The 63,337-nt window shown below is 30.1% G+C and overlaps 4 protein-coding genes across 5 annotated transcripts; 2 read left to right on the forward strand and 2 right to left on the reverse strand.

The window, feature by feature from the left end:
- Positions 1 to 24,169: 24,169 nt before the first annotated feature.
- Positions 24,170 to 31,506, forward strand: LOC114196337 (serine/threonine-protein kinase CTR1-like). Of its 2 annotated transcripts, none has more exons than XR_003606658.1 (15): positions 24,170 to 25,390; positions 25,663 to 25,961; positions 26,055 to 26,199; positions 26,401 to 26,516; positions 26,797 to 27,005; positions 27,382 to 27,879; positions 27,986 to 28,026; positions 28,284 to 28,352; positions 29,127 to 29,227; positions 29,326 to 29,410; positions 29,487 to 29,585; positions 29,664 to 29,732; positions 30,187 to 30,318; positions 30,399 to 30,453; positions 30,552 to 30,646. XR_003606658.1 is itself a non-coding variant. In XM_028086950.1 (15 exons), the coding sequence occupies exons 1-15, from the start codon at positions 24,665 to 24,667 to the stop codon at positions 31,272 to 31,274; spliced, it is 2,781 nt and encodes a 926-aa protein (XP_027942751.1). In that variant the 5' UTR covers positions 24,171 to 24,664; the 3' UTR covers positions 31,275 to 31,506. The 2 variants fall into 2 exon arrangements, 1 of the variants encoding a protein (XP_027942751.1); XM_028086950.1 differs by lacking the exon at positions 30,399 to 30,453 and adding an exon at positions 31,178 to 31,506 and having other exon boundaries at positions 24,171 to 25,390.
- A 2,419-nt stretch (positions 31,507 to 33,925) lies between these two features.
- LOC114196338 lies at positions 33,926 to 35,100 on the forward strand. The gene has a single exon (XM_028086951.1). It carries the CDS (start codon positions 34,124 to 34,126, stop codon positions 34,787 to 34,789), a length of 666 nt encoding a protein of 221 aa, XP_027942752.1. The 5' UTR covers positions 33,926 to 34,123; the 3' UTR covers positions 34,790 to 35,100.
- An 836-nt stretch (positions 35,101 to 35,936) lies between these two features.
- On the reverse strand, positions 35,937 to 40,799 carry LOC114164009 (geranylgeranyl transferase type-2 subunit alpha 1). The gene is made up of 8 exons (XM_028048460.1): positions 40,585 to 40,799; positions 40,341 to 40,494; positions 40,068 to 40,228; positions 39,722 to 39,826; positions 38,063 to 38,848; positions 37,761 to 37,941; positions 37,258 to 37,441; positions 35,937 to 36,727 (listed from the first exon to the last, which is right to left on the reverse strand). Exons 1-8 carry the CDS (start codon positions 40,698 to 40,700, stop codon positions 36,339 to 36,341), a joined length of 2,076 nt encoding a protein of 691 aa, XP_027904261.1. The 5' UTR covers positions 40,701 to 40,799; the 3' UTR covers positions 35,937 to 36,338.
- A 9,165-nt stretch (positions 40,800 to 49,964) lies between these two features.
- LOC114163281 (double-stranded RNA-binding protein 1-like) lies at positions 49,965 to 54,207 on the reverse strand. The gene is made up of 3 exons (XM_028047497.1): positions 53,986 to 54,207; positions 53,377 to 53,639; positions 49,965 to 51,094 (listed from the first exon to the last, which is right to left on the reverse strand). The coding sequence occupies exons 1-3, from the start codon at positions 54,008 to 54,010 to the stop codon at positions 50,330 to 50,332; spliced, it is 1,053 nt and encodes a 350-aa protein (XP_027903298.1). The 5' UTR covers positions 54,011 to 54,207; the 3' UTR covers positions 49,965 to 50,329.
- Positions 54,208 to 63,337: the final 9,130 nt, after the last annotated feature.

Here is a 63,337-nt window from a genome sequence, read left to right on the forward strand (position 1 = left end):
TTTGAAGAAAAAAAATTCAAGATCCCGTATACATCTATTCAAAATTCATAAAGAAAATATTAATATTAAAAAAAGTTCACGTTTCTTTTCCATTTCATCATACAATTACATTTAAAAAAATATTATAATAGTTTTATAACAATTATAATATTTTTTTAATTTTATATCATTATTTTTTAATTATTATAATATTTGTAACCATTTATATTTAAATGTAAAGAATTTAAACAATTAAAATATAAATTAAATAATAAAATAACTATATTTTAATATGATTAAAATTTTTAAAAATATTTATTTCAAACGTTTCAAGTTTTCATATTTCAAAATTTCACCAAAAAAACTTATCTTTTAATTGTCAAATAAATATTTTCTTTTTTTCTTTTTAATGAATATTTTAAAAAGTTTAAAATGTTTATTTTATATAAGAGATATATCAGTTAAAATTTTCAAAAATTATTTTTATCTATTTAATATGTGTTATATGAATTTATAATATAATTAATTAATAGAAATAATTATTTGAGTATTTTCTTTCGAAGAAAATAATGTGTCATTTCATGTCAATTTATTATCAAGGATTGTACATTCACTTAATTTTGAAAATTAATATCAAATTAAAAATATTTAAAATAATAAACAAATTAAAAAATGCCGATAAGAGAATAAAAATATTATTAACGATGAAAAAATAAAATTAGAAGGTATTAATAACAGTGAGAAACTAATTATTGACCATTTTAGACCATTTTAATCATTATCTCTACCTTTATTTTCTTATACATACATGATTCGGACAATAAATTTTACAGACATGACAATACATGAATACTTGATTTATCACTTTAAAATACGTTATCATCAGATGGTGAGACGGCGACAATATTTGACGGCAAGAAATTGAAAGAGGTCATGAAATGAAAGTAAAAGAATCATGCAAAAACAATGAAAAGAGTAGATATTGTTATAAAATAAAGGTAATAAGAGAGACAAAGGAGAGGAAGAATAGAGAATTAGAGAGTAGGGAGCAACTTCTGTTTTTATGTGTGTATCATTACTGATAGGACGAGTCCTATTTATAGGTACAATATGGTAACCCAGAAAGGATATAAAATCAAATAGTAAATACAAAATATTACATCATAAAGAGTAATGAATAATATGATTATCAATCATATGAGTAATTGTATAAATCAATGGACGACCATTAATTCATAACACTCCCCCTTGGGTGTCCATTGATAAAAGAATGTGCCTCGTTAAAACCTTACTAGGAAAAACCCTTTGGGATAAAAACCTAGTGAAGGAAAAAGAGTACATCATTCTATATAATATTGTTCTTTGCATCTTCTAATTTCTCCCCCTCATGTAAACTTACATCATTAAGATGGCGGAGTCCAATCCTATGAACCAATTGCTCAAAAGTTCTCCTTGGCAAAGACTTTGTAAATAAATCTGCTAGATTTTCACATGAGCGAATCTTTTGGATCTCTACATCACCATTTCTTTGAAGATCATGAGTGAAAAAGAATTTTGGAAGAATATGTTTTGTTCTGTCTCCTTTAATATATCCTTCTTTCAATTGAGCAATGCATGCACTATTGTCTTCATATATCGTTGTTGGTTTCATTTTTCCCAAGGATAAACCACAAGTTTGTCGCACATGTTGAATTATAGACCTTAACCAAACACATTCACGACTTGCCTCATGTAATGCTAAAATTTCTGCATGATTTGACGATGTTGCTGTTATTGTTTGTTTCACAGATCGCCATGAAATCGCTGTGCCACCACATGTGAACAAATATCCTGTTTGTGATCGACCATTATGAGGATCTGATAAATAACCTGCATCTGCATAACCCATTAGATCTAATTTTGAATCATTTGGGTAAAACAAGCCCATATTCATAGTGCCTTTAAGGTAACGGAGTATTTGTTTTACTCCATTCCAATGTCTTCTTGTAGGTGAAGAACTATATCTTGCTAACAAATTTACAGCAAATGCTATATCGGGTCGAGTATAATTAGCAAGATACATTAGTGCTCCTATAGCACTAAGATATGGTACTTCAGGACCAAGTAGTTCTTCATCTTTTTCTTGAGGTCTAAAAGGGTCTTTATCAACATCTAATGACCTCACCACCATTGGAGTGCATAGTGAATGTGATTTGTCCATATAGAACTTTTTAAGCACTTTCGTTATATAAGCTTCTTGATGTACAAGAACACCTTTGTTTAAATACTCAATTTGTAATCCCAAACAAAACTTTGTCCTTCCAAGATCCTTCATCTCAAATTCTTTCTTTAAACAATCAATTGCCTTTGTGAGCTCATTAGGAGTTCCAACTATGTTTATGTCATCTACATAAACAGCAATTATGGCAAATTCATTCTCGGATCTTTTCATATAAATACAAGGACAAATAGGGTCATTTTTATACCCTTCCTTTAATAAGTACTCACTTAGACGGTTATACCACATACGTCCTGATTGTTTCAATCCATAAAGGGACTTATTCAATTTTATTGAATAATCCTTTTTAGAATTTGCTTTGTTGGGCACATTAAATCCTTCAGGGAGTTTCATATAAATATCATTTTCCAAAGAGCCATACAAATAGGCTGTAACAACATCCATGAGGTGCAAATTCAAACCTTCTTGTGCAACAAGGCTAATTAAATATCTAAATGTTGTTGCATCCAATACTGGAGAATATGTCTCCTCAAAATCAATACCAGGTCTTTGTGAAAAACCTTGAGCAACTAACCGTGCTTTGTATCTAACAATTTCACCATTCTCATTTCGTTTTTGTACAAAAACCCATCTGTACCCAATAGGTTTTACACCCTCAGGTGTGCGAACTACAGGTCCAAAAACCTTTCGTTTAGCAAGCGAATCTAATTCTGCTTGGATTGCATCTTTCCATTTTGGCCAATCATTTCTTTGCCGACAATCTTCAATTGTCATTGGTTCTTGATCATCATTGTCACTTATGACATCCTTTGCTACATTATATGCAAAAACCTCGTCAATATTGACTTTATTTCGATTCCATATTTTATGATTCATGACATAATTTATTGAGATCTCATCATTTTCAACAATTTCAGGTACCTGAGGTTCTTCTGGAACCGAATCATTGATTATGTCAAAAGAATCTTTTGGGACTTTTACCCCCTCGATTAGGCCATCTTGCCTTTTTTCCCTTTTTCTCACACGAGGATTTTTATCTTTGGAACCCAAAAGCCTACCACGCTTTAGGCGTGTTTGAGATTCATTTGCTATATTAGATTGTCCAACAGGAATATCAATTCTGATTGGAGTATTAGCAGCGGGTATATGCGACTTAGTTACCCTTTTTGTGTCAGTAAAAGCATCTGGTAATTGGTTGGCCAATTTTTGTAAATGAATTATCCGTTGAACTTCTAGTTCACACTCTTTTGTACGAGGATCAAGATGAGATAATGATAATTCATTCCAACCAATATCTTTTTCCAGTTTCTTTCTTTCTCCCCCTAACGTTGGAAAAATTGATTCATCAAAATGACTATCAGCAAATCGAGCTGTAAATAAGTCACCTGTTGATGGTTCAAGATATTTTATTATCGATGGAGAATCATATCCAACATATATTCCCAAACGTCTTTGAGGACCCATCATAGTCCTTTTTGGTGGGGAAATTGGGACATATACAGCACACCCAAAAATTCTTAAATGAGAAATATTTGGTTGTTGACCAAAAACCAACTGTAAAGGAGAGTATTTGTGATAACTTGTTGGTCTGATGCGAATCAATACTGCAGCATGCAGAATTGCATATCCCCAAGTAGTCATTGGAAGATTAGCTTTCATAAGTAAAGGTCGTGCAATCAATTTTAGACGTTTTATCAATGATTCTGCAAGTCCATTTTGAGTATGAACATGTGCTACTGGATGTTCAACTTCAATTCCAATTGACATACAATACTCATTAAAAGCATGAGATGTAAATTCACCAGCATTATCAAGACGAATTTTCTTAATTGGATAATCTGGGAAGTGGGCTCTTAACTTGATCAATTGTGCTAATAACTTAGCAAATGCTTGATTTCGAGTTGATAGTAAACAAATATGTGACCATCTAGTGGACGCATCAATTAATACCATGAAATATCTAAATGATCCACATGGTGGGTGTATTGGACCACAAATATCACCTTGTATTCGTTCTAAAAATGAGATTGACTCATTTCTAATTTTTTCTGGTGATGGTCTTATTATCAATTTTCCCTGCGAACATGCAGTACATGAGAAATCATTGGACTGAAGAAGCTTTTGACTTTTAAGTGGATGTCCACATGAGTTTTCAGCTATTTTTCGCATCATGATATATCCAGGATGACCCAACCGATCATGCCAAACAAGAAATTCATTCTTATTTGTAAGCTTCTGGCTTACAATAACATGCGTCTCAATCGCATTAATATATGTGTAGTACAAGCCATAAGAGAAGGCTGATAATTTCTCCAATACACATTTTTTATTTGACTCAATTTGAGTGATATAAAGATATTCAACATCTCCTTCATTATTTGTCTCAATATGATATCCATTTAGACGAATATCCTTGAAACTTAATAAGTTTCTATTGGACTTAGGAGAATAAAATGCATTTTTAATATGCAATCTTGTACCTCTTGGCAGAAGTACTGTAGCTCTTCCAGAGCCTTCAATTATATTTGTAGTACCAGAAATAGTACTAACATTGACTTCTCGCATTACCAAAGTAGAGAAAAATTTATTACTCTTGAGAATTGTATGAGTTGTTGCACTATCAGCAAGGCACAGATCCTCATCATTGGTGTTAATGCCAATATTCATTCTTCATATAAACATAAATATCAATATTAGAGATTACTTTGTAAGAGGAGAGAAAGAAAAAAAAAAAAAATAAAATAGAGGATTTTATTCATAAAAACATAAAAACTTGTACATATAAAAGCAACATGAATTAAATATAAAACATTGTCTTAAAAATTAATCATAAAATAAAACTATTTTCTAACACTCCCATCACCAATAAGGTGATCAATGCTTCCATCGGGTTTAGAAAAGAAATCACCAATATCAAGATGAGTAGTATCCATATGACCATAATCAGAATCACCATCTTCATAAGCAAAGTGTGTTTCTACATTCTTCTTTTTAAGTGATTCTTGGTAGAGTTCAACAAGATGCTTTGGTGTATAACAGGCACGGGTCCAATGACCTTTACTACCACAACGGTAACATATATTTTCAGCCTTTTTGCCATTATTTTCACCCCTTTCTTTTTCCTTTTTCGCATTCTTGTTCCACTTCTGTTGATGAAGTTTCTCTTTGAAAATTTCCTTTATAACCATGTCCACGACCATGATTAATAGCATGACCACGACCACGACCATGGCTACGACCACGGCCAAAATTACGACCACGATTATTATTATGGTCTTGACCTCGTCCATGATTATATGGATCAGATGTTGCTGCATTCACTTCTGGAAATGGAGCAGAACCAGTTGGTCGGGCCTCATGATTTTTCATCAAGAGCTCATTATTTTGTTCAGCCACAAGAAGGCATGAAATCAATTCATAATATTGATTGCTCCATTCACTTCTGGGAATGGAGCAGATTAGGCGGATCTCATGATTTTTCATCAAAAGCTTTATTGCTTTGTCCAGCCAGCCATGCATAGGCATGAAATAAATTCACAATATTTGTGAAGTCTCTTTTCACAATATTTTTGTTATGAGCAAATTAGTTGCTTTATTTCTTTATTTAATGGTATCCCAATATCCATTGCATCTAAATATATTTCAACATTTAAAATCCAATATAAGGAATTCTTCCTTACAATATCAAGGGTCACAAATCCAAATTTTGCAACGTTTCGCGTGTTTAAAACTAACACATAAAATAATAATCATCATCATCAAAATAATAATATTAATAATAATCATCGTCATAATAAAAATATTATGACAGAGAATTTTGCAACGTTTCGCGTGTTTAAAACTAGCACATAAAATATTAATATAATCAAATTTCATGTATGAAATTATTAAAATCAAATAATAATAATAATAATAATATGACAGAGAAAAATAAATCAAACAATTATCATTACACAAAAAAAAGAAAATGAGATAAAGTTTGTGAATGAGAAAAAGATTAGAAAGAACCTCGGTTAAGGAATATAGAGCGTTGTTCTTAGGGAGAAAAAAAAATATGCCTTCACGCTCAGTTGGATAACCCTCGTGCTGATAACGTGTTATAAAATAAAGGTAATAAGAGAGACAAAGGAGAGGAAGAATAGAGAATTAGAGAGTAGGGAGCAACTTCTGTTTTTATGTGTGTATCATTACTGATAGGACGAGTCCTATTTATAGGTACAATATGGTAACCCAGAAAGGATATAAAATCAAATAGTAAATACAAAATATTACATCATAAAGAGTAATGAATAATATGATTATCAATCATATGAGTAATTGTATAAATCAATGGACGACCATTAATTCATAACAGATATCAATAATTCTAAACTGAATTTTTTAAAATTAAATTATTTTATCTTTTTAAATATTTTATTTAGATAAAGTAATTCAAATATTTTACATTTTATTTTATTAGCAAAATTTTATTTAAAAAATATTTGGATAACTCTCCTTTATATTTTTAGTTTGGGTTAACATAACATAGTTTGATCTTTGGTTTGAGTGTCTTGTTCCAATTTTTTATCAAACTGACTCATCTCAGCTTTTAGTTTTGATCGATTCATCTTGACCTTTGGTTTGAGTCAACCTGTATTGATCTTTGGTCGATACCTGACATTCATCCTATGCTGACTCGCTTTGATCTTTGACCTGAGCCATATGGACTTGATCCTCTATTTGAATCGGTTGGACTTGACCTTCGCCCAAGATTGACTCGACTTGATCTTTAGTCTGAGGAGACTCGTCTTGACCCTACTATCATAATGACTCGTCTTAACATTTGACACGATTGACTCGTCTTGGCCTTCAGTTTGCGATAACCTGTCTTGATCTTCAACCTGTATCAATTTGTCTTAACCTTCAAGCTAATCGACTTATCTTAACCTTCAATCATAATAGACTTGACTCGTGATTCATCATGACTGATTTGCCTTGACCTTTAAGACAAACCGTTTTTTATATACATGGTTGATTTTTGTAAAATTAATTTTCACAAATTTATATTTATTTAGTTAAAATCATTTATATGCTAATTTTTTTAATAAGTTAGAAAAATAAAATAAAATTTGGTTATATAAATATACATTTTTCTAATTCAAATGAATTCCTTAATTCATCTTATTCTTTATTCTTTGTTTACTAGACATTTATCATTATTTGTTTTCAAAACTACAAATTTTAATACTAAGTAATTTATTTTTTGTGATCATTAAATCTAATTTAAATAATTAATACCATCAGCAAAAATTATATAATTTAAATCTGAATTTAAATTTAAATTTTTGAATGTTATACCTTTCGTATTTAAATTTTTTATAAATTCTATTCCAAAATTATATATTTTGCTATATTTTAAATTTGTATATTTTTTTCTAACTAAAATAGTTTTTTAAAAGGATAACGATATTTTAAGGCATTTTTTTACACACTTTTGATCCACCACTTTAATTACTCTTAAATCATCAATCACATCACTAGAAAAATCAAAATAGATGATCTAAGAGTGATTGGAGTAATGGATTAAAAGTTTGTCAAAAAAAGTGGGTTAAAATATCATTATTCTTTTTAAAACATTTTGTACTTTCTTTTATATTTGTTTAAAATAATATTTTAAAAACTAATCCAAATGATTTACATTTATATTACTATTTTTTAATTTTATATTAAACTTCTTTTCGAAAAATTTCACCTAAAATCTTATTACTATTTAATTTAATTTTTCTAACTTATTAGATACAAAATAAATTACATACATTATTTTAACCAAATAAATATAAATTTATCAAAGTTAATTTTACAAAAAAAAAAAATTATGATAATTTTTTATTATCATAATTACAATATATTTAAATTATCTTATTTATTATAATCGTTTTTCAATTTTTTTTATTTTAATTTATACATATTAAATTAAACATTTTTTTAAAAATTTATATTCACATGAGTTTATAAAAATATAATTTTTTAATAAAATAATTAATCATAAAGAAATATAAAAATCTATAAAATTAGAGAAAAATATTCTTAAGAATTCCTTCATTAAAAAATAAGATTTCAGCAACAAATAATTTACAAAATTAGAAAAATAATAATGATAATTTGGATTTTTGCAAAATGAAATTGTATTTAAAGAGTAATAATCAAATCTCCCTCACCACAAGGTTAACCCTTACTGGATTTCAGGCCTCCTGCTACTCTCACCACATGAGTCAGTCAGTCCGCTCTAGGTGAGACTAATTGGCTCCTCAGAGTGTCAGGATGCAACCTTACCTTGAATCCTTACCTAGTTATACAGATGGGGCACCACCATGGACACCCACTAACAGGGGCCATGGGATTACGTCCCGACCACTGAAGCGTAGCCCCGGAGGTCTCCCCTAGAGACCCCAAGGAATTACATGCTGACACGGACCAACATTCATAAAACAACAGTAGGAGAACATCAAAAACACGTTTACAATTCCTTACCCATCCATGAGATTTATTCCTCATACGCATCACATTTTGAATCCATACCTCTGATCATCACCACCCCATGAATCTAGGGCCTCATCTCATATCAATGACGTGTTCCTTTAGTTCCAAACCACTCATTCATTTCACATGCCAATATCATACCCAACCCGTCATACAAAATTCATGAATCATGTCGAACATACCTCTTGCTCTATTACATACACATCATTCATCATATAATCATACTCAACTAAAACAGATCATTCAGGAACAAACAGACATCCAATCACAGCACTGTCTCGCCCAACCCCTCGCTCAGGCTGAGGGGTCTCGCTCAGGCGAGGCGAGCTCGCTCAAGCGAATCCCCCTCCGCCTAGGCGAGGGCTCAAACAAGAGCAAGAAAGCATCGCGGGATCTCGCTCAGGCGAGACCCCTCTCGCCTGGGCGAGTTGTGTGCTCGCTCAAAACACACTCTGGTCGCCTGGGCGACCACTCGCGCAGAAAGCTCTGGGCGAGTCAGGATCGCCTAGGCGAGTCTATCAGTGTCTGCCACTGTTCGCACCTGCACAACGCATACCCACACCCAACAGAGATTTCCAAGCAGTTCAAACGCCCCATAGCAGTACACAAACTCAAGCAAACCACAAACCACAACGATACAAGACAGAGTACACCACACGAAGAGGGTCTAGCTTCCCTTACCTGGAACGAGCTAGTCTAAAGTGTCCCGACACCGAACAGCGGAGTACCACAGCTCTAGGAGGAGATCACAGAGCTAGAAAAACGAACAGGGAGTGTTTACTACTGAAGCTCTAACACTACTCACGACAAAAGTACCAGGAAATTATAGGAGCATGGATTGGAAACACTTACGTGAGTCACGAACGGAGTTAAGCGGAAGGTGAACGGAAGGTGCGCTCTGGAACTCTAGCGGAGCGTTCTGTGAAGGGAAAGGAGAGTGACGGCTGCTGGATTTTCTGCAAGAGTGCAAAGTGAGGGTTAGGGCATCCTGAAAGGGGTTTTATCAATTGGGCCAACCCTAGGCCCAAACACAAGAGGGCAGCCCTTAACTTTAGGGCAGAAAATTAGTAAGCCAAAATTAATGGGCCTTACAATGATAATGAGTTAACAAATAGAAAATAATTATATAAAATATATCAAAATAGTATTTTACATTATGAAAAAAACAACAAATAAAAATATTAAAAAATTATCAAATGTGTGTCTTATAAACATTTTGAGAAATCATTGGATGAAATCATACAAAGAAAAATAAATATATAATTAAGAGTATGATAAAATTAAAAATACTGTAGAGATCTTAAAAAACTTTTCAAATATCAACATAGTCAATGGTTAAAAAATAACGAAAATTGTTAAAGATGATAAATTTTTTATATTACATAGTAAATTAAAGATTTATATGCTATTGAACACTTAAATGGAGAGGGAGTTAAACTTCTGATGTGAAAAGAAAATATACAAGAAACAAAAATATGAAAAATAGAAATATTTAAATGTGAGACATAAAAAATATTTAAGTGAGATACATAATTTAAACATAATTTCATAAAGGTCATGATAAAATAAAAAAGATCATTCATACAAAACATAGTCCAAGCGGACCCACTAAAAATCTTTACTGAACTATGATCGACCATCATATTAGCAAATAAACATGTTCCTGAGCTTAATGCGCGAAAACAATGAAAGATTAGCTCAAGGAGTACTAAAAAAGGTGCTAACGACAGAGGGACCCCTGCGGGTAATGAGAAGCTTAAAAAATGAAGCCCATTTCTTTGAAATCCCACTATAGTAATGCCAATAAAAATAAAAAATTAGAGACCCAAAGTAATGGGAAAATGACTTGTAACTATGAAGTTTTAAGGTATCATACCTTGGGGATTACAAAATAACGAAAAAGTAAAAGTGACTAAAAGTTATGATAAGATAAAAAAAATTGGTTGAAATGACTAAATCTACGTAGTTCAAAAGTTGGGGGACTAAATTGGGCCAAAGTTTAAAAGAGGGACTAATTCCAATATTCACTTAAAAGTTGAAGGACCAAAAACATATTTAACCCTAAAAAATATATTGGTGTTGTGAATCAATTTTATGGCAAACCAAATAATTAAAAGAAATAAAAAATAGAAAGTGTATATATATATATATATATATGTTTACTTAATTGACTATGAATATTTTCATAATTTAAACGGAAATGGAGATATGATGGAGACAAGCATTTTGGCGGGTATGGGATAGGACGGATATGTATATCTCCATACTTATTCTATACCTAATTGAAAAAGTTAGAATTTCTTATACCCATACTCATACCTAGTCAATGTAGTAATTCTTCATCAAAACAAAAATGAGTTGAGACAATATTTACAAAAACAAATTTAATTGTCATATCTATGAACTATCATCCCTACTTATCCACTACGTCTTCTCTAGACACAGATACTTGAACATAAGTATATTATTTTTTCAACCATCGCTCTTTTGTGTAATCAAGTTGAGTTTTGAGTTTTTACTTATTGAGTTTTCTATGGCAAAACTAGACAACTTTTTTTTACGTGACAATCCTATACCAAGTTCATTCTGTGCCACTAAAATATCTTTATTAGCCTATCTAGTTCCCCTCTTCATTTTCTTTACTTGGGATTTGTGCACGACCATGGTTCCAACATGACCTCTGGTAGAGATGTCAAAATGAGTTTCAACCCGTGAGCCAACCCGACTCACCACGGGTTCGAGCCGGGTTGGGTTGAGAAAAATTCAACTTTTTCAAAAGTGGGTTGAACTCAACCCGGCTCACTTAACCCACGGGTTAAACGGGTTCGAGCCGGGTTGAAGGTGGGTTGGCCCACTTAAGCCACCAACATTTTTTTACAATTTTTTTTTTAATTTTTTTAATTTTTTTAATAATTATTTACTATTCCTATTATATTTGTTCACAATTTCATAATTTTAAATACTAGAATGTTGCTTAATTATATTTGAATAGTTTAAATGTTTAATTAATTTGATTGTCAAGTTATATATATGTTGATACTTTAATCTTTAACTATAATCTTTATAGTAAATTACTCAAGTAACCGTCTTATAAACAATTTTTTCTAAATTAGCATGAAAAAATATATAATTTTTTTATTTATATTTTGTTGAATAGCATGACAGAAACTTTGTAATATTAGTCATGCTTCCTTAGACTAATGGATACTTTCTTGGAAATAATTCTTCATATATTGGCGGTGAGCATGATCAAAATATTGGTTCTTGATTTTAGTATGATTGTCATTTCATGGGTTACTTAAAAATTTATTTAAATATTTGAATACTAAAAAAAATAAAAAAATAATTTTTTTAGGTGGATTGGTGAGCCAACCCACTTAACCCACCAACCCGTGGTGGGTTGAGCCGGGTTACAGAATTTCTGGCTCACCAGAAAGTGAGCCGGGTTGGGTTCACTCATTTTCAACCCGGCTCGTGGTGAGCCAACCCGTGTGAGTCGGGTTGGCCCACTTTGACATGTCTAATGAATATATTGTGTAAGGCCATGTGTTGAAGTATCCGTCAGCTTTTCATAGAGATGTCAAAATGAGTTTCAACCCGTGAGCCAACCCGGCTCACCACGGGTTCAAGCCGGGTTGGGTTGAGAAAAATTCAACTTTTTCAAAAGTGGGTTGAACTCAACCCGGCTCACTTAACCCACGGGTTAAACGGGTTCGAGCCGGGTTGAAGGTGGGTTGGCCCACTTAACCCACCAACATTTTTTTACAATTTTTTTACAATTTTTTTTAATTTTTTTAATAATTATTTACTATTCCTATTATATTTGTTCACAATTTCATAATTTTAAATACTAGAATGTTGCTTAATTATATTTGAATAGTTTAAATGTTTAATTAATTTGACTGTCAAGTTATATATATGTTGATACTTTAATCTTTAACTATATAATCTTTATAGTAAATTACTCAAGTAACCGTCTTATAAATAATTTTTTCTAAATTAGCATGAAAAAAATATATAATTTTTTTATTTATATTTTGTTGAATAGCATGACAGAAACTTTGTAATATTAGTCATGCTTCCTTAGACTAATGGATACTTTCTTGTAAATAATTCTTCACATATTGGCGGTAAGCATGATCAAAATATTGGTTCTTGATTTTAGTATGATTGTCATTTCATGGGTTACTTAAAAATTTATTTAAATATTTGAATACTAAAAAAAAATAAAAAAATAATTTTTTTAGGTGGGTTGGTGAGCTAACCCACTTAACCCGCCAACCCGTGGTGGGTTGAGCCGGGTTACAGAATTTCTGGCTCACCAGAAAGTGAGCCGGGTTGGATTCACTCATTTTCAACCCGGCTCGTGGTGAGCCAACCCGTGAGCCGAGTTGGCCCACTTTGACATGTCTAACCTCTGGTCATGTCCTGCAAGATCACAGCTCTTGTAATATTTTTACTTTTAAACAATTATATTGTTTATTTTAATCATACTTTAAAAATAAAAAAAAGTACAAAATCTTAAGTTTTAATTCCCGTGATTAAATTTATGTTAAAAGATATTTTGTAATTCATAGGAACATTAAAAAAGAAATCAAATAGTTTTTTTAAACAAACAATGTGACTAAATAAAATGAAAATAATAATAAAAATAAATGATAAGAAAAAAAAAGTGATAACTAAAAAATAATTAATTATTAAAAGATATTGATTATTAATAAGAATATGTGTTTGTGAGTGAGAGAGAAGAAAAAAAAAGAAAGAAGAACGCAAAATATCATTATTAAGACAAATATGATTATGTAAGTCATCATAATCAATTTTAATGTGATTGAAAGTTGGAACAACAATTTGAATAACACCTATTTGAATGCAAATTAAGACTTTGAAAAAGGGAATTTTTTTCATATAATTTTACATCTCTAAATATGAAAATCGTGTTAATTTTGATAATAAATATCTTATAGCCTTTACATAAAGGATAACAAAAAAAAAAACAGTAGTCAAATTTATGTCTATAACAAAAAAATAGTTGATGCGTAACATAAAATTCCAATCTCTTTTCTTTATAAGTAGACTAATCAATAATTTTTTTTTAATAATATTCCATAAGGATTTGTTTCCTAAATTAGGAACAAGAGTTTTCATTATAAAAACAACAATGTTAATGCAATATTAAATTAAAACCTTAAGGATATAACAATATTTATAATATGTAAATGTTTCCTTTTAGCATTACTGTTTTGTTGAGGTCTTTCAACATAAAATAAGATAATTGATGCAAAACATCTTTATTAGAAAAAAAAAATCTGAAAAATAATTTCTTTGTATGGTCAAACGTAATAGTGTGTTTGGATGAGGCAATTGAAGAGGATAATTTATTTATTTGGAGAATTTGAAATTCTTTGTAGTGAAATATTTTGTTTAGATAGAGAAATTATAAAGCATTTAAAATAAAATGCATTTTTTTGAAGTATTTTAATTAGCTAAATTAGAAGAAATTCAAATACCCTAAAAAAAGGTAGAATTTGAAAATTTTCTCACTCAACCTCAAACGGACCCGGCAAACCCTACAACCATGACCGACTAGGTTGGCCAAATGATCCAGATATATCAGACCGACCTGACGATACAAACGGGTCGAGCAGGTCCGACGATAAAAACGGATCGGGCAGACCCGATGACCCAGACAGACTGGGGTGACCTGATGATACATATCGGTCGAGCGAACTTGACAACTCAAACAGGTTGGTCAAACCCAAAAACCCACACCGCCCGAGCAAACCCGACAACCAAGATGTGTCAAACTGGTCCAATAACCCAGATGGACAGGGTTGGCCCGACAACCTTTTGTCTATATTTGAACCTAAATCGATGAAAATATAAATTATTGACACAACATATGTTAAAAAATTGAACACAAAAAAGGAACTTCCATTACTTTTCCACGAGAACGCAGATATTAGAGAATAAAAAAAGGCAATTAATGATAGAATCTTCAAAACATAGACTTATGAACAGGGAGAAATAATATTTGGAAATTAAATCCTATAAAAATTCAGGATTGATGTCATATCGTGTTCATAAATAAAAACAAACTAGAAACAGATCCATGCTTTGCACACGAGGGGAGAGAGAAGGAGCATGTGTTGATAAATGGGAAAAAAGCAGTGAGCACAAACTACATGTGGAATGACACATGGATGCTTTTCATAATAGTATACTAATTAAAACATCATTATTGTAAATAGGGGATTATTAGGATAAAAATATCCTAATATCTCCATAGTAATTAGGAAAAATATCCCTAGAATTAACACATTCATTTCAGCAGATTTTATTTCCTTTTTGAAGATAATGTGATTGTTACAAATAGAGGACTTGAGAACGTAATTTGTATGATTGTAATTAATAAAATATTTCCTGATCAATGCATTTAGCATTATTTTTATCAATGCAAAAACACAAAGAATGCGTGTTAATTTATTTTTAATAATAGGTTGGTAACCAACACCTACAGAAAACCTATCTACCTGACTTAAATGCATATATGAATTTTTTAAGGAATAGTTAATATGAAGTTGATCAAGTTTCAGAAAATTAAGTATTTAATAAGTATAACTCCAACCATACCTTATCATCAGCTTTCTCATATCGCTCCCCTAGTGTATTTACAATTGCCTCAAGCACGGAAAAATGTTAAAAATTAAACAAACTCAAGGAAAAGAAAAATGGATTGAAACACTGTTAACACAAATGATTCCCTCTTCCTCTGTCTTGTTGATTTGTAAACCACCCCAACCCACTTTTAATTTGCAATTATTTGGTCCAAATGTTTGCATATTTAAGAGTGCCATTTTTTCCAAAATCTTTGCTCTGGAAAGGCTTGTAGTTTTGCTTCTCTATTGTTCTGAAAATGTTTTCTGGACAAGCCAATGCTGGTGACATGAAAAGGGGTTGGGCAACATCATTCTTAGTTCCTTTGTTGTCTTGGTTTGTTTTTCTTTGCTTTAAAATCTTGTAGCTCTTAACCACCTTATTGTCACCTAACCCAATTGTACTTTCAAACCTTAATAAAATATCTTTAAATAGACCACCACTACCCATAAAAAATATCTTATTAAACATTAGACAATCAATAATCGAGACAGAGTTATGGTGGAAGTTTCAATATAATCTCCTTTTCTCTCTTCTAAAATTTTGGTCGGAGTTATTTTAATAGTGTCCGTAACAAAATTGTCATCGTTCTAAGAAGAATATGATATGAGAAATGCATGAGGAAGCGAAAAGCACTAAAAAGCAAACCCCAATTGTTTAATTTTGGTGTCATTTTCTATCATTGTAATGTTTAATTATTTAGTATGAGAGAAATAGGTAAAAGATAATTAAGACATATTATTAAATTGTACGTAAAAAAGTAATAAGTTGAAAAATAAAAGATAATTAAATATAAAATTAATTTACTCGAAAAATCCATCCATTTCAGGAAGAAATGGTTTAAAACATGTAAAATTTGAAGAAAAACAAACTTTAAGCCGTATACATCTATTAAAAATTCATAACATAAAAATATTAATATTAAAAAAAATCCACGTTTCTTTTTCTATTTCATCATACAATTACATTTTAAAAAAAATATTATAATAGTTTTCTAATTATTATAATTTTTTTTAATTTTATATCACTATTTTTTAATTATTGTAATATTTGTAACAATTTATATTTAAATGTAAAGAATTTAAACAATTAAAATATAAATTAAATAACAAATAACTATATTTTGATATTATTAAAAATTTTAAAAAGATTTATTTTTTTGCAGAAATTAAAGATTATAAACGTTTCAAATTTTCATATTTCAAATTTTCAACAAAAAACTTATCTTTTAATTGTCAAATAAATATTTTCTTTTTTCTTTTTAATGAATATTTTAAAAGTTTAAAATATTTATTTTATATAAGAGATATATCAGTTAAAAATTTCAAAAATTATTTTTATCTATTTAATATGTGTTATATGAATTTATTATATAATTAATTAATAGAGTTAATTATTTAAGTATTTTCTTTCGAATAAAATAATGTGTCAAGTGTCAATTTAATATCAAAACCGTACATTTACTTAGTTTTGAAAATTAATATCAAATTAAAAATATTTAAAATAATAAACAAATTAAAAAATGCCTATAAGAGAATAAAAATACTATTAACTTGATGAAAAACAAAATTAGAAGGTACTAATAACAATTAGAAAATAATTATTGACCATTTTAGACCATTTTAATCATTATCTCTACCTTGTTACTTTTTTTTTATATATACATGATTCGGACAATAAATTTCACAGATATGACAACACATGAATAATTAATTTATCACTTTAAAATACGTTACCATCAGATGGTGAGACGACGATGATATTTAACCGCAAGATATTGAAAGACGAAACAGAATGAAAATAAAAGAATCATGCAAAAACAATGAAAAGAGTAGATTTCAATAATTCTAAACTGAATTGTTTAAAATTAAATTATTTTTATCTTTTTAAATATTTTATTTAAATAAAGTAATTCAAATATTTTACATTTTATTTTATTAGCAAAATTTTGTTTAAAAAATATTTCAATAACTCTCTTTTATATTTTAGTTTGGGTTAACATAACATAGCTTGATATTTGGTTTGAGTTGTCTTGTTCAAACTTTCGATTAAACTGATTCATCTCAACCTTTAGTTTTGATCGACTCATCTTGACATTTGGTTCGAGTCAACCTGTATTGATCTTTAGTCGAGACCTGACATTCATCTTATCTTATGCTGACTCGCTTTGACTTTTGACCCAAGCTACATGGACTTGATCCTCGATTTGAATTGGACTTGACCTTCGGCCTGTGTTGACTACACTTGACATTCGTCCTAGATCGACTCGACTTGATCTTTAGTTTGAGCAAACTCGTCTTGACCCTACTATCATAATGACTCGTTTTAACATTTGACACGACTGACTCGTCTTGACCTTCAGTTTGCGATGACCTGTCTTGATCTTCGACCTGTATCAATCTGTCTCAACCTTCAAGCAAATTGACTTATCTTAACCTTCGGTCATGATAGGCTTGACTTGTGATTCATCATGACCGATTTGCCTCGACCTTCGAGATACACCGTTTTTTTATATACATGGTTGTTTTTTGTAAAATTAATTTTCACGAATTTATATTTATTCAGTTAAAATCATTTATATGATAATTTTTTTAATAAGTTAGAAAAATAAAATAAAATTTGGTTATATAAATATAATTTTTCTAATTCAAATGAGTTCCTTAATTCATCTTATTCTTCATTCTTTGTTTACTAGACATTTATCATTATATTTTTTTCAAAACTAAAAATTTTAATACTAAGTAATTTATTTTCTGTGATCATTAAATATAATTTAAATAATTAATACCATTAACAAAAATTATATAATTTGAATCTGAATTTAAATTTAAATTTTTGATTGTTATACCTTTAATATTTAATTTTTTTATAAAATTGTATTCCGAAATTATATATTTTGCTATATTTTAAATTTGTATATTTTTTTCTAATTAAAATAGCTTTTTAAAAGGATAATGATATTTTAGCGCATTTTTTTTATACATTTTTGATCCACCACTTCAACCACCCTTAGATCATCAATCACATCACTACAAAAATCAAAATAGATGATCTAAGGATGTTAAAAGTTTGCCAAAAAAGTGGATTAAAGTATTATTATCCCTTTTAAAAAGTTCTGTGTTTTTTTTTAAATAATATTTTAAAAACTAATCCAAATGATTTACATTTATATTACTATTTTTTAATTTTATATTAAACTTCTTTTCGAAAAATTTCACCTAAAATCTTATTACTATTTAATTTAATTTTTCTAACTTATTAGATACAAAATAAATTACATATATTATTTTAACCTAATAAATATAGATTTATCAAAATTAATTTTACAAAAAAAATTTATGATAATTTTTTATTATCATAATTACAATATATTTAAATTATCTTATTTATTATAATCGTTTTTCAAAATCTTTATTTTAATTTATACATATTAAATTAATTTTTTTTAAATTTATATTCACACGAGTTTATAAAAATATAAATTTTTAATAAAGTATTTAATTATAAAGAAATATAAAAATCTATAAAATTAGAGAAAAATATTTGTAAGAATTCATTCATTAAAAAATAAGATTTCAGCAACAAATAATTTACAAAATTAGACAAATAATAATGATAATTTCGATATTTGCAAAATGAAATTGTATTTAAAGAGTAAAAATGTATAATTTTAAAAAAATTCTAATAGTCTACTTAGATAAAAAAATTTAAAAGTGATATAAATTGATAAAAAAGTCAATTTTTTCCATATTCTTAAATTAAAGAAAGAAAAAAAAGTATTGACATTTATTTTTTGACGGTCTAAAACCTGAATAAAGAATGTGTACTTACATCCTTAATCCTTAAACTGTGCTCTAGTCAATAGCTGATAACTTCATGTGGACGAGAAAAGTTGAATCAAACTAAATTACAAAGTTCTATGACACCGGGAAATTAAATTAATTATTTAATTAAACTATAATATTTTCAATTGAATTAACTATTTAATGTTTTGATGGGTGTTTCGAAATATATTTATGGGTCTGGAGATACTTTTCGTGACATTAAATTTGGGGATTTTTCTTTTATATATTTTTAATTAAGTGTTTTAGAATATACTTTTAAATTTAAAAATATCTTTCAGAATATCTAATTTAGAATATATATATATATATATATATATATATATATATATATATATATATATTTATTTATTTAGTATTTTGAAAGATATTTCAAATTTATAAATTTTTTTTGGAACTTTTGATCCAGAATGTCATCCTCACTCAAGGATTGCATAGACCCTTATTTGTGCCTTCTGATTCTTCCTCAAGCCTTGTCATTCATCACCATCTTCAAAGTAGGTGTAACAAGAATCAAAATCGAAAGAGGTGCAAATAGACACAGAAGATGGAGGTGCACTGGCCACTGGTGCATAAAGACTCTGAATGCATATTTATACTATCATTTAACTTTTTCTAATCTCAGTTCTTGATTTTTTTTTGTGTTTAAAAGATTAAATAAATTAAGATTTGTTATAATTAAGTTTATTAAATAATAGACTAAGAAAAAAAAATAGTTACGTAAATGTTCTTTATATATATTTAGGTGTGCTGCAACTAAGTTAAGTTCATAAAAATGTTAAAATAAATTAATTAAATCTTGATACATTTTAAAAATAAAACCAAAATAACAAATAGTCAAAATCACAACAATTTAACCATTGCACAAAGAAAGCGGAAAAAGTACAAAAAAATGAAGAAATTTGGTCGAAGTAAATTGAATTGGACTAAACCATAAACAAGGAATCAACAACAAAAATGGGAGTATAGGAAAAAAACGCAACTGAGTCCTAAGACTAAATTGATGTCTATAAGAAAAAAATAGTTCATGCGTAACATAAAATTCCAATCTCTTTCCTTCATAAGTAGAATAATCAATAATTTTTGTTTAATAATATTTCATAAGGGATTTGTTTCCTAAATTAGGACCAAGAGTTTTCATTAGAAAAACAACAATGTTAATGTAATCATCCGAAGATTGAACAGGAATATTAAATTAAAACCTTAAGGATATAACAATATTTATAATATGTAAATGTTTCCTTTTAAGATTACTGTTTTGTTGAGGTCTTTGAACATATAAAATAAGATTATTGATGCAAAACACCTTTATTAAAAAAAAAATCTGAAAAATAATTCCTTTGTATGGTCAAACCTAAAGGTTTTGAGATGAGTGTTAAATTAACTTTCAACATATGAAAATATTTTCGGAATAAACATAGTTGTATAGTTGCAATAAACGTAGTTATATAACCTATATATGACAATGTTGTTCGCACAAGTCCAATTAGCAAACATAGGATCAGTCAGAGGAGGTTGCAGGAGACTTCCATCGACCAAAGGAGTTTATTTTACATGCAGAGAGAAACATGCACGGCACAACTCCAAATTATGTAGTTTTTGTGATCAAAAGGTTGTGACCAAATGAAGTTTATTTTACTGTTGTTTTACTAAGCACATTTATCTAATTATTTTCACTTGTCATTGAATATAACTTATTATTAAATAAAATTTATTTATACAAATATAGTGACAAAAATAAAGTATGATAATGAATTAAAAGATAAAAAATAATTATATAAAATATATAAAAATAGTATTTTACATTATAAAAAAAACAAATAAAAATACTAAAAAATTATCAAAAGTGTGTCTTAGAAACAATTTGAGAAACCATTGAATGAAATTGCACAAGAAAAATAAATATATAATTAAGGGTATGATAAAATGAAAAATACGATATAAATCTTATAAAACTTTTCAAATAGTCAATGGTTAAGAAATAACAAAAATTGTATTAGCAAAACAAAATAATTTTTCAAATAAAACAAAAATTAATAATAATAGAGTAAAGAAGATAAATTTTTATATTACATAGTAAATTAAAGATTTATGGTATTGAACACTTAAACGGATAGGGTTAAACGTTATCATGTGAAAGGAAAATATACAATAAATAAAAATATGAAAAAAATAGAAATATTTAAATGTGAGACATAAAAAATATTTAAGTGAGATACATAATTTGAACATAATTGCATAAATGTTATATGATAAGATAAAAAATATATTGGAGATGCGAATGAATTTTATGACAAACCAAATAATTAAAAGAAATAAAAAATATAAAGTATGTATTAATAATCTATAACAATATATAGAGGGAATTCCCCTTTTTGTGTTCACATTTTAAAATACCAATTTTACCCTTTAAATATAATAATTTATTAAATTTTTAAAAATTGACCGTTACTTTTACACGTTCTTTTATAAAATCTTTTATTCCTTATTTATTAATGGTTATTCTTTCATCTGTTATGATATATTTCACTTTATTTTTAATAAATATAATTTTAGTTTATATATTAAGTTAATAACATTACAATATTATCACCTACTAATATAATATCACGCATATTTAAAAAATGCATACACACAGGCACGATGGCGCCTGTGTTTACGCTAATATATATATATATATATATATATATATATATATATATTGACTATGAATATTTTCATAGTTTAAATTGGGATAGATATATGACAAGGACAAATATTTTAGCGGGTACGGGGACGAGACGGATATGTATATCTCCATACTTATCCTATATTCAGTTGAAAAAGTTGGAGATTCCCCATACTTATACATAATCAATATGGTGATTTCCTGTCAAAATAAAAATGAATCCAGATCATATTTACGAAATGAACGTCTTCTATATACTATTGTCCCTACTTATCCACCAAATGAAGGTCTTCTTTAGACACATACTTGAACATAAGTATATTATTTTTTCAACCATCACTCTTGTGTGTAATCAAGTTGAGTTTTACTTATTAAGTTTCAACATATGAAAATATTTTCGGAATAAGGTGTATGTAATCAAATTTGTTCTTAATCAAACGACTTTTATCACCAATTATAGTGAGAAAATAACAACAATCATCATGAGTGAGATCCTTAAAGGGGACCCAAACATCAACATCTACAAGATAAAAACATTCATCATTAAAGTTATCTTGATTATTAAAAGGAAGTCTAATTTGTTTAGTCAAATAGCATATGCTATAATGATGAGAGGAGTCAACATAACTTAAAAGAAACTTTTCAGCAATAATTTTGTAAACATAAACATAAACATGGCCTAAACAACGATGTCAAGTAGCATATGTGTTACTATTACAATAATGAATGGAAATAGAAAAAGATTGGGAAGGGGTAAATTCAAGAATTAGCAGACCGTGTATGTTTTTAACAGCATCAATCTTCTTCTGTGTATGGAGGTCTAACAAAACAAAATAATTAGATTCCATAATGAAACGAAAACTATTATGTTTTATCCAAGTTTGTAAAGATAGCATATTAAAATTTATCAATTGTTGGCATTGTGCAAGAGTTAAAACAAAATAATTGTTTATTTTACACGTAGAGAGAAACATGTACGACACACAACTCCAGATTATGTAGTTCTTGTGATCAAAAGGTTGTGACCAAAGGAAGTTTATTTTACTGTTGTTCTACTAAGCACATTTACCTAATTATTTTCACTTGTTGTCATTGAATATAACTTATTATTAATTAGACATATATTATGCAACAGGGCACATTGATATTTAATAAATGGTTAAATATTTTTGTAATATTTAAACTTTATCCAAAATTAAAATTTATTAATGTATTAAACTTTATTATAATTAGTTTTTAAACTTAAAAAAAAGTCAATAATTGTTAAGTTAAAATTATTATATCTATTTATTTATAAAATTTGGTAAAACAATTTTTAATTTTATTTCAAACTTTAAAAACTAAAAATATGTTTAATTCTTTAATAAACTAGTCTATTTGGATAAGTTTTTTCTATCTTAGTCTAATATTGGGATAATATGTATATATACTATACAAATGGCAAGCAAATTAATTCTATTTATGAAAGAGCTCATGACAGGGGAGGAAGAAAAAAAAAAGAAAAAGGAAATGTTTGGTTAAATAAATAGTTGGATAGGTTCACGCATACCAAGTGACACTGGACCAAAGAGGAAAGTATTCAACACTTTACACTAAAAATACCAAGCAAATGACCTTTACAGCACGTTCACGACTTCAATATCAGTGTATCACAGTCGAAACTTCCAACAGTCATCACATGCTGTTATTTAAAAGAACAGTAAACAAAAGTAAGAGATCTAGACTCTTGTACCAATTTGTTTAGCATAAAAATTTGTCACTATTTTAAAAACAAAACATTACGCCAGAAGAAAGATGAGCTGTCTAGGTTCCTTGCTCTTGGTCACTTCTGTGAGTCACTTTTATTGGCACTTTCTTTAGAAGATTTACTAATTAGATTATTGAAAATGAAAGAAAAATAAAATAAAGAAAATCCTCTACTCATTTAAACGGGTAAGAAATAATTAAAAAAAACTAAAAATATATTTTTATTACTGTTTAGAGTTTCATCCCACATTCTTTTGTCTTTTAATCACAGTTATATTTTCATGCATAATATAACAATATCGTCTCATAAATAAATAAAAAAATATTAATGAACAAGAAAATGCATGTCTCCCAATTTTAGACCTGCTAGTATACTACACAGAAACCCGCGGCAGAAGAGGCTACTAAGTTACATGCCACCGTTACCCTTACGTGTCTTGCTACAATTGGTCACAAGTTTTACGTGTCACCTTTGTAACTATGGTGCGCACCCATACCCCAGCGCTGGTTAGTGTACTGATTTTATATTATTTCCTTTTCCCTCTGCCATTCCAACTCCATATTACAAAACTTCACAGTTTCTTGCAGCTAAAACCACAACTAACGTCAAAAGTCACAAGCCATAGTTCACATTCTCGATTCGTGTTTTTCATATTCAATCTCCCACTCTTAAATCACCGTCTTCTTGTTTCACTCGTAAGAATTCATAGTTATATTCAGAAACTGGCGAAATCGATCGCGCATTTAATCCGCAACTTTCAGTTTCTCGATATCGCGGTTTCGTTAAGATTCGAAAAGAGTTGAATGCAATTTATCTGTGCATAACACTGTATTGTTATCCATGGTTAGCAGTGGAATCGGTTGAACAATTTAGGTTGAGGTTGTTGAAGGAGGAGGAGAAAGAGAGGATCGAAACGGCGAAGACGGAAAGTAAAAGTAGTTTGTGTTTCCGTTGGCTCGCACGTGAGTGCGTGCAATATCTGTGTCTGTGAGGTGCGAGAGTTTCGTGACTGAGAGAACAAGTGGAGAGCGAAAATGCCTCACAGAACCACATACATTTTCCCGCGTCAATTTCCGGAGCGAGGGTTGGATGAATCTTCCAAACAGCTGTTAGATCACGAGAAAAAGAAAATCGTCAACTCAATCAAACATGACACGTTTAGCGTCGAAAGCGGCACTCCGAACAAACCGCTTCCGACTAAAGAAAACGACGTCGTTCTCTCCTCCGCTAAGCACTCCGCAGTCTCCGACCTGTTCGCCGCCGGCGAGAAGTTCCGGACTAAACAAAAGCAAATCGCCGCGTTCTGCGATTGGCTGATCGACAAGAAAGTCAGCCACTCCGGCCACCACCAAGACCACCATTGTGAAGGCGACCTACTTCTGCCGCGGGAAACTACCATCAAGGACGCTTCCATTGACCAGAGCTTTGACCGGCAGGTTTCGCTGCCGAGGCTATCGAGCGGGAGCAGCTATGCTGGAAGCTTGTTTTCGGGGACGACGTTTGATTGCAATTTTTCCAGCGATATTAAGGAGGAAACGTCGTCATCTCGCACTCTCACTACTATTGCTGCGCCGAGGCACAAGGATAAGGAGGTCGAGGAAGAGAGCACGGAGAAGTTGGCGAAGAAGTCGAAAGAGAGCTATATCTTGCAACTCACGTTAGCGAAGAGGCTCAACTTTTTGGCTAGCCTCGTCACTGAACCTTTTCTCACTCCAGGAACCGAAACCTGGGATGCTGAATCCGTTTCTTACCGCCTATGGGTACAAAACTCACTTCATTGTTAAGACTAAACAGAACATCATTGGATAAAAATTATATGAAGCTTCTTATGTTCTTTTTTAGTATTTTCTTATTCAAATTAGAGGTTTATCTCGCGAACCATATTTACACTTCGAAAAAAAATTACGTAAATTACTGAAGTAAAACTCTATTTTAATCGGAGTCAACTTTTAAAGGCATTAAGAAACTGGATTCAAGTTTTTTTTTTTTTTATTATATTCAAATATAAAGTCTAATTTCTATTATGATTCAGGTGAGTGGATGTTTATCTTACACGGACAAGATATCTGACGGGTTTTATAACATACTGGGGATGAATCCATATCTTTGGGTGATGTGTAATGATGTGGAGGAAGGTAGAAGGATTCCTACTTTGATGGCGCTAAAAGCGGTTGAGCCCAGCGAAACTTGTATGGAGGTGGTGCTTGTTGATAGACGCGAGGACTCTCGGTTGAAGCTGCTTCAAGATAAGGCGCAAGAGTTGTATTGTGCTTCTGAGAACACCTTGGTGCTAGTGGAGCAGCTAGGGAAACTGGTAGCTATTTATATGGGGTAAGAATCAGATGCAGCGTATCTCTTCTCGAGGGAGTGTGACGTTTTTTTTTTTTTTCCTTTTTAATTAAGGTTATGTTTGAATGTTTGAAGGGGTATGTTCCCGGTGGAGCAAGGCAATCTTCACAAGCGCTGGAAGTTGGTTAGTAAGAAGTTGAGGACTTTGCACAAGTGTGTTGTGCTTCCCATTGGCAGCCTGTCTACTGGGCTTTGTAGGCATCGGGCAATACTTTTTAAGGTGAAAATTTAACGTTTTCCTGCATTTAGTTTTGTAGGGTATGACTGAAAAATATTTCAGTTGAGTAAGAATATTGTTGAGCATTTTGGATGCGTGAAGAGGGTGCATTAGTGTTGCCTGGGATTGTTTTGGACTCAGTTGGACGTAATGATTCTTCACATACAAATTAGTTATTCACAGTTAATTGGATTTTGAATGCAGAGATTGGCAGATTACATAGGTTTGCCCTGTCGTATAGCTCGTGGTTGCAAGTATTGTGTTGCAGATCATAGATCCTCTTGCCTAGTCAAAATTAAAGATGACAAACAGCTCTCAAGGTTAGTACAACACTCGACTTTGGTGCTCATTTTTTCTGTCTTTTATGTGGTGATAGTAATGACAACGTGAAATTCTGTCAGTCATAAATACAATTGTGTTGATTCCATCAGTAGTTTTAATCATTTTTCTTTTTAACCTCAATCTTTTGTTGTTATTTTTTGCTTGCCTATCAGAACTTTGACATAGAACTGGTAACTTCTTGTAGACACGTTTGTTTATCAGAGGCATATGACATTACTTCCTACTCTCATAGGTATCATGATATTTCTCATTTGACAGGGAATATGTGGTTGACCTAGTTGGGGAACCAGGAAATGTCCATGGACCAGATTCCTCAATAAATGGAGCATATGTTTCTTCAATGCCTTCCCCGTTTCAAATTTGTCACTTAAAAGAATCACAATCACCTTATATGGATGACATGGCAAGTTCTGAATCCGTAGGTTCCAATGACAGACCTGTTAATCCTGAAAATCTTCCGTATTCAGGTATTTTGGTTTTACCTATTTGGAAAGTTGATCTTCAAATTCCTTTTAGTATTTAACATCAAGGAAGAATTAGTGTAGCCATCAGTATATAATACTTGGAGCCTCAAGATGCATGTTATTTAAACTCGTTTGCATGATGGTCTCATTATTTCCACACTTTTTCTTTTTGTACAAATTAGTATACTTTCTGTAAATATATGAATTAATTGTTGGAGTAACACAACCTCGTAAGTGATTATATTGCCTCGAGCTATTCAGACCATTAAATCAAGTTTGTAGTTTTACTAATGGTAATTTTTATAACGAGTTGAGAGGATTTCTAGTAATCTAATTTGAAGTTGGTCTTAGCCATACTATTTAATGATCGGGACTGCAGGCTGCGGAAATAATGATCAACAAGCTAAAGAAACTGATTTGCTGAGAAGCTCCATTTATAGTTCAGTTGATCAGATCTGTGAAGTTACAGAACCATCTCTAATTCCTTTTGGATTAGATGGGAATGACGAGGAATGCTCAGTTATTAGTTCGGTTTTGCCTACCATCCATGAAGATGATTCTAAAATTCTCCATCCAGACATCGAGGCAACACTAAATGAATATCCAAGCCTTAGGGAAGATGTAGTACAATTACAAGAAATTTCCAACAATGAGATCATTGTAAATGGAAGTTCTGCGGTGAAAAGTAGTTTCAAGCGATCTATACTTGGTTCATCCAGCCAGTCAGAACTGAAACAGGTAGACAATAGAAGTGAAAACAAGGGTTGTTTACCTGCTGGGAATATTCCAAGATATGTGAATCTTGAGCCATCACTTGCAATGGACTGGCTTGAGATATCATGGGAGGATTTACGAATTAAAGAGCGTGTTGGTGCTGGTACTTTTTCTGCCTCCCCTGTTCATATAAAATCCACATAACTTTAGTATTTGGACTGTTTCCTCATTAGGTGACTCTAAATGCAGCTGCCTTTTTTCCTCTGCAGGTTCATTCGGGACAGTGTACCGTGCTGAATGGCATGGATCGGTACGTGTTAATATGCACTTTTTTCAGCATGTTGAATTTATCTAGGACATTCCCATTTTAGTTTACAAAAGTAGTTTTCCAATTACTTCATACAATTTACTCTTTGTTTGTGTGATTTCAATTGAAGGAAGGACACTTGTCCACCAAAATGAAGCGATTACATTACATTGTATTTAAGCATTGATTCGTCCTTTGTTGGCTCTGTGAATATATATAATTAGGTTTTGGAGATTATTTTGTTATTTTATAAATTGCAGGATGTTGCAGTCAAGGTTTTAACAGTTCAGGATTTCCATGATGATCAGTTGAAGGAGTTCCTGAGAGAGGTATGTATTCATGAGACCAATGTATTAGGCCTCTATTTTTGCATTGCTTGTGATTTTTATTATGTCATCTAAATATTATAAATATGGTACTTTTAAGGCAAGGCATACGTATTAGCTGATAATCAATTATGCTCATCAAGATAACATTCTTTTGGCTTATCCTTATGTACTTGTCCTATTCTAGATCAGAAAAAACTCTCTTTCCTAAAAGTACTATATTTTGTGTCTATCTTGTTTTTTTTTTTTTTCCAGTTTCGGTATTTGAATGCTTGTTCCTAGTTTTTTTCCCATCATGATGGGTGGAAATTATTCACATTTCTAAAGGCCCTGCCTTTGTTATGCATACGAGATGTATGCTTCTTGCACAACTAAATATACACGTATTCTACTCGTCCACACATGTCAGCATTTCATTTCAATTGGGTGCTCGCTCGCTGGCCACTTGTATTCCGTTTTTAAGTTCAAATGTACAGACCTCGCTTCAGTCTATCAGAATCTGAATTTGTGAAAATCATCCCCTGGTATTTACAGACACAACAATTCTCCAACTTGTATAATACTTTTGCATGTCATAAACTCTAATTATTCAAGTTGGCATGGTTTGTAGGGCAAAATAGTGAACTATGTGTAGCACTGACATGCTTAAAACTAGTATTTTTAAGCAACACTAGTTGTGCACAATAAGATGTAGAACTTGGTCTATGAAACCCTCTTCTATTAATGTGGTAAAGCAGAGAAGATAGTTATATTGAAGTGGTTATGACATCGCTTTAGGTTGCAATAATGAAACGGGTTCGCCATCCGAATGTGGTGCTCTTCATGGGATCTGTTACAAAACGCCCCCATCTATCAATAGTGACAGAGTATTTGCCTAGGTAAGAAAAACTAACTTCTTATATCCTTGACGATAAGATTTCACATTCTTGCATAAAGAATTCATTGGCTTACTGTTTCTATACATTTTTTGTTACAGGGGTAGTTTATACCGCCTGATACACAGACCAGCATCTGGTGAAATTCTGGACAAGAGGAAGAGACTGCGGATGGCATTGGATGTGGTTTGTACCAGATATTATTATTGTTATACACTATATTATTTATCTTGTATATAACATATCATTTGTTTGATTGCAGGCTAAAGGAATCAATTATCTCCACTGTCTGAAACCTCCAATTGTGCACTGGGATCTCAAATCCCCAAACTTGTTAGTGGATAAAAATTGGACTGTGAAGGTAGAATGCTACTGATTTAACAGTTTATTATCACATTTTAACCTCTTTATGCGAGTTGATGAATTTTTTTATGCTCAGGTTTGTGATTTTGGATTGTCCAGATTTAAGGCAAACACTTTCATACCGTCCAAATCAGTTGCTGGAACAGTTAAGATTCATCCTCGTGTTTCTCATTCTGCAAACTTAATCATATCAATTTCTTGTTATAACTTCCAATTATCTTATGAGTAAAAGTCCACTTCTTTCCTCATCTTCTGGAGTAGCACTTTCGAGTTCAAAATTAAGAGTTCTAAACTTGAAATGTTGTAGCTACCTGTGAATGCATGTTAATTCACTGCCACTTCTAATAACTTGGTACCTACTACCTGAACCAATGATATAATCATGTTCGGATAGATGATTGGTTATCAGATATTGGTTTTATGAGTGTCAAATTTTTTTTTGTTGGTTCATTCGGGTGGGAGGTGTGCAAGTGAACAACAGACTTGCATTCTTGTCTGTATACTAGGTTTTTCGTCATTTCTCTAATATTTCACAGGTTGAAACTTTACTTCGCAATACTCGAACTCAATAAGTGTGTAACTTTTAATTTTATTTTTAGCCTGAGTGGATGGCTCCAGAATTTCTTCGTGGAGAACCTTCCAATGAGAAATCTGACGTATACAGTTTTGGAGTTATCCTGTGGGAACTTGTGACCTTGAAACAGCCATGGAGTGGACTTAGCCCTGCCCAGGTAAACACAATGAATGCATATGCTCTAAATTGTAAATGTTAGAAACCAATTTCTTTTACTTAATGTGTTTATTTATACAGTAGTTGGGACCATTTGCAAGAAATTGTTAATTTAAAACGGACATATGATGTAAAGGTATACATGCGAGCTTGCATATTTCAAACAAGTGCTTAATGAAATCTCCTAATTTTACTAATAGATTGTAAAATGATCATCACCGTGTGAACTCTCAGGTGGTTGGAGCTGTTGCTTTCCAGAATAGGAGGCTTGCTATCCCTCCAAACATCTCCCCAGCATTGGCCTCCCTCATGGAATCTTGTTGGGCCGAGTAAGTCTTAGCCATGCCATTGTTTGTAAATTATGAAGATAATGGTGTCACTCGATCCAATCCTATTAGAATAATGCAAGCATTTACTTTTGGGTTCTCTATGAACACTGATCCAAGTAATAACAATCTTAACTTGACCAAGACACTATAGTCCGATTCATTTGAAATTTTCCATTACTTTGAATAAGTGGCTATTATTTCATGAAACAGATTTTAATTTCAATTTAAATTTAGATAACCAAGTTTGGATATAAAATTAAACGACTTTCTCATAGAAATGATTTTTTTAGTAATATCTTTCACCCACTTATATAATATAAAATTAATTTATCTCTAGTCGAGATATGATATGAAATCAACTAGATGAGACTTCCTTAAGGACATTTAAGCATTTCTCACTTCAGCTCTCAAAGGGAGACTAAAGATCCCCTTTTAGAAGAATCTGCATAATTCACCTGTTATCTTTGCATTGTTAATTAGGTTCCTAAACATTTATTTCTACTTCTGATGCTTGCTTTATTTACTTGGCAGTGACCCTGGTGAGCGGCCATCTTTTGGTAGCATAGTTGAATCACTAAAAAAGCTGATAAAATCTCCAGCAGATCTGATAAAGATGGGAGATACATAGATATATGCAGCGCGTAATTGGAATTTCTTGCGCCTGAAACTTCTTGCCCTTTATATGGAAGCGTTAGTTAACAAATCTAATTTTTTGTCGTAATATTTTATCAAAATTTGCCTTCTATCTAAAAAAATATTGTGGGAAAAATTAGTTATTGCTTGAGCTGTGGTCTCACCAAAATGGGGCGAGACATAACAATGGTTAAATAAATCCTGTAATTTCTTTCGGTGTTTCCCTACTTCTTTTCTACAGAAGAGTTCAAATGGTTTCTATAATTGGAAATATTAGAGTGGATAATTTAGAAATTTAGTCTCAATTGTTCAATTTGAAAGCATATTTTTTACAAAAAAAACGCATTTTAAAATATTTTTGGGATTTAAATATATATATTTAGATTCTTTAAGTATATCTGAAATTGTGCAATAGTATTCTGAAGCAGAATGTGTTTTTTGAATTATATAATTCATAGTTATAATCTAAATTATATAAAATGTAAGATATATTTGTAAATTGCACAACTGAATTGAAATGTGTTTTTAAATTAAAAAAAATAGATTAAGTAATTGATATAATGTATTTCTAGAGTTGAAATTTTGTATTTTTCTAAATTTCATTTCAATCATGATGATTGTAAATTCTTCTAACATGTGCATAAAAAAAAATTATTAAGTGAAAAAGAAAAACTAATGATTACATTATTTAGAAAATAATATATTGTTAAGTTTTTGTGTGGAAGCCTTCCCCTCTCCAATTCTTCTGGCATTAATTTTATTGTAAATCCTCAATGCTGAACTAATTATTGCATCATAAAAAGTAAAATTAGAATTAGAACTTTTTATTCTTACTTTTTATGCTATAACATTTTTTCAAATCTTTTATTTAATGTATTTCTTTAGTTGCTTTTCATGTTAGCTTTTTACATGTGTTAATCTAGAAAACGATAACGTTTTGTTTCTTTACAAAATTAATACAAAAAAAAAACTGGGAAGTAAGCTCGGTAAAATTATTTTATAACGTAGCTACTAAAATAATATTATAAATTATGGACGATAATAGTGGGCATCCAATATGTTCTGCATAGATTATAGGTTTAACTATAGCTTTTCCTCTTTAATTATTATCATCTGTTAATTTTATCATTTACTACATCTTATTAATAAAAAAACTCTAGAGTGACTTACTTAGAATGAATTGATATATATAATATAACGGGAGTCCTAACATAAAATATATTAGTTTAGACAGGGCTCAATGTCTTAACAATAAAAAAATAATGATTTAATATAAAAATGTTTTTTTATAAGATTTATTTTAAAATAATATTTATAAAAATATAATGTCATTTATTTAAAAGACATGTGATAGTGATATTCGTTTAAAATAAAATAAGTCTATATAATTTAATAACATGTTGACATAATGATGATTTTTTTAGGTTTTATTCAAAAATATTATAAGTAGGTCAAGGACGATATGTTAGATGAAATGACTAAATTTAGTATAATTAACCAAAAGATACAAATAATTACATTTTAAGAATTTAAATAAAGTATTGTTTAAAGTCTAAAGTCATATAATATATAGTGTAAGTTCAAAAAATAATACATATGGTTTATTTTGGAATAAAAAATGTAATTTTTTTTAATTATATGACTAAGAAAAAAGTATTTAATATTTCATTCTTCATAATTTATGAAAGAATAGATAGATTGTAAAAGTTAAAATAAAATGATGAATTAAGAGCTATTTATTAATGTTAGAAAAATTTAGAGTAATCTCATGCATTAAACGATATTCAATACACTAATATAATAATGTTTATCCTTATAACAAATTTAATCATGTCTTCTAAACAATACCCTAAATATCTTGCAATGCAACGCAATAATTATCTTTTTCGAAAACTCAATATACGAGAAAATACAATAATAACAATGTTTAAAAGTTTTTATTTTGTAATAAAGTTTTGTTAAAAAGTATCTTACTATCTTTTCAGTGTTCTGTTAAAGCTTCATCTTTCATACTTATCATTACTGTACTGTCTTCTTTTATCTATATGGAAGAGTATAAAAACTTGAAAATGATCTTGCTTGAAAAAATCTTCAAAAGAGAAAAGTAAAAAAATAAAATAAAATATTAGGCCGTGAGTGATAATAAATGATTATGTAAATTATGTCTTAAAAAAACCTGAAAGCCCGTATGTAGTTTCATTCATTGAAATAAATTAATATAGAAATAACGGCCTTTGTTGTTGTTTTTATTTATTTTTTATTGTTAAAATATCCTCTAAAACACAATTCAACTTCTTTTTGTCATATCTCATGTGTTATAAGACTAAATTATTTTAATAAAATACTTTTTATTTTGAATAGGAAGGAAAAGGTGGTTGTACATGTAGAAAAATATTTTATCACGGTGAGAGAGGCTCAGGATGAAGAGCCAAATCTTAGGATGTATAAAATGTGTGTCATAAATAGCATAAACCATAGTGCGTGACACACATTATTGAGTTATAGTTTTGATTAATTTAGAAAATAGTGGAAAACATTATTGAGCTATAGTTTGATTAGTTTAAGAAAATAGTGGAAAACATTATTGAGTTATAGTTTGATTAATTTAGAAAATAGTAGAGGGTATAGTTGAAAACAATAAAAAAATGAGAATTAATTGCTTTACCTGGATTGAAGGTAGATGAATAGTCAAAGGAACCATGGCGGCTACGTTGTGGTCTACGCATAGAGTCTCTGACTGAAGAAGACCAGAAAAGCTTGTCAAATTTTTGTACTCTTCTCTTCCATCAATCTATCTATATACACCACTTCTCTGCAGATCCGTGACTACAAGAGAATCCAAAAATGGAGCCCGATGAGAAAAAAGCAATGATTCGCGATATCGCGCTACAAGTCATCGTCATCTCCATAGCCATCGTCTCCTTCCTCTGGATGCACGGCATTCCCCAGCGCCTCTATGCCAAGCTCCGCCACCGTCCCCCAAATCCACGCGCCGTCCAAGCGAAGAGCCATTTCGTCAAAGGCGCGCAACTCGTCGCGCAAGCCAGAAGATCGAAAAGCGCCTCCGTCACAGTCTCACTCGCTAAACAGGCTCTAGAGGAAGCCGAGAAGGCGATCGCGCTAGATCCTAAGGACGCCGCCTCGCACTTCTTGAAGTCCATGGCGCTCGATCTCCAGGGCTTCCGTAGCAACGCGCTGGACGCGCTAGACGCCGCGCTGTCTCCGCTGGCCGCGGCGTCGCTGGCGGCCGACGAGAGAGGCGACGCGCTGCTGAAGAGAGCGGAGCTGAAGATCTCGTTGAGCGAGCGGCGCGTTGACTCGGTTCTGGCGGATTTGAACGAGTCGGTGAAGCTGAGTCCGCGGAACCCGAAAGCGTGGTGCATGCTGGGAGAGTGTTATGAGGAAAATGAGATGGGAGAGGAAGCGAAGAAGGCTTATAAAGAGGCTCTCCAATTGGAGCCACAATTGAACGTGGCTCAGGAAGCTCTCAACAGGTTGGGTTCGTCGTAGCGTTCGCTATCGAATCAAAGGTTTGAGATGATATCGCTTTGCTTGTTGTATGTTTGTTATCAATATCAATATCGTTGTTTATAATCTTCGATTATGGATACTGTGATCGGATGTTAAGTGTGAGCACTAACATCAATAATGATTTTCGCCGAAGGATTTCAATTCTATAGCTGTTAACTGGTGAAAATTTACATATTTAGTATGGGGGAATTTTCTTACCTCGCACACTGCCTTGTATTTCTTACACTTTTATGTTCTGTTCCTAAGCATATGTTGTTGAGAACACGAGAACATCAGTGCTTTTTATGCAATATGCCCAATTCAGAACTACTGAAAAAAAAAAAACTGTGAAGAAAATGCCTACATTGCAAACACTTACAAAATCAAGCTATTTTATCTTTTACTGATAGAAGTTACTCGATGCCGCATGATGGTTACAATCATATCTGCTTTGGTTGCTAGATTTACCATCTCAATCAAATTGGGATATAATGCTGAGTACTATATTCTTAATTGTTTTGGGCTGAATTACACGTTTGGATATGGAGCTGTCTTAGTAACCATAGAAGTGTGAAGAGAGCCCATATGCATGTTCCTCAACTGCAAGAATAACCTTCTTCGGATGTAAAGCAAGAACAGCCCTAAACCCTCGTCAATAATCATAATACATAGAAATTCTATCAAACCGGAGCCCTTTTTTAGCTGTTTTTGAGGATTTATTTTACAGGTTTTAATCACGAGAAGTAGAACCTAAAAGATACGAAGATTCTTCTCTCCAAGTACCAATCGATTAATTTTCAATTGAAGAAAAACTACTTTATTTAGAATTCAACTTTTAATCAGTATGTGTTTGCACCGACGTAATTAATAACATTCGGTTTTAAATTATGTCTTAGATGTATTAGTGGACTTGAATTGAATGCGTTACAAATAATAGAAAAGTAAACATGTTAAAGAAAATGTAAACCAATAATTCAGAGAGGAACATAATATTATTCATAATTTGAGATTTAGTGTGCAACATAGCGTTATCCATTATTGAACAACAATGCAGTTCAAAGAGCTGAAAATTATTTTTTTTTCTACTGATTCGCAACCTGTCTTTTCCTCTATTACTAAATCAATTTACTCCTAGCAAAGCGAGGCAGCAAATCCCAAAACCGTTCATTAATACAATGTTCAAAATAAAAGTTTAAGATCACAGCAACATGAGATTGATACACAAATGATACTTCATCCTTCACAAGGATGGACTACACCTTCGTGTCTTGGCATAAAAACTTATATAAATAGAGTTATGCAAGCCTAATATCACCGACCGTATACATGACATGCTTAAGGATCGTATAAACTGCATCTTCTTCACGACTAAGGGGAAGCAGAGATTTCAACATGGAACTTGTACTACTTACCCAAGAAGTCATTCGACATTTGTATAAACAGTAAAAATGTCACTAGCAGTGTAGCACCTGATGCCAACAAGGACCAAATGCAAAATCTTCACATTATACCAGTAAGATAAAACTGCGTCTATAAAAGCCAAGATTGGTCAAGATAGTTCTTCGTCATCTAGCCACTTGAGCGTTGGCAAAACTTTGACGAGAAATGACCTGAAGTTTTCATCGGCTACTGCATTCCCTATAATGTTTAAGTCTGTCAGTGCCAAGCTTCCAAAAATCAAGAAAGCTTCCCAGAATTTTGTGGCGCTAACACTGCCAGTGAGGGTTTCAAAACGGTCCCATGCAAATTCTTCAGTGTGAGATAGAGGAGACGAGCATAAGTATCTCGTTGTGTCAACCGAGTGACAACCCAACTCATTGTGTGAGATATTTAGCACTTTAAGTGACTTAACCAATCTGAGAGGCGCCAAAGCAGTAAAGCTACCAATTTTATTATGACTCAGATTTAAGCAAGATAGAAGCTGCATTGCCTCCAATCCTGTCAAAAAGATTCAGCATGATATTTATTTCAATTTTAGATACGTCAAAAGCTAAATTTTCCAAAAGTGATTAGCCAAGGATACAGCCAAAGCTAGAGACAACCTTTCATGATTGAATTCTGCTGCATAAGAATTTGGAAATCATGTTTTTTATAAAACTAAGTAAATCTATATTGCAAGAATCAAAATAACATAAATCATTAATATTAATTTATTAAACTTTATTAAACTGTTGACATCAGTAGTCTGCTTAAGCTGTATAGATTCAAAAGGATGATAGTTTATGCTCCATTGGCGTAGGAAACATGGATAGAAACATGAGGACGACTAGTGGTTTGCCAATACACGTAAAACAGCTTGTTGAGTAAGTTAAAGAGAAAATAGAAGAGCATAACTTTATACAGTTTAATTAAGCCCAATTGTGTGCTATGTTGTTGACCCCACTAAGAAGGAATATGGATAGGCTCTTCTTGTATTTGAACATAGAAAAACTAAGTTACAACAAATTTACAAGATACACGAGTTTTACCTTCAACGGATTGAAGTTCGTTGTGGCTAAGGTCTAGCATTTGCACCCACAATAAATTCTCAATGGATCCCAGCCGTGACAATGATAGATTTTGTAATCGTAGACAAACATAACCGGTGATTGTTTCTGTTGCATCTTTATAATAGTGGCAGTATGGTAGTAAAGAGTCCCTAGTTGAAGTTATCTGCAGAATCATCAAAACATAAAAAGAGAAAAAATGATGTATTGTTGAAGAAACAGACAATTGGACGATTGTAAAGTTAAAGTAAATATAAAAATACACCAGCGTGTCCAGATAAAAGCTTCAAAAGTCTAGCACGACTTTGTAAGTTTAATTCTGAAAATATTTTCCCACACACACACATCTACCTTTCAAATTGAAAACAGCCAACATGACTGTGAAAGATAATATTCACAAGAGTATTTGACATCTTTATCAACAACAGTGAAAGTCGAATAAGATCATGTTATATAGATAATAATTCTGAAGAAAAGTAAATTACCTGCTTTAGTGATATTAGACTATGCTCGTCTTTGTAGTATAGAGAATGTGTTGGATCCAACTTCATCAGATCGGTGTAAAGTTGAAGAACTTCTTCAGTGTTAGATTTTCTTCCATCATGTTGAGATGATAACAAATCAAGAGCAGTCAAAAGTCTTGCAAGTGTAAGCTTTCCAATTTTACTAAAAAAAAGGAAAAGGGTACACATTATCTTAGAATAAAACAGGGACAAAAACATGGGAATAAAACTTCCAAAGCAGGATTTCAAATCATAAAGTTATCTATTTAAAAAATAAACCTTACCAATCATACTCTGACAATAAGTCCCGAAATTTAGTTATTTCTTCACCAATTTCCTCAGTGGGCCAATTGGAAGTTGTTGGAATATGGTGATTTTGGACGGCAGAAAGAATGGGATCTGACTCCTGAAAATGATCAATTTTATGGAAATTTGTATCCTTCCATGTAGTCCTTTTCCCACCCTGTCCTTCAGATTGTTCAATAGATGGAGTCTGTACAAACACTTTAAAGGAAATTTGGGAAGGATCACCATAATGATATTCATTAGAAGATACAATACCCTTAGAATGTCCAATGCTGATATCTACGGAGTAGGTTTTTGACGATTGAAGCTCCATATTTCCAAGGTTTAGATATACAACCCAAACTTTAGCAGTATTCGATTTGCTCGTCAAAAGAGGTTTCCAAACAAGTTCCTCCTTTAAAAGTTCAGATTTAATAGACACTGTGGATGAGTTTATTCCTTCTACAGCTTGATTGAAATTAAGAATGATTGGTAGAGTTGCCGTGTCTGATAGTGTACCATCTAGAAGAGACAAACCACAACCTTGAAGGCTGTTGTCCCCAATTACAGTTATATTAGATCCATGGGATGGCCAAGACGAAACAAGAAGAGGAGCATCAGTTTTTACGGTTTGATCAATAAGCCAAAGATGATAAAACCAGCCACTCTGATCATCTGGGTCAGTAAAAATAGCATTGTGAACATGTTCAAACTCCTCTTCCAAAATTTTTTCTTTCGGGAAATATCCCTCAGCCTTTCTTTTCAGCAAATTTGACAAAAGGACACTGAAAAATTCCAAATGCAATATATATTAATAAAATTAGTTGATACACCTTTCTCAGCCTTTTTGTTTAGATTAATAAATTTGGTTGATCAAGACAAGTCAAATTTTATCCTTGAAATAAAGTCCTAAAGAATGGAGTTGGTTCAAATAAACACTATGCAAAAGCCTTCAATGGAAAAAAGGGTTTCCCACTATTTTAATGAAGGGCAAGGGCAGTATTAGTACCTAGTGCATTACAGCTTGCACAAACTGTTTCCTACAATGTCAAAATATTTCTGGAATTATGAAAGTCATTGCATCATGATGATCATTTAAGACGTGGGAAAAGGACAGTTTTATACTTCGATAGAACATGGCATGTCACCATATCAAGCAACAAAAAGGCTGATTTTTTGAAGTACACGCACCCAATGATATGCTTTCAGTTTTTTCATTTACACGAGAATCTTATAGAATGCTTCAAATTAGCAGCTAATTGATTCTTATTGACATGAAATCAAACCACTTTTCTTGGTCACAATTGATCAAGCATAGATATCAAAAGTGCACCTCGAAGGCTCACATGGAAAACATTTAATGATGTAGAGTTGATAAATGCCGATGCTTATTTCAAGGACATAACCTAAGAACAAAACAAACATATGTAGACAAAGATGTACAATACGAAGATAATTTTATTCCTAACATTTCAATTTCATGCCTTTTCAGAGAAACATACAAACACAAGCAAAACAGTCCAATGTCAATTCACAAGTTCTGAAAAACACACTTATGTAACTCAGGTGATTAAATAATTGGCTTCATACAGAAAAGGCACACAACCAGCAAGCAAAAGAACGTTCCTTTGAATGAGTAAATTTCTAGTTATAACTACCTACGATTGTGCCATGCAGAGTAGTTACTGAAATTAGCTCCTATAACTTCCTCCGTGTATTTCAACTCATCCTCATCAGATCGTTTCATCAGTTCGGTAACAAACCTGGAAGTAAAATCAACGCATAAAAGGAAACCAACATAACCAGTTTAGTTTAGCATTCGATAGGAGTTAAATAGAATTATTTCGCAAAACTGCATTGAAAACGTGTTTTTTTTTTTTTTTCAAAACGCCAGAATTAAATTTTCGACAATTAATAACAAACAGGAGAAACAAAAATTTCTCAAATTGAATCGTTTTCTTTCTCTGGTTGAAAAGAGAGCATCAAAAGGAAACAGTATTGAACCTTCGGTAATTCCACGCGTGGAAATTTCGAGGATCGGCCTTCTGAAAACCATTCAGAAGGCGCATTTCGTTGTCGATGGACGAATGCCCCTTGCTGAGTACCCATTTTCTGTGATGCCACGCGCCGTAGGACTTGAAATTCTTCCTCAGCGCAATCTCCACCTAAACCATTAGAAACAAATAAAAAACTCTAGCAAATCTATTCACAGAAAAAAAAATAAACTAATTATTTATCCAAACAATTGAACCGCAATAACTGAGAGTGAACACGCACGAGTTTGAGCTCGTCTTGGAAGATAGAATGAGGATCGGAATCGGAGTTAGTGAGAAGGTTTTGAACCGCGAGTTTTCTGTAATTCCAAGCAGTGTAACACTCTGGATTAACTTCTAGAAGCTTCGCACTCACATCTAGCGCTTCCTTGCTATATCTGCAACCAACCAGATTTGCACAATTGGAATTAATCGAAGGAGAAGAGAAAGAGAGAGAAAGAGAAAGAGTTGAAGGAAGAAGAAGCAACATGCGGTTGTGGTGATTGGCAAGGAACTGAGCTTGGAGTGAACGAAGCTTTTCAGTTTTTGCTGATAAAGCAGTTTCATCTTCTTGCTTAAGCGCTTTGCGAGGCCTACCGTGCATTTTCAAACGTAATTCACACTTCCTCTGCCCTTCGCCGTCGTTTTGAGTTCTAGTGTTTGGGCAGATCTCATTGTTTTCTGATAATTAATAATAGGAGCTTGTACCCGGTTGTGGGTTTAGAGTTTGTGTAAGAAAAAAAATTCTCATGAACAAAATAATGTTTTAAATTTCTTATAAAATGTTATTTAGAATATATTAAAATATATTAAAAGAATCTTATATTAATATTGTGATTAAACAAATATCAAAAAATTAGAATTTCAAGATGTATTTCGAAATTAAATGTTAGCTGTTATGAAATAAAATTTTCAAAAAATAATTCTCACTTTAGAGTTTAAGAAATCTTTGAAAATACAAAGTCACCTCTCTATTATAACAAAGCGAATTTGAAAAAAAAAAATCTACAAAATAAAAGAAATTTTTTGTTCAGAAAAATATACAAGATTGTATTTTAAATTATCCTCACAAAATTTAAATATATTTTTTCTAGAGTGTTTTTTAAATTTGTGTTCTGAAAACCTTTTAATATATTATGAATAATATTTTTTTTAAAGATTAAAATTTTTGAAATGTCCTTTTTTTGTTCTGTATTTTAGTTATATAATTTATATTTTTATTTGGTAAAATTATACTTCACATAAATGTAAAAATACGAAACATAGTTGACAACTTTAAAGAACTTATTTTTCTTAAGAAAAGAAAAAAAGTACATATAAAAATTTTAGTGAATCTTTTTTATCTCTCAGTGTATTTAAGGATTAAATTATTTTATCTTCATTCATTTACTTATATTGAAATCTACTTCACAATACATGTTAAGCAATGAGTGGTAAAAATAAAAATTACCAAAATTATATATTTTACATTAATTATTAAATAATACTAATAAAATTAAAGTTCAAGCAATATTTATTTAAAAGAAAAAGTCACAATTTTTATCTGGAAAGCATAAATTTTTATTATTTTCACGTAATAAACAAATATAACAGTTTAAACTATTTACTACATATTAAAATTATTCAACAAATATGTGCGCAGTTGTGTGTTAATTTTCGTATAATTTTTTAAATTTTACTAGTAAATTTTTTTTTATCATCTAATGAAAGTACTTCTTATGTATCACGAATTTCATTATAAGTTACAAAAATCAACCTTATTGCCTTCACTATGTGGCTGGCTTCAAGAACAAAATAGGCCAAATCAGATAGACAAATAATTGTGGCACAAAAAATAAATAAATTGGGAGCTGCGTATTATTTTACGTATAATTTTTTAAAATTTACTAAACACTTTTTTTTATCATCTAGAGGAATGTACATATGTACCATAAATTTTATTACAATTCACAAATTTGTTCACAACTCCCAACTTATTTATTCTTTATGTCATAATTATTTGTCTATCCGATTTGACATATTTTTTCTTAAAGTCAGCAACATAGTAGCCACATAGTGAAGGCAATAATGGTTGATTTTTGTAACTTATAATCAAATCCGTGATACATAAGAGGTATTTCCATTGGATGATAAAAAATATATTTATTTATTGTGTCTCACTTATTTGCCTATCTTATTTGGCGTATTTTTTCTTCCAGCCAACCACCTAGTGCAAACAATAAGGATTGATTTTTCTAACTTATAATCAAATTTGTTGTACATAAAAGGTATATCCCATTGCATGACACAGAAATATTGATTGGTAAATTTAAAAAAAATTGTACGAGAAGTAATACGCAGCTCTCCACTTATTTATTTAAATTACCAAATGGCTTAGTTTTTTCTTCAAGTCAACCACCTAGTGCAAGCAACAAGGGTTGATTTGTCTAACTTATAATAAGATCCGTGGTACATAAGAAGTACATCCCATTGAATGAAAAAAAATTGATTACTAAATTTTAAAAAATTGTACGAAAAATAACACGCAACTCCCCACATATTTTTTCATTGGGATCCACTCATTTGTCTATCTTGTTTGGCCTATTTTTTTCTTCCAACCCCTAGTGCAGGTTAATTTTTGTAACTTATATCTAAATTCATGGTACATAAGAGGTACATCCCATTGGATAAAAAAAAGTATGATTAGTAAATTTTAAAAATTTTTACAAGAAGTAATATAGAACTCCCCACTTATTTACTTATTGAGCCCATTTATTTGCCTATTTTTTTCTTCAAGTCAGCCATACAAGAAATAATGGTTGATTTTTGTGACATATTTTAAAATTCACTGTACATAAGAGGTAGATCCCCATTGGATATAAAAAATATTGATTATAAAATTTTAAAAAATTGTAGGAGGAGGTAATACGCAGTTCTCCACTTATTTATTTATTGTGCCCCTTTATTAGTCTATTCTTTTCTTCAAGCCAGCCACCTAGTGCAAGAAACAATGATTGATGTGGCTAACTTATAATAAAATTCGTGTTACATAAGAAGTACATCCCATTGGATGCAAAAAAAAAAAGATTGATTACTAAATTTTAAAAAATGTTACGAAAAGTAAACCATAACTTCCCACATATTTATTCATTATGCCCCACTTTCATCCCTAGTGTAAAAAATAATGGTTGATTTTTGTAATTTATAATCAAATTCATGCTACATAAGATCTACATCCTATTGGATCACAAAAAAGATTTATTATAAAAGTTTAAAAAATTATACATAAGTAATACGCACCTCTCCACTTATTTACTTATTGTGCCCTATTTATTGACCTATTTTTTCTTCAAGCTAGGCACCTAGTGCAAGCAACAATGGTTGGTTTAGCTAACTTATAATAAAATTCGTGGTACATAAGAACAACACCCTATTAGATGAAAAAAAGATTGATTACTAAATGTTAAAAAATTGTAAGAAAAGTAACCTGCAACTTCCCACTTATGTTTTAATTGATTGGGGTCCACTCATTTGCCTATCTTGTTTGACTTATTTTTTTCTCCAAGTCAGCCACCTATTGCAAACAATAAGGGGTATTTTTGTAACTTATAAGAGGTACATCCCATTGCATAACAAAAAAAATATTGATTTGTAAATTTTAAAAAATTGTACAATAAGTAATACAGAACTCCTCACTTATTTACTTATTGAGCCCCATTTATTTTACTATTTATTTCTTGAAGCCTAATGCAATAATTAAGAGTTGATTTTTGTGACATATTTTAAAATTCATGGTACATAAGAGGTACATTTTATTGGATGACAAAAAAATATTGATTAAAAAATTTTAAAAAATATTACGAGAAATAATACGTAGCTTTCCACTTATTTATCTATTGTGCCCAATTTATTGGCCTATTTTTTTTTTCACGGCAATCATCTATTGCAAGTAACAAGGGTTGATTTGGATAACATATAATAATATTCGTGGTACATAAGAAGTACATTCCTTGGATGAAAAATGAAAAAAAAGAATATGATTACTAAATTTTAAAAAATTGTATGAAAAGTAAAACGCAACTCCCCACATATTTGTTCATTGTACCCCACTTATTTGCTTATCTTATTTGACAGATTTTTTTAGTGAAAAAAATAAGGGTTAATTTTTGTAACTTATAATCAAATTCATGGTACATAAAAGGTACATTCCATTGGAGGACAAAAAAAGTTTGATTAGTAAATTTTAAAAAATTGTAAAAAAGTAATACGCAGATCCCACTTATTTATTTATTGTGCCCCATTTATTGTTCTATTTTTTTCTACAGCCACCTAGTGCAAACAATAAGGGTTGATTTTATAATAAAATTTCTGGCACATAAGAAGTACATTCCATTGGATGAAAAAAAAAAGATTGATTACAAAATTTTAAAAAATTGTACGAAAAGTAACATGCAACTTTCCATCATGTTTTCATTGAGGACCACTGATTTGCCTATCTTTTTGGGCCTATTTTTTTCTTCAAGGCAGCCACCTAATGCAAACAATGAGGCTTGATTTTTATAACTTATAAAAGGGACACCCCATTGGATAACTAAAAAATATTGATTTGTAAATTTTAAAAAATTGTACAAGAAGTAATACACAACTCCTCACTTATTTACTTATTGAGCCCCATTTATTTTCCTATTTTTTTTCTTTAATGGTTGATTTTTGTGAGATATTTTTAAATTGTACATAAGTACATCCCATCATATGACAAAAAGATATTGATTATGAAATTTTAAAAAATTGTACGAGAAATAATACGCAACTCCCACTTATTTACTTATTGTGCCCCATTTATTGACCCTTTTTTTTTTCTTCAAGCCAGCCACCTAGTGCAAGCAACAAGATTGATTTGGATAACTTATAATAAATTTCGTGGTACATAAGAAGTACATCTTTTTTATGAAAAAAAAATTATTACTAAATTTTAAAAAATTGTACGAAAAGTAAAGTGCAACTCCCCACATATTTGTTCACTGTGTCCCCACTTATTTGCCTATCTTATTTGGCGTATTTTTTGCTTTAAGTCAGTCACCTAGTGCAAAAAATAAGGGTTCATTTTTTAACTTATAATCAAATTCATGGTACATAAAAGATACATCCCATTGGAGGATGATAAAATATTGATTAGTAAATTTTAAAAACTTGTATGAGAAGTAATACACAACTCACCACTTATTTATTTATTGTGCCCCATTTATTATTCTATTTTTTCTTCAATTCAGCCACTAGTGTAAGCAACAAGGTTGATTTGTCTAACTTATAATAAAGTTTGTGGTACATAAAAAGTACATTCCATTTGATGAAAAAAAAATATTTTAAAATATATTACGAAAAGTAACACACAACTCCCCACATATTTTTTTATTGGGGTCCACTTATTTGCCTATCTTATTCGACCTATTTTTTTGTTCAAGTCAGTCACATGGTGCAAACAATGAGAGTTGATTTTTGTAACTTATAATTAAATACATTGTACATAAGAGTTATCCCATTGGATAACAAAAAAATATTGATTACTAAATTTTAAAAAATTGTACAAGAAGTAATACACAACTCCCCGCTTATTTACTGATTGAGTCTCATTTATTTACCTTTTTTTTTTTCTTCAAGCCAACCACCTAGTGCAAGAATTAAGAGTTGATTTTTTAAAATTCAGGGTACATAAGAGTTACATCCCATCAGATGACAAAAAAGGTTGATTATAAAATTTTAAAAAATTGTACTAGAAATAATACGCAGCTTCCCACTTATTTACTTATTGTGCCCCATTTATTGGTCTATTCTTTTCTCGAAGCCAGCCACCTAGTGCAAGAATGAAGCGTTGATTTTTGTGACATATTTTAAAATTCATAGTACATAAGACCTACATCCCACTGGATGACAAATAAAATTGATTATAAAAGTTTAAAAAAATATACGAGAAATAATACACAACTCCCACTTATTTACTTATTGTGTCCCATTTATTGACCTTTTTTTTTCTTCAAGCCAGCCACCTAGTGCAAGCAACAAGGGTTGATTTGGATCACTTATAATAAAACTCGTGCTACATAAGAAGTACATCCCTTTGGATGAAAAAAAGAATGATTACTAAATTTTAAAAAATTGTAGGAAAAGTAAACTGCAACTCCCCACATATTTGTTCATTGTGCCCCACTTATTTGTCTATCTGCGCATTTTTTTTCTTCAAGCTTACCTAGTGCAAAAAATAAGGGTTCATTTTTGTAACTTATAATCAAATTCATAGTACATAAAAGGTACATCCCATTGGACGACAAAAAAATATTGATTAGTAAATTTTAAAAAATTGTACGAGAAGTAGTACGCAGCTCACCATTTAATTATTTATTTATTATGCCCCATTGTTCTATTTTTTTCTTCAAGTTAGCCACCTAGTGCAAGCAACCATGGTTGATTTGTCTAACTTATAATAAAATTTGTGGTACATAAGAAGTATATCCCATTGGATGAAAAAAAATTTGATTACTAAATTTAAAAAATTGTACGAAAAGTAACACGCAACTCTGCACATATTTTTTCATTGGGGTCCACTTATTTGTCTATCTTATTCGGCCTATTTTTTTTCTTCAAGTCAGATACATAGTGTGTAAACAATAAGGATTGATTTTTGTAACTTATAATTAAATACATGGTACATAAGAGGTACATTCCATTCGATAACAATAAAAGATTGAGTAGTAAATTTTAAAAAATTATATAAGAAGTAATACACAACTCTCCACTTATTTACTGATTGAGTCTCATTTATTTGCCTATTTTTTTCTTCAAGCCAGCCACTAGTGCAAGAATGAAGCGTTGATTTTTGTGACATATTTTAAAATTCATAGTACATAAGACCTACATCCCACTGGATGACAATAAAATTGATTATAAAAGTTTAAAAAAATATACGAGAAGTAATACGCAGCTCTCCACTTAATTACTTATTGTGCCCCATTTATTGGCCTATTTTTTTCTTGAAGTCAGCCACGTAGTGCAAGCAACAAAAGTTGATTTGGCTAACTTACAATAAAATTTGTGGTATAAGAAGTACATCCCATTGAATGAAAAAAAAATTATACGAAAAGTAACTCGCAACTCCCCACATATTTTTTCATTGGGGTCCACTTATTTGCCTATCTTATTCGGCCTATTTTTTTTTTCAAGTCAGCTACATATAAAAAATAATTAAATACATGGTACATAAGAAGTACATCCCATTGGATAACCTTGGATAACCAAAAAAAGATTGATTGTACGAGAAATAATACACAACTCTCCACTTATTTACTGATTGAGTCTCATTTATTTACCTATTTTTTTCTTCAAGTCAGCCACACCTAGTGCAAGAATTAAGCGTTGATTTTTGTGACATTTTAAAATTCATGGTACATAAGATCTACATCCCATTGGATGACAAAAAAAGATTGATTATAAAAGTTTAAAAAATTATACGAGAATTAATACGCAGCTGTCCACTTATTTACTTATTCTGCCTAATTTATTGACCTATTTTTTTCTTCAAGCCAGCCACCTAGTACAAGCAACAAAAGTTGATTTAGTTAACTTATAATAAATGGTACATAAGAAGTACATCTCATTGGATGAAAAAAAAATTGATTACTAAATGTTAAAAAATTGTACGAAAAGTAACATGCAACTTCCCACTTATGTTTTAATTGAGGTCCACTCATTTGCCTATCTTGTTTGGCCTATTTTTTCCTTCAAGTCAACCACCTAGTGCAAACAATAAGGGGGTATTTTTGTAACTTATAAGAGGTACATCCCATTGCATAACAAAAAAATATTGATTTGTAAATTTTAAAAAATTGTACAAGAAGTAATACACAACTCCTCACTTATTTACTTATTGAGCCTCATTTTTTTCCTATTTTTTTTCTTCAAGCTTAGTGCAAGAATTAAGGGTTGATTTTTGTGACATATTTTAAAATTCATGCTACATAAGAGGTACATCACATTGGATGATAAAAAAATATTGATTATAAAATTTTAAAAAATATTACGAGAAATAATACGCAGCTCGCCACTTATTTACCTATTGTGCCCAATTTATTGGCCTATTTTTTTCTTCAAGTCAGCCACCTATTGCAAGTAACAAGGGTTGATTTGGATAACATATAATAATATTCGTGGTACATAAGAAGTACATCCCATTGGATGGAAAAAAAAAGAATATGATTACTAAATTTAAAAAAATTGTACGAAAATTAGAACACAACTCCCCACATATTTGCTCATTGTACCTCACTTATTTGTCTATCTTATTTGGCGTTTTTTTTTTCAAGCCAGCCACCTAGTGTAAAAAATAAGGGTTAATTTTTGTAACTTCACCTCGTTCATATGACTTCACCTTGTTCAAGCATAGTACATCATCTTTCAATTTCGTACATATATGCTCTCAAACCCTTCACTAGTATTTTAAGGGTGTGTTCGCTTGGTAGGATACATTTAAAAGAGAGTGTAAAGATGGATTTGTGTTAATTTGAGTGGATGAATATGTGTGTTTTTTTGAGTGGATTTAGAGGGTAAAAAGAGTGGATTTGAAAATGAATTTCATAAAAGTTAGTGAGTGATTTGATTAATGTAATAAATTAAAAAAAATAATAGATAAAAATTTGAAAATTACTAAAATATCCTTGATGGTAAAAATTAAATTAAATGATAATTAGATGAATTAAATTTATTAAAATTTAAAAATATAGTAATTATCATTAATTAATATACATATTTATATATTTTTTTATTATTATTATTATTTGCTTTTAAAAAACAAACATGGTCCAAAGGAAGAAAAATCATATTATCATGGATCGAATTCACTCAATGGATTTGGAAGACCTATTAGTTTAATAAAAAGTGTATTTGGAAATATCATGGATTGATTACAGTTGTCATGGATCGGTTCTACTCTCACATTTTCTCATGGATTGGTTCCGCCCTCATGGGATCGGATCCCTCTCCACCAGCCGCACACATGCACATGAAGAAAACATATTTAATTTGAGGGTAAAAATGTATTTAAATATGTATTCCTCTCAAATGACATCAATTTAATGGAGACTGCAAAATCAGTAGATCCCGCAAATCGTCACCTTTTCTTACTCTTACACCCACCTAGACGAATGCAGATTTCACCTCTACTCCATTGTCATTCTCTATGAATAGTTACTTCCCTTGAAGTGAACATAGCTTAAATACTGTAAAAAAATCTTGACAGACTCCTTCATGATCACATTCTAGCATCGTATGTAAGAGCTCCGTGTTGGAAAGATGAAACAAACAAGTCATCTAGCACCTCAACGGAATGATGACCCTAGAATAAGTTATTAGAAAATATATGCAATATGTTATCATTTTGACTCCATCATTAACTAGTGAAAAGCTAAATTGTGTGACGTCATTGGAGATATATTCTTCAAACAAGGCATCATAGGTCCGTCAACCCTTGATGGATTGCATCATTAGTTTATCTAATTGGTTATTTCCAATCACTTAATCACATTCAACTATCACATATCAATCATCAATTACTTTTAACCTCCCGACGCATGAGATTCCAATCTAGTACTTGGCCTGACATGTAGTTAAGGCCAATATGTATCCGACATTAAATCATCAAAATGAAATATTTGTTTCTCTTTCATTCGTAGGTAACTTTATAAATATAATAATAAAATTAAAGCCACAACTTGTTAAAATCTTTAATTAAAAAATAAATTAACATTAAACCGAATTCAAAATAAGTTTTAGTGTACAAAAAGAAATGCATTTCTTTCCATCGTACCAAACACATTCTAAAGAGTTTTCACCAACCAAAACATGCAATGAATCTTTTACATTTCAAATTCAGAGTTAAACTCCAAAAGGAAACTGCACTTTTCATATAAACTCAAACCCGTCCAAATCCACGTCCCGTGTCGCTAACAAATGAAACATAACTCACATATTCTAATACAATATAAATAAATGGTGTTACACATCCTCATCAGATCACTCATGAAAATTATCAACATGCTTTGAGAATCATCACATCCTATATTTTACTTTCCTAATTGAGTGACACCCAACAAAGAAAAAGAGTTGGAATCCTCAAGGTTCCTATTAATAAATGACCAGCATTCTTGAATGTCATCTTCCATGCTAATAGTTTAATCTTTGCAGTCTGATAATTTAACACTTTAAGCCTCAACCCCCCACAACACAATGGTCAGAAACCATTTCTCCGTTGTATAACTGTTTGTTCCTCTCCACACTTGTTTCCAATATGTCTCCATTTGACACGGAAGAGAGATCTGTAACAACAGTCCCAAGACTTTTGGAGTATAATTCTGCTGACTTTCCATTTTCAAAAACAAGAGAACCCTCCACAGCATATGCTTCTTTCTCGGGATACTTAAATGATATTCCATTCTCTAAATTCTTCATGACTTCTGAAGTGAATTTTTCAGATTTCGTTTCTTGCACACCTGATTCACCATTAACACTTGCTTGTGTTTCTACTTCATGATCAATATTTGCTTCAATACCCACGTTTTCAGTATGAATTAGGCCTATCTTATCTCTAGGAGTTTTCCTCTTAGAAGATTTCCTTTTAAATCGTGCTTTCTTAGGCTTTGGGGGATTCGAATTCTCGTCGGCTATCAAAACAGATTCTGCTACCCTTTTTCTGCATGGAAGGACTGTCAACTGTGGATGGCCAGCCTGGTTTTGGGAAGCATGCGATGCACTTGTCTGGATAGCTAATAAAGCAGTTCTGGCAGCTTTAATCTCTGCTTCCTTCTTGGTTTTTGCTGCTCCCCCAATATAGAGTATACCTCCAATGTCCACCGTACATGAAAATACTGATGCTCGACCAGGTGTTTCATCCTTTTTGCACTGATACATAGGCATTGCATAGTTCATTTTCTGGGCATATTCCTGAAGTAAATTTTTGCATAATCCTGTTTCATGCTGGATGTAACACCACCAACATGGTCAGAGGCAGCAAACGCACAATAACTTGTACAGCTCAAGGAGACCAAAATGCTGAAACTAAAAGTACTAGATGTCCAGAGACAATACAACAAACACAAATCCCCAAGATAAATTGGGCAACGGGACTATAAGCTCTTAAAAGTGTCAGATCTGATAACTACTAATCATGCATATTCCAAGAATCAAATAATGATTTAGGTGGGTGAAAATATAATCTGCAAAGTGAAGTCCTACTGGGCCAAAATATATTCTATTAACTAAAAATGGTTATCAGTCTCAGATGGCTGTGTGTAGTTGCAAACTTTGAAAACACTATAGTGGGAAGTGGGATGACTACTATCTTAAATATAATAATGCACACTAAAAATGATTAAAAGAAATTCATGATAAACAATAACTAATACATCACAGTTTAAGCGCACAATAACAATCGATCTAAGAAAAATAAGAACATAGTAATGAGGTAAAAATGAAAGCTGATGGTGAAATTAATAGGAATATATTAGTATATTCGAAAAGTGTGAAGGGGAGTGTTTTGCAGTATGGAATTGTATATGTTCTGAATGTATTGTGTGTATAATGCAGAGCACACAATATGTATTTATACTACTGAATAGAATCAATTACAATAAAGAGCACACAATATGTATTTATACTATTGAATAGAATCAATTACAATAAAAGTACATAATAATATGGAATCAATCATCATAATTTACGAGATTATGTAACGGTTGATTTTTTGGAAATATGTAACCGCTGATTATATTCTAACAAGTAGAATGGTCAAGAAAAAAGGTTTAAAATACATGCATTAGGCCCAAAAATTCCCTCGTAACGCTCTAGTTACTGAGGCTTAGATTCAAGAAAATTCAACCTAAATTGGGCTTTAGTCACTTCGTCCGACAAAAAATGCATTAGAAAACATGATTAAAAGAAATTCATGATAAACAATAACTAATACATCATAGTTTAAGCGCACAATAACAATCTATCTAAGAAAAATAAGAACATAGTAATGAAGTGAAAATGAAAGCTGATGGTGAAATTAATAGGAATAGAGCATCATATTAGTATATTCGAAAAGTGTGAAGGGGAGTGTTTTGCAGTATGGAACTGTATATGTTCTGAATGTATTGTGTGTATAATGCAGAGCACACAATATGTATTTATACTACTGAATAGAATCAATTACAATAAAGAGCACACAATATGTATTTATACTATTGAATAGAATCAATTACAATAAAAGTACATAATAATATGGTATCAATTATCATAATTTATGAGATTATGTAACGGTTGATTTTTTGGAAATATGTAACCGCTGATTATATTCTAACATGTAGAATGGTCAAGAAAAAAGGTTTAAAATACATGCATTAGGCCCAAAAATTCCCTCGTAACGCTCTAGTTATTGAGGCTTAGATTCAAGAGAATCCAACCTAAATTGGGCTTTAGTCACTTCGTCCGACAAAAAATGCATTAGAAAACATGATTAAAAGATTAAAAGAAATTCATGATAAACAATAACTAATACATCATAGTTTAAGCGCACAATAACAATCGATCTAAGAAAAATAAGAACATAGTAATGAGGTAAAAATGAAAGCTGGTGGTGAAATTAATAGGAATAGAGCATCATATTAGTATATCCGAAAAGCGTGAAGGGGACTGTTTTGCAGTATGGAATTGTATATGTTCTGAATGTATTGTGTGTATGGAATTGTATATGTTCTGAATGTATTGTGTGCATAATTCAGAGCACACAAGATGTATTTATCCTATTGAATAGAATCCATTACAATACAGAGCACACAATATGTATTTATACTATTGAATAGAGTCAATTACAATAAAAGTACATAATAATATAGAATCAATCATCATAATTTACGAGATTATGTAACGGTTGATTTTCTAGAAACCATTTTCTGAAAACCTGTAACCGCTAATTATATTCTAACATGTAGAATGGTCAAGAAAAAAGATTTAAATACATGCATTAGGCCCAAAAAATGCATTACATTCAAGAGAATTCAACTTAAATTGGGCTTTAGTCACTTTGTCTGACAAAAAAATGCATTAGAAAACGGGAGAAAAAGCATACTTTTACCCAAAAAAGAACAACTAAACAACATGATTTCAAGGGTCAAAGAAGGTTTCAGAAACCTATACAATGGTAGCGCCACATTTAGCATGTGAAAATCCACACTTTGCATGCACAAAAAAGTTGATAATAGTTAAAGACTACTTACAACAGGTTGAGTGATGGATTGATTAACAGCATTAGATTTGGCCAACTCAACCAAAGCAACTTCGGCAGCGGACTGCTCTGCTGCCTTCCGATTGGAAAATCCAGGCAAAGAACCATACCGGACATCATTCACTATCACTGTTGACCTGAAAGAAGGTTCATGGGAAGGTCCTTCCTTGATAGTTTCATAGACAGGAGTAGGTAGCCCCGCCTTCTGCGCATACTCCTGCAATCGACTCTTAAACACATAGCAATTTGAAACGCCTGAAACACGTATAGGAAAACACATGCAAATAGTTAACACATAGTAATATCCCAACCCATACAAATGGCGTGACAACTAAGCCAGTTTCGATCCACCTTTGATTGCAGCGAACCCTATCAAAGTTTACATTTTTTTTAACAAGCTATTACTTCATTACTTCAAACCTAGTTGATCAAACACCCTTCACGAATCCCCTTAAGCATAAAGCACATTTCTCTTGAACCCTACATTCTTTTACAAAAACTCACTCCCTCATCTAGAGGGACAGAATGATTCATGAAAGCAAGAAATCAAACCTTTGTCTCCGATTATTCAGTTAAATTTAAAAAACAATAGAGGGAATACCTTGGAAATCGTCGTTAGTGAGCATCGGTGACGGTTACAGAAGGATTGAGTGAGTGATTCTGAGACTCTAATTGGTTCACTCAAACTTAATGAGCGGAAAAAGCGTGGATGAATGTTCAAAACGGTGTGAGAAGATAAAAGAAGAAGAAGAAAAAGGTGGTTTGTGTGTGAAGTACATGTGGGAGGCAATGCCGGAATCTGCGCCGCTCTCGTTTTATTAAGTGGCTAGGACGCGTTTAATTCGGGTGCATAGTACCCGAAAAGGCCCATTCATCTGGTCCATTTGATGCCATTTTTCACTCCTTGATTTTTCTTTCTGCACAATCCAATGGCCCATACTTAGACAACAATGGATTCTTGATCACTTTTCAATGTGATGTATAGTGATCTTTTTTTCTTTTCTTTTTTTTATAATGTGTATATTTTTTTTCTTATAACTGTATTTTATTTTATAACCACTTTTGTTTTTTAGTTTTTCTTGTAATTTATAAAGTTCAGTATATGTTTGCTAACCTCCAATCCAATCATAAAACCTAAACTACTCTGACCATAATATTTGTCCTCTATTCAATTAAAAAAGGACAAATTTGTTGATTATAAATAAGTTGCAAGAAAGTTCATTTAATGATAACAATGTGAAAACATTCTAAGTAGTGACCATACATTTAATTTTGTAATCTTGCATCCCAATCATTGGATCTTTTTAAGCCATTTTTAATGTTTTCTATATGCTGTGTATTCAAGAAAAACAGATACATTTAATATTTCAATAATACAAAATACTTTTCTTTCTTTAATGAGTATAAAATTTGTAAAAATATATTATTAGAAAATTCAGTATCAACTTCTTTTCAATTATTGTACTAAAAAGTCAACCCAATGTAAAAATAGTTCTCAATTATAGTTTTTGCAAAATGTTTGGGATCAATGGAAGGGAAAGGTTAACTAGTAGTGGAATCATATGGACCTAACAATGTGGATTTTAGGAGTGAAACACTATGTTGACAAAGACATTATAATTGAGATGCTCAAATATTATGAGGAAGAAAGTGACAATAATTGTCTCTAGTTGACTTTGTGTGAACCACTTGAACATCATACTCAAACTCCTATTAAGAGAGTTTGTGTGTGTCTAATCCTATTTTGAGATGCAAAGAGTTTGTTTGTGGATAATATTATAAGCATTTTTGTTATAACTAGTAATTTAAAAAAAAAAACTAATTAAACAATTTTTACAACAAAGAGATGAAGAATACATAATAAAAATACTTTTAACCCTAAAAAATAAATAAATATATATATCATCTAACCATTCTCTAAATCCTCATATCACAAGACTAAACGATGTTAACATGGAATACAGTGATTAAAAAAAAAAGTGATTGGTTCATTGGTTATAGGAAAATATAATCAACATCTTGAAAGAATGTCAGGAAATTCTATAAAGGAAATAGTAAACAATCTTACAAGATATTTGTAAGTTTGGGCTCAAATATGCATATTGAATTCTCAATTTGGGTCAACTCTTGGGCTATTTCTTCCTGTATATCTCTTTTTACTTCATACACCCCTATAAAATTTAATAATTCAATTTTACTCTATTAAAATTCTATTAAAAATCTTAAATGTAACCATTTTCACTTCATTCTGTGTGTTGCGCAGACTACTCCATCACCACCTTTCTTCTTCTTCATTTTTTGCTATATTGGTTAGTTAGTAGTGTGTGATATTGCTGCATCCTTTGACTGATTGAGGAGGTAATTTACTGTGATTATGGAAAATGATTGGAATGTATTTTTAAATGCATTCTGGAATACATCTTTTTAAAATGTACTTTCTATCGTAAATTCCAATTTTTTTTTAATTTGTAAATATAGTTTTGAATGCTTATTTTGGAATATATTTTTGAATGCATATTTTGGAATATATTTCTTGAATGCATTTAGTAATATACATTTCAAAACATCATTCTAAATCTGAAAATAATTTTTAGATTGCACAATTTTGAAATGAATTAAGTTAAAAATTATTTTGTGAATTTTACGATCTAAAAAGTAATTTCAGATTTGAAAATACCTTATGAATTGCATAATTTAGTTGAAAAAAAAAATAAAAGAAGAAAGAGCCAAACTTGTGTTTATCATTCTAATCCAACGTGAAAAAGGTTTCTCACTCTTTACACAAAAAACCTAGATCTACAAATGGGGTGAAGTTATAGACACTTGAAGTGAAAATAATACTCATTTGACAAAGTGCAAATTCAAATTTACCAAAATGAAGAAGAGATATGCATCTAAGTCCATGACCATGCATCAGGGAATACAAAAAATGACTTTGATACAAAAGTAACTTTCTTTGCAACCCTACAATCTTCTCAAAGCATGCTACATCTGATTTAATTCTCTAACTTTGGCTCTAAATACCAGTTGTTGAAACAAAACGTAAAAATAACATAGACCAAAGAAAATAACACAAACAAAAAAACATAAAAGTTTGCAGTGATGTCCAATATACTTACAAATGAAAAATAGCATGAGCACATAGTTATATACAACAATAATAACAGTAAAAAAAAATTGTCTAACTGAATTTTGAATTACAGCCTAACATAAATCACCTATTAAAAAGACACAAAAATTTATATAATTAAACGTTAAACTTTTTTCACATTTTTTCACATAGTTCTAATGGATGTGTTGTATTGGAGTAACAAGTCAATATTTTCTTATTGAGTTGACTATTTTATCAAGACTCAACTGGGATGAAACCATGCAAGATAGTGATGCTTTCCTAACAAGAGGTAAAATACACATTTTGAGTGATACTTTCACAGCATAAGATAAAAAAAATACACACTTTGCGTTAGATTTATGATATATTTGAGGGTTTTTATTAATTAGGATAACTCATTGAAATGAATCCGATATATATATATATATATATATATATATATATATATATATATATATATATATATATATATATATATATATATAAAAGCATCAAATAATAAAAACTTAATTAAGTTTTAAAATTTCTCATATTTTTATTAATTTTGTTCTGTTTATTGAATATTTAAAACTTACATATTTTTTAATTAATTTTTTCATTAATTAGGTTGTCAAATCAAAATGTTATTTTTTGCTCTTGTTCTTACCACTTGTAAGAATTATGAGGTTTTAAAGTTAATGAAACGTTAACTATAATATTGATTTATATTAATCACATAAAATCTCATATTTCTTTATGAAGAGGAAAAAAAATAATAAGATGAAAGTGCAGAATAATAATTATATCATTCAATTAAAACAAATAATTAAAAAATAGAAAAATTTATTTATCTGATAGAAAAAATATTGATTAAGAAAACTAAAAAACGTAAATTTATAAAAAGACTTGAAATTTAATTTAATTAACTAACTACTTTTATATATATATATATATATATATATATATATAGTGATAGGCTATAATTTATGAATGTAATAAATATAATTCATCCAAATTTACATTATATTATTTAAAATGTATTGTGAAGAAATATGATAGATAATTATTAAAATAATTTTTTTTTCTAACAGTTTGGTTATTAATATGCCAATTATAAACATGTGAAAGATCCTGGTAAAAACTTTTAATTAATAAGTGATTGAAAGAATACAACATCATTCAATCAACAAGAATACATAATTATTCAATCTCGAATACTTATACTCTAAGATGTAACATTTTATTCTAATGGTCTTCAGAGGATATTCGTTTGGCAAAAACAACATTAATAAAATAGAAGTCAAATCCACTTACCATCTTCAACCAAAAATTAGAAATCCTAAATCTTAAATCATAGAAAAGGTACTATCATAATTAACTAGAAATTTCAAATTTCTGATGTTGAATGGTAGTTGCTTTTAATAACTAACTGCAAACTACTATTATTAATTTCCAAGTATCCTTGCGTCACTTTTAGGTAGAATGCTCTGGAAACATCGCTTCACACAAGAAATAAAATCATTCATTATTAGTACCATATTAAATCACGCCTTTCTTCAAGCTCAATTCTGTATTGGATATTTTTGTGATGTCTTCTATTAATTACTAAAAATATATTATATCAATACTTAAAAAGAAAAATATATTTTAAAATTTTAAAATTAGTAAATATCAAAATACACAGAAGAACAAGAAAAAAACCTAAATCAATTTTCCTTATGTCATGATTTTTATTTTTATCGAAGATGATAACACAGCATTCAACTCATTAAATCTTAAACTCTAAGGTTATGTTTGTTTGAAGGAATTAAAATGTTCAAAGGAGATTGCTAAGACGGATTGTGAAAATCAAATATATTTAGTTAGGTTGATTTGTGATTATATGAAAGTGCAGAAAAGCGGAATCCATAAATTCCCAAATCATGAATATGATACGAACATTTGAGAATATAGAATGACATTTTACCCTTTTATTTCTGTACATATTTGTGTGACCGTGTTTTTTATGTGAAGTGATGATTGTGTGTGCACCGATTACATAATAAATGTTGTGTGTGTAAAATAATGTGTGCACTTATTACTTAATCAATGTTGTGTACGTGAAATTGTGAAAATAAACAATTTAAATTTGTATTACAATTTATTAAATTGAAATTACTAAATTGTAATATTTTAAACTCATCCAATAATCATTTAATTTAATTTTTATGATCCATTATATTTTGGTAATCTCAAATTCTATTTATTAAAACAATTTTTTTAATCTATTGCATTTCTCAAAACATTTATTAATTTTTACAAAATTCATCTTCAAATTCACATAAATTTATTTACATTCTATCTCCCAAATCTATATTCTAAAAAAAAAATAGAGTTTAAAAGTTTTACATGTACATCTCTCCATTTCTTTACCTTTTCATCATCTACTAAAACATTAGTATTTATATTTTTTTAGTTAATTCATCTTACAATTTTTTTTAAATAAAAATACATTTTATTCATGTTAGAAAAGTATTGAATAAAAAAAATGGATATTTACATATCATCATCCCTATTTTTAAATTACTCTCTTACAATGTATTTTTTTGGTCTTAGATAAAGACGAGAACGATAAAATGTACAGGTTTTGGTTCTGAGAGACGAAAGAATACGAAGAAAGTACATATGGGACCGTAGTGTAGACACAATGCAACAAGTCACAAAAGTTTAAAAGTCAACACCCACCAAATTCTTATTTGTTGTACATCATTTATATTTATATATATATATATATATATATATATATATATATATATATATATATATATATATATATATATATATATATATATATATAAAAGTATTTATCATTGAAGAAAATATAATTTTCACTATATCATCTCTTCACATGAGAAAAATAACGAGTTTATACATTTCAGACCCAACAAAAAAATTGAACTTCACTCCCACCCTCCCACGTCATTGTTATTCAGAGGGGAAATTTTGTTTTATTGTCACAAAAAATAGGTTAAAAAGATTTTCTTTAGCATGTTATTTTTTCCAGTCATATATATTATTTTTTTCATAACCGCGTTTTTAGTCTATATATGTTGTCGATTCCGCGTTGATGTATATTCATTCTTATTCATTGTCACCACTTTTTTAGTCCACATATTCTTGATTTTGTATTTTCCAATTCACATTTTCTTCACTACATTAGATACTTATTCTTCTATCTCACTATTATCTCTACATCATCAATATAAATTTAATATAAAATGATACATTAACTCATTTTAAATAAATTGAAATCAAACTCTCATCTTCTAAAACTATAATACTCTATTCAAAAAATATAAATGTAGGAATAAAAAAAATCTAGGAATCACATCTTTTAAAACTTGATACTCTATTTGAAAAAAAAAATCCAAATACAAGAATAAAAAAACCTAGGAAAGACGTTTCTCTTTCTTGTTTTATTATCATCCTTTCCTTTCTGGATATTCACAAACGTATTTGGAATTTGAAGTAATTAGTTTTTTCAATTGAAAAAGTAAATCCTTAAACACTAAATTCAACGTGTAAAAAATAATGTCAATCCCTAAAATTTACATCACAAAATCATACAATTTAAATAACTCGTTTTACCTTCTCAAATTTAATATTTAGATTTTTTTTATGTATTTATATTTTGAAGGATTAAACAAGTTTTCTAAACGTTGAATGATTTTTTCCTGTTTAAGGTGCGTGTATTTTTCTAATTAGTCATTAAATATTTAAATCAATTAAAATTTCTTCAAAATTAATTTCATATTTTACAATGTTTTGAATAGATTTTATATATTATCATTAAAATACAATTTAATCCTTTTATAAATAGACTAAATTATACGTAATGTAACATGAAACTATACAAAAAATGAAAAAATAAGTGTTAAATATATTTTTTGTCCCTTGACAATAAAGTTTGGAATTAATTTATTTTAAAATTTTAGACCAATTTAGTCTTTCATCTTTCGAAATACGTTAATTTAGTCATTTTAATCAACTTTTGTTAAATTGATTTGACATTTCAAGCACGTAAATTTCATAATAGTTTCATCAAATAAACTTAACAAAATTTAATTAAAATGACTAAAGTCACGTATTTGAAAAGATGGAGGGCATGTAAGACAAGAATTCTACATCCATTCACTTTTATTTTAATTACTTAAATTTATCACTCAATTAACCATCGTACTTTTTTTTTAATTAAAATCCCAAAACTAAAATTATGCCAAATTTTAAAAACTAAAACACTTTTTTATGACGCCATTTATTATGTAATTTATTTTTTATCCATACAATTTCATATATGTTAAACATATTACAACCTAGGGATGTCAACGGGGCTACCCGAATAAATATTCGTCCCGTATCCGTACCCATATCTGTCGGGTATCCGTTATGCGGGTAGCCGTCTATTTTTTCCATATCCACGGGTATACAAGGGTATTCGCGGGTATTTACAAAAATATTTTAAAAAAATAAATATTTAACTATAATTAGTGTTTGGATCAACAAATCCTCTTTCTCCGATTGATTATTGAAAAATAAACAAATAAAAAATAAACTACCAATTTATAATGTAGTTTATTTTTGAATAAAATATTAAAGAAATTACTAACTTACCCATGTCCACCTCTTGCAACATTGTATAAAGTTTCATGTTGTCCAATTTTAATCTAGAAGAGCCTTAAAACATAAGAAGTCAATAAAAATTTCTAACAATCACTTAATTAAAATATCTAAGTAAAAGTGTTAATTTCATTACCCTCCATGTTGGTCCATAACCTATATTAGAGACACATCAATGTCTCCACAGTATCTGAAAGTAATTTACTCTGTTGTGGGGTAAGAATCTGACCATCATTATTAAATGAAGACTCATAATGTTTTTACTAATATATATATATATATATATATATATATAAGGGTATTCTGAATTAAAGTTTTGCGGGAACGGGTATCCACGGATACAGATACTATGATACCTTACCTGCCCCGTTAACATGCGAGTATCAAAAATATCCATACTCGTGGATAGCAGATATCCATTTTTAATATCCGTTTCATACCTGTTGCGAGTTTTATCCGCAGATACCCGCGAATACAAATTTTTTTGACATCTATATTACAACCACTCACTCACTAACAAATCTCAACGTACAAATGAACAAAAAAATCCATTACAATGCGTATGAACTCTTCTCATTTAAATATTCATTTTTTTCCGTCCCTCCCCTACCAATATATCATTTCTACGTCTAAGATAATTTCCCATCATTCTTTCCCTTTAGTTTTTTAATTCATTAAATATATATTGTGTGTATATAAAATTGCGTACGACTTTCAGACATGTATTATCAATTATTAAACTACATAATTAATATCTTTAAAAATTAAAAAATATTTATAGACTAAATTATATTTTTATGATTTTAAAGACTGATCCGGCATCACTTTACATATTTCAGGATTTTAAGTTGCTCGTTAAATAGGATAAAATTCATTTGTTTTATTGTAAAATCGTTAACTTTGATAGATTTTATTGCTAACGTGGGAAAAAATATTTTAAAGTGTGAGACATGTTAAAATTAATAATTTATATATAAAAGTATTAATAAAATAAGTGTAATTGGTATATTTTATAACTTTAATAAATTTTAATACTATTTTTTCAAAATAAGTAAAAAAAAAATGTATCGTTAATAATTGTGATTTTATTTACAGATATAGCAGGTAAAACGGGTTAAACCTAGCAAGTTGATCCCCAATCCACTGCTAATTTAGTGGAGGGATATGAGATAACATTTCATTATTCTTTAAATTATTATTTAAAAGATGACAGTATGATTATAATTTAAATAATGCAAATTTGTAAATTAAATTTCAACTATTGTTTGGAATTAAGTAATTTAATATATTAGAAATAATATCAATTAATACAATTAAAAGCATTAACTAGCAATTTAAAACTTAAAAAAAAATATGCACATGACTAATTGACTTATAGAAAAAACTTTACTACAAAATTACCAAAATGGGATATCTAGCTTATCCTGGGTGTAATGTTACAAACTTGGTATATAACCTATCAAAGGCCAAGCAAAATAAAAGTAAATGAAAAATTTTAAATTTATTGTATTTAATTATAGACAGTGCTTTAAAAATTTTAAGTATAAAATATTTTTACTTTCAATATAAAATTATGCTTTTATTTTCTTATAAATAAAAACCGAGTTAATTTATTTAAAATAAACAAAAATTTAAAGGAGAATAAATTATAAGTAAAAAAAAAACTTAATTATTTAAATAAACTTTCATAAAATAACTATCTCTCTTACCTGGATTTTACTGACTAGCATATAAAAATATAATTTGTGGTTCAAGCTCTCATTTAAAGTAAGTTGTTGTTTTTTCTTTTATTGTTTAATAATATGTGGAAACTTTGGCATAATATATTTTCGATTGATGAAGATGTATAGGATAAATGGTTGAATTTATGTTTAATGTGTTTTCTTTATAAGGATAAATAAGAGTTTATTGAGTATATTTTATTTGAATGGCAAACTACTTATATATTTGGTATTGAAGAATATTTCTTTCGATTTGCATAAATTGTTTATGAATCATTTAACTGTTTTTATTAAGTTCTTAGATGGTCCTGATTAAAACTCATTTGATTAGTTTTGTAATTTATATTATTTTGATGAGTTGGAGTATAAGAAATACAACATATTTCTGCAAAGTATTTTATCGTAAATTATTGTACACTAAATGATAAAGAAATTTGAAGACTAATTCATATATATATATATATATATATATATATATATATATA

Source organism: Vigna unguiculata, chromosome 9 (genome assembly GCF_004118075.2).
Source record: "Vigna unguiculata cultivar IT97K-499-35 chromosome 9, ASM411807v1, whole genome shotgun sequence".
Lineage (NCBI taxonomy): Eukaryota > Viridiplantae > Streptophyta > Magnoliopsida > Fabales > Fabaceae > Vigna > Vigna unguiculata.

Excerpts from the sequence above, each read along its gene's own strand:
- LOC114196337 (XM_028086950.1), top strand. The coding sequence starts at position 24,665 with ATGCCTCACAGAACCACATACATTTTCCCGCGTCAATTTCCGGAGCGA. Across the intron at positions 26,517-26,796 it reads GATGACAAACAGCTCTCAAG|GGAATATGTGGTTGACCTAG; the intron begins GTTAGTACAACA and ends CTCATTTGACAG. Across the intron at positions 27,006-27,381 it reads TGAAAATCTTCCGTATTCAG|GCTGCGGAAATAATGATCAA; the intron begins GTATTTTGGTTT and ends TCGGGACTGCAG.
- LOC114196338 (XM_028086951.1), top strand. The coding sequence starts at position 34,124 with ATGGAGCCCGATGAGAAAAAAGCAATGATTCGCGATATCGCGCTACAA.
- LOC114164009 (XM_028048460.1), bottom strand. The coding sequence starts at position 40,700 with ATGCACGGTAGGCCTCGCAAAGCGCTTAAGCAAGAAGATGAAACTGCT. Across the intron at positions 39,827-40,067 it reads CACGCGTGGAATTACCGAAG|GTTTGTTACCGAACTGATGA; the intron begins GTTCAATACTGT and ends TTTTACTTCCAG. Across the intron at positions 37,442-37,760 it reads GTCTAATATCACTAAAGCAG|ATAACTTCAACTAGGGACTC; the intron begins GTAATTTACTTT and ends ATGATTCTGCAG.
- LOC114163281 (XM_028047497.1), bottom strand. The coding sequence starts at position 54,010 with ATGCTCACTAACGACGATTTCCAAG. Across the intron at positions 53,640-53,985 it reads CACTAACGACGATTTCCAAG|GCGTTTCAAATTGCTATGTG; the intron begins GTATTCCCTCTA and ends TACGTGTTTCAG. Across the intron at positions 51,095-53,376 it reads AATCCATCACTCAACCTGTT|CATGAAACAGGATTATGCAA; the intron begins GTAAGTAGTCTT and ends TGTTACATCCAG.